This window comes from Cornus florida, unplaced genomic scaffold (genome assembly GCF_030987335.1).
Source record: "Cornus florida cultivar Cherokee Brave unplaced genomic scaffold, ASM3098733v1 CherokeeBrave_3.0.0_Hap2_Chr11, whole genome shotgun sequence".
Taxonomy (NCBI): Eukaryota; Viridiplantae; Streptophyta; class Magnoliopsida; order Cornales; family Cornaceae; genus Cornus; species Cornus florida.
In genome coordinates this window covers 29271491-29343579 of record NW_026775581.1, presented here as the reverse complement: position 1 = coordinate 29343579, position 72089 = coordinate 29271491, and the positions used below count along the sequence as shown (strand labels likewise).

Below are 72089 nucleotides of genomic sequence, written 5' to 3'. Positions count from 1 at the left end.
CTACTGCGGCTACCTATGCTGCTGCTTTCTGCTGTTGTGCCTATAGTCTCTTCATATCCCTGTTTACTCTGTTCTTACGGCATGAATTGAAAGTCTTATTCCACTAGGCCAGATCATAGGCTCTCTTCAATCGCTCTGCATCAGGCTCTGGAATCTCCTCGGGGTCAAACTGATACCCCTGGTTTAGAAGCAGCTGTGTAATCAAATGGCCAAAAGGTAAAGTCCAGGTCTCTACTCTAGTGTGATGCAAGTTCCTCCAAAACTTATGCATGAGCTCCCATATAAGTGCAGGAATAGAGATCCAATACCCCTGATCTAAACAATATAAGGCCTAAAAGATCCCCTCTCGCCTCTGAGTGCCATGGCCTGTAGGGAATGCATTGTGGTGCAGCACTGAATCAAAGAACCAGTACCGGGGATCAATCTCGACCTGGTCTGTAAAGTTGTGCCCCTCATATGCTACCTGTGGAGATAATATAACTACCATGGTCAGCTCAATGGGAAAATGTGGATGTGTAGGGTACAGAGGCTCCTGAGTATCATCAGCCAATGGAGAAATGTGAGAGCAATGACTGGCAGCAGCTATGGCCGGAAAAGAAATATCAATCTCCTGGCCGTCTATGGTAGTGTATAACAGAAATCTGTCATCCTCGTCAATTCGAAGGCACTAGTAGAACAGAGCAACCAACCGGGGGTAGACGACTATGTCTGCTAGAGTCATAATGGCATCAATGCCCCGTCTCACAAGCTCATCATAAGACCACCTGGTCTGATCCAAGATGGAGAATAGGTCTCTATCAAATCTGTACTCGGTCTCTCATGCCTTACTAGCGTTAGACTCAGCGGGGACCTCTCAGATAATAGCATACTCAGCATTCATGGCAGATGGCTCAGACTATAATGATACCAAAAATGAAGAAGATGAAGGCTCTGCAACTGGAGATGGAGGCTGTGGAACTCTGTAAACTAGTTTCCTAGCAAGAGTTTTTCTTCTACGCTGCATCTGCAAAAACACAATTATAAATCAGTGCAGGATAAGGTAAGCAACTGATAAGGAAACACAAAGCATGTCTGAATCAGATAAGAACAAAGGATAGACAGGAAAATCATGATTGTGCAAGAAATGAATAAGAAAACTTCATAATTATCATCCTATATGCCTTAGCTAAACAAAACAGATCAGATATGCAATAATGGCATAGAGGGCAGAAAAGTCACATATGGAACATTCGGAGCAAAAATATGATCAACAGGACAAGTAGAGGCTGTGATGTGCATAAATGATGTAACGTGCATTCACAAACCTAAAACTCAAGTGGATACTGCAAAGATATGACAAGTAGACCCTAGGATGACATCGTATCAATTCCTAAGCAAGAATGTCTACAAGTGCAACAATGAAGATCAAATACAATAAGCAGGATAACATAGAGCATATAGGTATAGCAACTGTCAACCTAAGACACAAGAAATAGGCATGTCATGTAATAAAGACTAAGCGAAATGCACAGTTGCAAAACACTACAATCCAAAACATGTTATGACAAGCAAGTTCAAGAATGAATCCTGGACATGGTATACAACTAGATGGCATATATCAGAATGATGCACATATAACAACAACTCCAGATAGAGAAATATCATGTACTGCAATGCAACAAAATTAACATCCTATGATCATTCATGGCTCGTAACCTCCTCTAATGCTTAAATGAAATAGAGAATGGTTAAATACTGAGAATACAAGAAGCTTGCCATCTGGAAGTCAGAATCTGGACCGAAAAGAACCTCGATCATAAAGAATAGATCACAAATGCAAAATATCAAAACAATGGCATGGAAACAGATATACATTAATATCAAGCAAGCATAGTCCTAACTTCATTCAAATTGCATTTTAAAATCTCAAGTAAGTGCAAGAATCGATACTAAGGCCAAAGAATAGATATAACATCCAAATCATGCATTGCAACTCAAAAATCCATAACACCCCCAAACTTAGTCAGAATCAAATCCAAGAAAACAGGCTCAAAAGATGCATAGAAAATCTCAAAACTGACAATGTGATACAAGTGTGCAAAATGGTGTATGTACAAGCAACAGGTTGCAATTACTCCAAAGGGCACACAATTATTCAAAAGAGATTACATTAGACAAGTTTTAAGGTCATTTAAGTAACAATGGAATTAATAGTTTGCAAGAGAAGATTAAGAATCACAATAAGGAAGGTCAAGAGACATCAAACTTGTGCCCTAGCATGGCAAGAATCAAGAATTATATCCCAAATAAGTTCAAAGGCACTTAGCATTTGCAAATGGATGCAAAAGAATCAAATGGAACAAGCTTCAACTCAAACAAGGGCATTTTGGTTAATTTTGGAATTTCTTAACACTTTTGGGGCAAAATTGGAATTTTTGAAAACTTTGGGGTCAAAACATTCTATTGCACTGTAGAAAAACTTCATGACAAGAATCATGCAATGAATGAAGAACAATAGAAGGAATCATGCAACTCAACTTCACATTTTTCAAATAAAGTTCAAAATTTCCCTTTTTAAACATGTGAAACCCAACAAGTGTAATCACAAAGCATTTTAACAATGAAAGATCATTTTACCAAAACAATGCACTCAAGCCAATCAAAACTTTTTAAAGAGGTCCATTTTAAACATTTTTATGCATTGAAAACAAGACTTATCATTTTCAATTCAAAAGCACAAAATCAAATCAAGTCATGCTTGCAATCAATTTAGGCAACTTAGAACACGCCCATGCATTTCATTTTGAAGACAAGCAAATGAGACAAGGTGGAACTATGCTCACAACAATTCAAATTTTTCAATACCATTTAGTTTTCAAAAATATATCAAGTTCAAAAAAAAAAAAAATAATTCCTTTTATTCAAAAATATTTCTTCTTTTGCAATTAAATTTCAACATCTATCTTTGAAAATTCTTTGCATCTCAAATTCCAAAAATCACACCACATGCCTTTTTGGATTTTAAAATCAAAGTTTAAAAAATTTTCGAAAATCCAGCATGGTCTCCCCTTAAAAATGGACATACCAAAATTTTTCAAACACATCAAAATACATATATATATCATTCAACAATAAAGAATCAATTTCAACAAGGGACACCGCCCACAATCAATCCACAAAACCAATAAAATTTGCCCGTTCTCCTTCTAAACTACTCAACAAACCATATTTCATTCTCCAATTTTAAGGTTTGCCCATCACCATTCAACATATATCAAAGTGTATTCCAAATCAAATGTTTCCAAATTTTTTTTTATAAACAATTCTCAACAAATTTTTATATTATTATATATATATTTTTTTTTTAAAATTAAATTTTTATTTTGTTTTCCAATTTTTATATATACAAGAATATATACAAAATGACAATTAAAATACAAAACTAAGTAAAATGGAAATGGAAATAAAAATAAAAATAAAAATAAAAATAAAAAACAAAAGCAAAATAAAATAAATAAATAAAAAAATCGGAACATACCCGACTCAAAAAAGTGAAGAGGAGAGTGAAATGAAGGGATTTGGGAGAAAATGGGGATTTTTCGAGCCTCGCCAGAGTTGGAAGAGATGACCGGAGAGTTGCTGGAAAGTTCAGAGCTCACCGAGATCGGAGATTCGAATCCTCCTTGGCCTAAATCGGCCGGAGGTGATGGAGGAGAGTTACCCAAGAAAGAATGGAGAAGATGAACCGGTTTTGGCCACTTTTGGGCTAAAACTCCCACCGGAAAAAAATGGTGGTTGGCGGTGGCTTAATGGCTTGGTTGCTTGGGGTCGGTTTCGCCGGCTTGAGAAGAGAAAGAGGGTGGGTGGTTAGGTGATGGCGATTTGAGGGAGTGAGATTGTGAGAGATTGAGAGATCAAGAGGAGGTGAAGAATCGGGGAGAGAGAGAGAGATGAGTGCCGAGAGGGAAAAGAAAGATGGAGGAAGAGAGAGAAAAAGAAAAGGAAAAGAAAAAGAAAACTAGGGGGGAGAGAGAAGAAAAAGAAAAAGAAAAATAAGTAAAATAAAAATAAAATAAATAAATAAAATTAGGGTTTGGGTGAAGTTGAACGACCAAAGGGATTTCCGGAAAATTCAAATGATGCATTTTCGATCGATCGAAGGACTTCGATCGATTGAACCCTTAACTTCGATTGATTGAAAATGGACTTTGATCGATTGAACTGAACTTCAATCGATCGGAATGGAATTTAAAAGGTCCTCAACGCAAGTGATTCGATTGATCGAAGTGGAACTTCGATCAATCGAACATGAGTTCGATCGATCGATCGAAATCTCACTTGCAGTGCTCAAAATGCATGAAATGGCCCGTAAGCCGAATTTTTCAATTCAACACATATCTAGACGACGTAGAAACATATAAAAACATAAATGAGGGAGGAATAGGGTTGTCAAACCCTACGGAATGCACTAGTCTTTAATGTCTCTAGCAAGACATTGGGCTCTTTTAGCCTGAATCAAAAATCTTGTTATGCATCCCCTCCTTGATGGGGTGAATGGCATTTTGAATCCCACCCAACAAATTGTCCCCTAAAGAACTTGTTAGATTTGATTCAAAGGAGATTGATGGTCTTTTGCCAATGCAACTCTTGGGCTTCCATGCCCTATCAACATTTGGTTGTAAAACAACATCCTTTGAAATCATTTTGGAAGGTAAACCTTTAGAAATTTCATTGCCAAGCAAAGACTCAACTTTTTCAAATTCATTTTCAAGACATCTTTCCACAACACACAATTCTTCATGCTTATCCATTGAACTCATGGTTAGATTGAATATTTTCAATTTCACATTCATATGCCCAAATGAAATTTTCATTATCCCTGTCCTACAATTTATGTTAGCATTAGCGGTTGCCAAGAAGGGACGGCCAAGGATAACGGGAATTTGGCTCTTGGGATTTGGGACTGGTTCTGTGTCAATGACAACGAAATCGACCGGGAAAAAGAATTTATTAATTTTAATCAACACATCCTCAATAATACCCCGGGGCTTTTTGATGGATCAGTCGGCTAATTACAAAACTACCGACGTTGGTTTTAAGTCTCCTAAGCCCAATTGAACATACACCGAATATGGAAGAATGTTAACACTTGCTCCTAAATCTAGAAGAGCCCGGTTAATGACATGGTCATCAATGATGCAAGAAGTAGTTAGTGAACCGGGGTCCTTAAATTTTGGAAGAGTGTTGTGTTACAAGATGGAGCTTACTTGCTTGGTCAAGACAACTCTTTTTGGAGCTTGGTTCTTGTTCTTCCTCTTTTGGGTGTAAAGATCTCTCGAGAATTTGGTATAAGCTGGAATTTGTTTAATTGCATCCAAGAATTTGGATTTATCTTCACTTGCCTAAACATTTTAATTATTTCATTGGCCTTGGTCTTTTGCTTTTTAAGAGAAATGGATCCTTTTAAGGTATCCGGAAATGGAGCCTTTGGCTCAAAATCTTTTTAGAAATCATTTTTGGAATCACTTTCAACACAAGAATTTTTCGAATCATTTTTCAAAACTTTCTCAATAAAGGGGTCATGCACATGCAATGAATGAGGAATAAAATGTGAAATGGGACGGGTATCAACATTTGGTTGCACCGATTCACTCTCTTCATTGTGAATACCAACTTGATTGTCAACAATTTTTCCACTTTTCAAGGTCGTCACCGCATTGACATGCTCAATTGTTGGACCTTCCGATAAGGAATTGGTCTCCACAACAAATTGTTGCTTTGGTGGATTTAAAGGCATTTTTCCTTTTTCCCTAGCATTCAATGTACTTATTATTTACCCAACTTGGGTTTCTAGCTTAGTAATGGATTGGGAATGAGAATGAAGTAATTGGGTATTTGCCTCCAAAGTACCCAAAACGGTCAACATTTTTTCCTTAAAAGCGGGACTCCTAGAATTTCCTTGAGAATAAGATGATTGATTAGGAAAATGAGAGTTAGAAAATTGGTTTCCATGTGATGATTGAAAAGATGATCTATAACCTTGGGAACCTTGGCTTTGCATTAGAGGCAGAACATACTTGCCTTGAAAACTACCTTGGGGAGGGCTTGAGCCTTCCCCTTGGCTTTTCCAATAGAAGTTTGGATGGTTACTCCACCCGGGATTGTAATGAGTACCATAGGGATTATTCCCTTGGTTGACAAATGTGGCATTTACTTGTTCTTGGTGTTCACTTTGCACATGTTCATGGGGACAATTGGAAGTAGAACGTAAGACACTAGAATAAGTCATGCAAACTTCATTAGAATTATGATGATGACGACTAGGGGAGGAAGACACTTAATTCACCAAATTTTGGTTGATCATAAATTGATTAAACCTTTGAGATAAAGACTTAACTTCGGCGGCTCTGTCATTGGAATTGTCAACTTAATATAAACCGACATTCTTCCTTCCACCTAGATTTCTACCATTTTTGGAAGACAAGAATCGATGCATTGAATTCTCACTCATGCTTTCATAAAGACGCCATATATCATCCTCATGCCTATCAAGATATGAACCACCCATGGAAGTATCTACCATTTTTTTAAAATTATCCAACAAACTTTCAAAAAAAAATTGCACCAATTGTCATTTAGGAATGTCGTGATGTGGACACTTCCTAAGCAAGTCATTAAGGTGCTCCCATGCGTCATGAAACAATTCCCCTCCCCTTGAGAAAATTCTCTAATTGAAGTTCTCATTACATTGGTCTTTGAAACCGGATAGTACTTTTTCAAGAACTTTTGTTGCATTTCTGCCCAAGAAGTTATCGAAAAAGGCCTAAGATTGTTGAACCAATATTTTGCCTTATCTTTAAGGGTGAAAGGAAAAAATTTTAATCTCAAAACCTCTTCCGGCATGTCCGTGTATTTCACGATGAAACACACTTCAAAAAACTCATCCAAATGCTTGTAAGGTTCTTCACTTGGAGGTCTATGATAGTTGGGAAGCATTTGAATAGTTTGCGGTTTAATTTCATAGTGATGTGCTCTAAATGGGGGCAATTGAATGCATATAGGTGCATTATATTCATTTGGCACATAATGATCACGCAAAGCAAGAGGAGAATTCACAACCGGTGGTGCAACATAAGCACCTTGATTGCCTTGAATAATAGGAGGTTATGGGGCAAAAATTGGCCGAGGCATTCCTAAGAGAACATGGCCTTGTTGTTGTGGTGGAATGAAAGGTCTTGGCATGCCTAATGGTACTTGAATGTTGTCATGATGCACATTAGGGTGGAGGATACCTTGTTGATCGATGTGACTAAGGTCCTCCACATGGTCCTCATTGATGTCTTCCATTGATGAAATGGAATGACTAGAATTACCCATTCTCTTAGAATTACAAACAATGGATTTAAGATTCAAATTAAGTGGGACAAAAGTAGGATTTAATGACCTATGACCGTGTATTGATCCCATGTTTGATCAAGAGGTTTTGCACTTTCAAAGTCAAGAGTATACCATATATTCTTAGCATTACTATTTTAGAGGGCTGCTAAGGGATATTAAAGGTTCATAAGTTACAGGGGTATTCTAGTCTTTCTATATGTGTGTAACCTTTAATTGCACTTGCTGGGAATAGGTTATTGCATCACAGGCCTTATTTTAATGAATTACATATTGATATACATGCTGCAACAAAGTTTCTGATATATCTGTTGAAGGGCATTTCTGTAATTCTGCCAATAGTCTCGAGGGTATCTTGGTCAATCCATAATGTTGAGATAATGTGAGATTTACTATAGGTAGTGCATTGTATAAAACAATTTACATTTATTAATAATTCTCAGCATTTCTCTAGTGTACAAAATGTGACAGCCAAGGGGTATTTGTGAGAGTTTGTATATCAAATATGTTGCATGAATTCTCCACTACCACGTGGCATTGAGGTCCTGCAAGAGAGAAGGTTGTACAGTGTATTCATTGGCTAATGGAGGATTGATCTTATCCTCACTAGGGTTTCATTGAGGAGTATAAAGGTGCTGTTATAGCCTTTTCAGGAGTGTGCCTCCTTTTGTGAAAAACAAGCTAAATGTAGCTGATTGATAACTGCTTAAATGTTGCACATTTCAGCACCTAAGCTAGGGTATTTCAGTCTTTGCATCTATCTTAATTTCATGTTTTAGTCCTAATTTATGTTTATGTGTATTTCAGGGTAATAAAGTTAAAATGAACTAATTTTGGTTCACTAAAGCCTTTTTGGAGTCGAGCAAAGATATTCAGAAAAGCTCAGAAAATAACAAAAAGGAGGTCGCAGCCCATTACTCGTATAGTGTGTTTATTCTTCAAAAGTGGTCAATCTCAGACCTTTGATGATGTTCCCAAAGATGAAGAAGCAAACCAATGAGCTCAGGGCCAAAATGGAGCTAAATAGGGCTTAAAGGAAATTTCCAACTCTGGGGGATCAATCCCCTAGGGTAGGAGTTCGATCCCCTAGGACTTGGCAACATTATAGGATTTTCTTATTGTTTGGGCTTATTTTGTGAACTATTGGGCTTTAATAGGGTTATTACTTAAGGCCCAGTAAACTATTAGTTGAGAGTTAGTTTTTACTTTATTTAGGAGAGAGTTTTATTAAGTTTTATTTTTCTGTACCGTGATATTACGTTCTCTCTGGGGAAAAAGGAAAAGCTAGGGTTTGAAGAACATTTTTACAGGGGCTTTGTCTACAATTGAAGGAAAAAGAAGAAGGAGCCAAAAGATGGAGATGGAGCTTGTTGACACCATGAACATCTTATCCATGAGCTAGTTCTTCACTTAGGGCTTGGATGAGCCCTAAGTTCATGTAACCCTAACCTTTGTATTTCTTTTCTTGTGGAATTATTATGTTGTAATTAAATTATATGGCCTTGTGATTTCTTTATATATACATGCTTGATTTGATAAATTAGGGTTTGTATCGATGAATTCTTCCATTGAAATCTCCAATTGATTGTATGTCTATGTATGATTAATTAGGGATTTTATTCTTCATTAAATGATTAGAACTTAATTCTTTCATTAATTCTATATGTAATTTGCATGTCTATGTGTAATTGTTTTAGGATTATATTCTACATTAAATACTTCTTGTAGTTGTGTTTAGTGATGGCCATAACATGATACTTATTTGATACAATTGTCAATTAATTTGATGGATAAAGGCTTAATCTTGATGGGTTGTTCTACAAATTAGCTTTCTTGTTATTAGTTAATTGTAGTTAAGTAGGCAATTTGTGCTTGAGTATGTTAATCCATGCTTCTAATTACAATTAGTATTATTCTCTTGATTGATGTATGCTCTTATTTGATACATTTGTGAATGTGTATGGTGGGTTATGACGTAGTCTTGAATGGGTTCTACACTTTAGTTTAATTGTCATTAAGTAAACAACTCATTCTTGATGTTGATAATCTATGCTTACAATTGTGATTTGTAATGATAATGTGGCTACATCTATAATTACACTAATGAATTCCCCATTAATTGAAAGCATGTGGTTAATTGCATGAGCTTAGTGATGAATCCTAACCCTAAGACTCTCTTCATATCTCTTTAATTCTTAGTTTAATTTAGTTTAATTTACTTGCAATATCATTTCCATTTCCATACTTTCAATTGAACTCTAGTTTAATCACTCCACCAAAATCTTTTTCTCTCACACTCTTTCTCTCTCTTTTCTCTCATTTACAATCTAATTAACTTTAAAACCAAGTTTAATCCTAACACATGTTCAATCCCTTGGGTTCGATCCCTTCTCACTTCATACTACACAGTATAAGTGTCTAGCGGTTTATAAATGTAAACTATGATGCCCGCTTGATACCATTCCCAAAACCAAAGTGTGGTGCATTATTTTGTGCATACGCTCGGGTCGCATCATAATTTTGGCGTCGTTGCCGGGGATTGACGGTTTAGTTGGAATTGAATTAGGCATTAGGGTTAATTTGATTGTTTTCTTTAAATTACTATTTTCTTGCAAATCCCTCTTGTTCAATTAGGTACTTAAAAAGAAGAGGAGCAAGCATTGGATCTTGGCACCATTGTGACGTTGTTGCTAGGGACTTTCGTGAGCTTCTTGAATTTCTTTTACTATAATTGTTCAATTCTCTACATGCTTGCGAGATAGCCCTTGTTGAGGCTATCACATTGTTTAAATTCTTATCCAAGCATAAGCCCAAAAGGAAGCTATTGCTTTCTTGATAGAAAGCATCGACCCGTGTGGAGGCAATTTAATTTTATGTATTGATATAACATGGGAGTATGGGAACATCGTATATGGAGGTGGTGAATTATTGTTGATTGTTGTTGTGGTTTGTTGTTTCTATGAGAATTCTTCCCATTCTTGATTATCCTATATTTAATGGAAAACTAATTCTAAAATCTAGGGCATATGGATAATCTAGGTGAGTATCACCCTCTTAATGGGCATCCACCTCAAGGTGTGCATCCACCCTTGAGAATTCCACATCCTAATGTGTTTCCACAACCCAATCAAATGTAACAACCTCCAATAATACCAATCCATCCTCAAGATCATGTAGTGTATCCCCTAAATCCTCAATTATCTCTTCGGGATCACCACACTCCAAATGAATATAATGCACAAACATGCATCTAGTTGCCAAACTTTCGGGCAACCCATTATGAAATCAAGCCTGCAACCATCCAAATGTGCCCCATTTTCTATGGGGTGAGCAATGAAGAACCACATAAATATTTGGATGAGTTTTTGGAAGTTTGTTCAACCGTGAAAATCACGGACCTTCCGGAAGAAGTCTTAAAAATGAAGCTTTTCCCTTTCACTTTTCGGGAAAAGGCTAAATATTGGTTCAATAACTTGAGGGCAAATTCAATCACATCTTGGGCTCAATTACAATACGAATTCCTAAAAAAATTTTACCCCCAAGTAGAACCGATGCTATGAGAACTTCTATCCGTGAATTCTCCCAAAATGAGGGAGAACCTTTACATGAAGCATGGGAGCGTTTGAACGATTTGCTACGGAAGTGTCCACATCACGACATTCCTAAGTGGTAATTAGTTCGCTGCTTCTATGAAAGCTTATCCGATACCAAAAAAGGTATGGTTGATGCTTCATGTGGAGGAGCCTATTTGGATAAAAATGAAGACGATGTGTGGCATCTTTTTGATCGCATGAGCTAAATTTCAATGCATCGTTCTTCATTGTCCCGATTTGGCCAAAATTTGAATGAAGGAGGGAAGAAAACCTCCAGTCTTTCTCAAGTGGAGAGTTCCATGGAAATTGCCGCCGAAGTCAAAAATCTTACTCAAAGGTTTGATAAATTTCTTTCGAGCCAAAACCCGGCAATTCAATCATCCAACTCTTTCCATTCTCAAAGTGTGATGTGCATGACTTGCTCTAGTTATACTCACAATACTTTCAATTGTCCTCTTGGACAAGTTTTTCCGAGTAAGTATCAAGAACAAGTCAATGCTATTTTCATTCATCCGGGAAGTAATCCAAATTCTAACTCCTACAATTCCGGATGGAGTGATCCTCACTTCTCTTGAAGAAATCAAGAAGGAGGTAATATTCCTCCTCTTCATAAAAATTCTCAAGAAAAGTATACACTGCCCCACCTCCGAAATACAAAGTCTCAAGCATACCATTCTCCATCTTATCCTCTTCCAAATGTGAATCAATTCTCCAATTCTCATTCTTCAAATTATCAATCTTTTTCTCATCCACCTCAAGAGCCTCCTAGAAATCCCACTTTTGAGGATAAGGTTTTAAAAGCTTTGGGTGATCTTCGAAAGGAAAATCAAGTGTTTCATTCGCATTCTCAATCAATTGCAAAACTTGAAGCCCAAATTGGGCAAATGGTTCAAACAATGAAAGGGAAAGGGCCTATTCAACCCAAACTTAACCAAAAGGCATACTCCATTTCCACTTTGAGAAGTGGGAGAAAATTTGATAACAAAGTTGAGAGACCTAGTGAAGTTAGTGTTCCGGTGCAACCAAGTGTTAGCTCATTTACCATTCCCAATTCCATCCCTACTTCACTAGAGGCAAGTGGTCACATTGAGGAGCCAATTCCATCATCATCATCTTCCTCCCATGTAAAGAAGCCTTATAAGCCAAAAGCTCCATTTCCTCAAGCTTTAAACTCTACTTCATTTTTTAGGCAAGAAGGAAAAATCCATGACATGATGGAAGTTTTTAAACAAATTAAAATCAACCTTCCTCTTCTTGATGCTATTCGGCAAATTCCACCATATGCTAAGTTCTTAAAGGACTTGTGTACTCAAAAGAGGAAGAACAAGGGACCAAGCCCAAAGAAAGTGCGTCTCACGGAGCAAGTAAGCTATATCATTAAGCTTAACACCCCACCTAAGTTCAAAGACCCCGGTGTGCCAATCATCTCTTGTACCATAAGGAACCATGAGGTCAAAAGGGCTCTTCTTGACTTAGGGGCTAGTGTTAATGTTATTACCTACTCCGTGTATCTTCAATTAGGTTTGGTAAACCTTAAGCCAACTTCGGTAGTTATTCAACTTGCCGATAGGTCTACAAAACAACCAAGGGGAATTGTTGAGGACATCCTCATCAAAGTTGACAAATTCTATTTCCCGGTTGATTTTGTTGTGCTTGACACTGAGCCGGTTTCCGATCCTACCACTTACATTCCAATAATCTTAGGAAGACCATTCCTTGCCACTGCTAATGTGACAATCAATTGTAGGTCCGGCATTATGGACATATCTTTTGGCAATATGATGGTTAAGCTTAATGTGTTCAACACGAGCCAACATCCTATCAATGAAGGCGAGTGTTTCATGGTGAATGTCTTGGATGAAATTGTTGAAGAAGCTATTCCTTCCATTCATTCTATTCTTTCTGAAGATCCTCTTGAGGCATGCCTCTCTCACTTCAATATGGATGCATTTGACATTGAAAGCTCCATATATGAAGTGAATTCTCTAATGGACTCCGTGGCCATCTTAGACTTCCCGCCATGGAAAAACTCAAAAGAACCTCTTCTTCCAATCACAAGTACTCTTTCTTATCAAAAAGAGGAAGAAGTTGTAAGTTCACCAATGGCCAATCCAATTTATGAGGACATTCCTTGTAATATTGAGCATGAAGTCATTGAGGCTACCTTAGTGAATGAGAAGAAAATGATCAATGTGGCAGTTGACAAAAAGGATGAAGAGATTGAGTTTCCTAATAATCCAACCGAGTCTTTGAAAGACATTACCTTGCCAAGTGCAAGGCCGATCGTGATGGACTTTATTTTCAAGACCGTTGATGAAAGGGAACAAACTGCATCTTCCATCATTTCTTTCCAAATCATTCTTTTAGGAGATGTATTCATTGTTGTGAGAGAATATCCATTTGGGAAAATAGATAAATAGATTAACGAGGATGTGTCATATCCGATTTTTGATTCTTTTGACTAGTGAGTCGCCCCAACGTCTTGCTAGAGACGTTAAATACTAGTTGTATCGATTTTTCCTTCGTTGCATGTTAATTTACATTTTATTATTATTTTATTTTATTTTTTCTTTTTCCTTTTGTACATTTATGCATTTTTAAATTTTAAAAAAAAAAAGATTAAAACAAAAAAAAAAAAATTGTAAATAGGTAGTGTAGGTTGGTGTTTGATTTTATTTCTATTTTATTATTATTATTTTTATTATTTTTATATATATTTCATGTTAGTTTTGATTTATTCAAAAACATAAAAAAAATTAAAAAAAATTAAAAATTAAAAAAAAAAAGGAAAAAAAAAAAAGTACTAGTTAATATAGGTTGATAAGTGATTTTATTTCAATTTTATTTATTATTATTTTTTATCTATTTTTCATTTTAGTGTATATATTCTTCTTTTTTAAAAAAAAAAAAAAAAAAAAAAAAAAAAAAAAAAAAAGAAGATCGATCCCCAACATGGGTGGGAGATCGATCCCATTTTCTTGGCAGAGAGCAACAAAAAAATAGGCCAAGTGAATTGATCCCCCGTCCACGTGGATCGATCCCATTTTACTTGTATTTCCCCCTTCTCATTAAACAGTGAAGGGGACATTTTTTGCCTAAAATTGTCGATCCCCCATCAAAGCAGATCGATCGCCCCTTAGCCCTTGAAACCACGAATACATTCCTCTTCTCTGTTCCTTGAAATTTCTATTCCTCCCCATAAATTTCTTCACCCAATTTTCTTCCTGGCGTTCGAGTGGAATACGAACCGAAATCTCCCGTTGTTCTCTTGTTTTCTTCAACTCGTCGCATATGTTCGCTGTTCTTCGTCGAATCTGGGTCGTTCTTCGGCGATCAAGGCTGTTTCGGCCTTTATTTTTTCGACGTTGCGATCTCGGCTAGGACGCTGTTCTTTTCTGATCGCGTCTGTTCTGTTCTTCTTTGGTCGCACCATCTGATCGCCTTTCCGGCGATCAAATTTGTTCGTATTCCGGCGTCGGATATGGGTCACGGCTGCTTCATATTCCGGCAATTTTGACTAGGCTTGTGCAGCGATTCGCGGCTGGTTCTTCTCACATCGCAACTGGATTGCGGGTCTTTCCGGCCAGAATGCGAAACGTCGTTCTCCAGCGATTTTAGCTGGATTTCGACTGGTTCTGTTTCAGATCTCGGTTGGGTGCGATTGGGGAAGTTGGGTTGCCGATTTGGTAGGTTGTAGGTCTGAAAAAAATTCCGGCGCCGTTTGTTTCGCCTTTTATTTTCCAGCGCTGGCTGGGTTCTCTGTCGCGGCAGCTCTTTCCGGCCATTCCGGCTGGGCTTAAATTCCGGCGCTATTTGAGACTCGCCCTTTATTTTTCCGGTGTTGTAACTGGCTGTTCCCTCCAGCGATTTTGGCTGGATTTTGATTTGGTTTCTTCAACGATTCTAGCGGCTTTTGACTGGGTTTTCTCCGGCGAGTATGTGGGTAAGTGCTGATTTTGTGATTTTGGCAAGTTTGTGGGTTGTTAATTGGGTTCCAGATTCCACTGTTTTAAAAGAATTTGCATTGATGTTTTAAAAAAAAAAAAAATTTGGATTAATATTAAAAAAAAAAAAAAAATTACATTGATGACTTAAAAAAAAAATAGTTGAATTGTTGTTAAAAAAAAAGTGCATAAAAATTTGAATTGATGATTTAAAAAAAAATTTGTCATTGGAGCAGGTTTATTGAATTTGGACTACTTCCCATATATTTCAATCTTTAAGAAATGACTCGTGTTTCTTCTTCCAGACGTTTCAAACCCTCTAAAGAAACTCCCAAAGCTATGTGGCGCAACACACGTCTGGATTTTGAGACTACCTTCGACATTGAAGGTACGTTTCGCCACAATGACACGACTGAATGGGCAGTGTTAGAATTTGAAATGAGGCATTTGTCCTGCCTTTTTAGACCAGTTACAGAGGTTGCCTATCCAAGTATTATGCGCCTGTTTTATCAGAATATGGAATGGTTTAGTGATGCGCCGGACATATTAGCTACAACCATTGATGGTGTCCGAATTCACTTTGGTGTCTTGGACATAGCCCAGGCATTGGGGTGTCCACATTTGTGCCCCACTGACTTGCTAGCAGAGAATGGGGAGCTACGTTTTGGCAAATTCTCGAAAAAACCTACTGTGCATTAAATTGTTAAAGATATGTGTGACGGGAAGTATGGTGACAAGAAGAAGAAGAATTGTGCCAGCAAGTCCTCACTACCTAAGGATATGTGGTTTTTCGATCAGGTTCTGAAACGGAATGTTTTTCCAATAGGTCATAAGGTACAGCGGGGATAAGAGTTCTTAATAGCGTTATATGCTACCCACACTGGAGCATGGTTTTCTGTTCCAGCTTTTGTCTTTAACCAAATGCATAAATATTGGAAGCATTTAGTGGTGAGTGGGGATCCGAATGCGAAAAAATGGAAACTTCCGTTTCCGTATCTTATTACCCAGCTCCTTGTCCTTCGGCGCTTCGTGGTTGATAATGATGAGATCTCTGAGGCTCCACGGGTGACTTTTAGGCTAGCACAGTGGAACTTAAGCCTTTCTCATATGCCTAGTGCCAAGAAGGAAGGTGATGGCATGGTAGCAGGTGCTAGAGAGGACGTGAATGCCCTGGTTGAGGACGTCGTTGGGAGGTCTGAGGAGCAGATTGCTGATGGTGCTACTTATGAGATAGCACAGGCTGTGTCACCACATGCAGAGGAGTCTGCAGGGGTGACTAGGGCAGAGTTCAATGCCATTATGGGGCAGTTGAGGACCGAGTTAGCTGAATCTCGAGAGCAGCATCGAGTCGAGCATGTTGAGCTTATACAGCAGCACACCACTACCCAGCGCATGCTACGAGATCTATATGAGATTGTTTCATCGAGTCTCCCACGCACTTCCACATTACCACCTGATGCATGATTTCTTTTGTCTATTTTATGCTGTTCAGATATTTCTATTTTAGGTGGATGGGATTTTATGTGGCTATAGCCAGATTTTTGTGATTTAGAGCTGGCTATTTTGAGAACTTGTAATTCTAGGTTTTGATGATATATTTTGGTTTAATTCATCCATATACATATATGATTGTTTTTGGCTTTGTTATTCATATTCATTTAAAAAAAAAAAAAACAAAACAAAAAAAAAACAAAACAATAATAAATAAATAAAATAAAAAAAAACATAAAAAAATAAAAATTGCAAAGTATCATTCCGTCTTGCTAAAGACGTTAAACTTAGCCCATTTTTCTTATTTTTGTTTATTTACTTTATTTTGTTGGTTGTATATACATGTTCTTTTCCTTTGTTTCTTTAAAAAAAAAAAAAAATGTGTTACCAGTATGCCCTTATGCTTGGTTATGACTATTTTTATCTTTTATCAAGGGCATTCATCTCATATTTCTTTGCCTCTTATTATATATTGTTTTGAACTGTATGCATTGCTTATTTCATATGTATTTGATGTGAGTTTGCTAGTATGGTTATACAGCTAGGTTTTTGCATCCAAGTTTGGGGGAGACATCTTTCCTACTGGATCATTGCCGGACTTCATAGTCTTTGCCATTACGGTATACTCTTTCCATCATTTTTCATTGTTCTCATTGCATATTGAGGACAATGTACAGTTTAAGTTTGGGGGTAAGGTCATCATGATTCATTCTATTTAAGTTAAGCTTTAAATGCATGATGAGATTTGAGATGTGTTTGGCAATGATTTTGAACTTTTGAAACATAGTGCCATTGGAAAGCAAGTTGTTAGAGTCTAATACTTCTTGTATGCTCTAGGATGCCATTTAGGGGAAAATTTTAATTTTTGACATCATGTTTGTTTTTGTGGTACACATCATCTTGTTGGTTGAAAATGCTTTAAAAGTTGATTCTAGAATTCTACACTTGTACTTGCGCACACTAGCATTCAATTTGTGTGGTACATGCTTAGTTGATTATTGTCTTGGTTTATCCCAATTGAGCTAGTATGCTTTGAAAGCTTTCATTCTTGATAAAATGACCTTGCAAAGAAAAGAAATAAAAGCACTCACCAAAAGTGAGGAATAAAAAATAAAAAATAAAAAATAAAAAAACTGCATTCTTTCAACATGTCAACTGATTAAAAAGGAAAACAAGGGAAGAATGTAAGATGTATGATTAGTTTGAGTTCGTAACCTAACCATTCCGAGTCATTACACCCTTAGGAGTGTCTTTACACTTAACGCCCTAAGACCATCTAGTTTGGAAGTCGTTGGCTCAACGTTTGTTACATGGGGTGATTAGAGAGCGTAAGGAACTTGGACATTGCACATGGTCATACATAAAATAAAAATAATAAATAAATGAAATCAATAAAAAAAAAGTATGTTTGATTGAATAACAAGGTTCATTCAATGTCTTGAGGATTGGTACTATATCTGTATGCTAGTTTGAGGGTAAGGCTACGCCATTACTTTGATTTGCTAGGATAGCAACACATTTTGATGCTGGTTCACTCAAAAAAAATGATAGAATTGATTCAATTTGCATGATTAATTGCTTGATGTGTGGAGGACCATTCTTGCTTACATGATGTTGAAATATTGAGAATAGCTTAGAAATGGCAGAATTTGTATACTTGAGGTAGTCTACTTTCAACACTTGTTTAATATATGTCGTTGCTTCTCAAGTAAGAAAGAGCTTTTGATGTTTGTGGGTACCATTTCTGAAAACCCTCACGAGACTTCACTCGTCCACTAGGGGTAACCTAGGGGTTTAAAAGGCTTGTTACATATGCTAAATACAACTGTGATCCCTACGAAAGTGGTGTTATCTTTATTTGTTTTATTAGTTCATAGTTCTATATATGTTTATTTCATTTTCATGCTATAGTTCATTGCTAGGGACTAGCAATATCTAAGTTTGGGGGAGTGATAACTGCTTAAATGTTGCACATTTCAGCACTTAAGCTAGGGTATTTCAGTCTTTACATCTATCTTAATTTTCATGTTTTAGTCCTAATTTATGTTTATGTATATTTCAGGGTAATAAAGTTAAAATGAGCTAATTTTGGTTCACTAAAGCCTTTTTGGAGTCAAGCAAAGATATTTAGAAAAGCTCAGAAAATGACAAAAAGGAGGTCGCAGCCCATTGCTCGTATAGTGTGTTTATTCTTCAAAAGCGGTCAATCTCAGACCTTTGATGATATTCCCAAAGATGAAGAAGCAAACCAATGAGCTCGGGGCCAAAATGGAGCTAAATAGGGCTTAAAGGAAATTTCCAACTCTGCGGGATCAATCCCCTAGGGTAGGGGATCGATCCCCCAGGACTTGGCAACATTATAGGATTTTCTTATTGTTTGGGCTTATTTTGTGAACTATTGGGCTTTAATAGGGTTATTACTTAAGGCCCAGTAAACCATTAGTTGAGAGTTAGTTTTTATTTTATTTAGGAGAGAGTTTTATTATTTTTAATTATTAAGTTTTATTTTTCTGTACAGTGATATTACGTTCTCTCTGGGGAAAAAGGAAAAGCTAGGGTTTGAAAAATATTTTTACAGAGACTTTGTCTACAATTGAAGGTAGAAGAAGAAGGAGCCAAAAGATGGAGATGGAGCTTGTTGACACCATGATCATCTTCCTCATGAGCTAGTTCTTCACTTAGGGCTTGGATGAGCCCTAAGTTCATGTAACCCTAACCTTTGTATTTCTTTTCTTGGGGAATTATTATGTTGTAATTAAATTATATGGCCTTGTGATTTCTTTATATATACATGCTTGATTTGATAAATTAGGGTTTGTATTGATGAATTCTTCCATTGAAATCTCCAATTGATTTTATGTCTATGTATGATTAATTAGGGATTTTATTCTTCATTAGATGATTAGAACTTAATTCTTTCATTAATTCTTTATGTAATTTTCATGTCTATGTGTGATTGCTTTAGGATTATATTCTACATTAAATACTTCTTGTAGTTGTGTTTAGTGATAGCCATAGCATGATACTTATTTGATACAATTGTCAATTAATTTGATGGATAAAGGCTTAATTTTGATGGGTTGTTCTACAAATTAGCTTTCTTATTATTAGTTAATTGTAGTTAAGTAGGCAATTTGTGCTTGATTATGTTAATCCACGCTTCTAATTACAATTAGTATTATTCTATTGATTGATGTGTGCTCTTATTTGATACATTTGTGAATGTGTATGGTGGGTTATGACGTAGTCTTGAATAGGTTCTACACTTTAGTTTAATTGTCATTAAGTAAACAACTCATTCTTGATGTTAATAATCTATGCTTACAATTGTGATTTGTGATGATAATGTGGCTACATCTATAATTACACTAATGAATTCCCCATTAATTAAAAGCATGTGGTTAATTGCATGAGCTTAGTGGTGAATCCTAACCCTAAGACTCTCTTCATATCTCTTTAATTCTTAGTTTAATTTAATTTAATTTACTTGCAATATCATTTCCATTTCCATGCTTTCAATTGAACTCTAGTTTAATCACTCCACCAAAATCTTTTTCTCTCACACTCTTTCTTTCTCTTTTCTCTCTTTTACAATCTAATTAACTTTAAAACCAAGTTTAATCCCAACACGTGTTCAATCCCTTGGGTTCGATCCCTTCTCACTTCATACTACATAGTATAAGTGTCTAGCGGTTTATAAATGTAAACTATGATGCCCGCTTGATACCATTTCCAAAACCAAAGTCTGGTGCATTATTTTGTGCACACGCTCGGGTCGCATCACTGATGTGTGAGGTTCTCTCAAGGGCTAAAATGAAGAAGGCATTTTAGTGAGATTAACAAATAATTTGAGCTAAAATGGAGCACTGAAATCAACCAAAAGAAGCACAAAAGTTGTGATGTACATAAAGGTTATGTAAAGGCTATTTTGCTGGTGCAAAGAGGAGTTTGAAGGAGTTCAAAATTGCTATGGTCATTTCTGGAGCTTGAACAAGCTATGAGCAACAATATATTGATGTTATACAAGTGCTAAAGGTACTTGAAACTTCATCTTGCAGCTGGTATACATTTTCATCTCTCAAACCTCAAGTTTTACTTGATTTTCTGAACAATGCTTCTGAAACCGAGCTTATCATGTTATAATCATGCAATAATCTGAATTTCTATTATCTGAGCATGATTGTATTGATGTTTAGAAGCTGGTGAAGTTGAGTCTTTACCAGAAATTTGGCTTGCTCTTATTTTGACTTACTAAACCACACAGTTTTAGGTTTTTAAGTTTTAAAAGGCCTGCTATGTGTGTTGTGATTGCAATACCTGTGTGTATTTGCTATTTTCTACATTTGAGAATATCTATACAATTAATATATACTTGAGAGAGTCAAAATCTAAAGTCTTGTAGAGGTGTAGTGCTGTTGTAGAAAACTGTTGAGTTGCTGATCTTTGAATTGTAATTTGTTATCTACTTGCTACAAACTGAGAAATGGTGGGCTGAGCAAGTGTAATATGATGAAGGAAAATTATGGGAACTATACTCAAGAAAGTCCAGCCACGAACTGACATTTTTACCCTTGAAAACTGAAAGTTACAGGTGCAGCAAATTGGACCTGCTGTAAACTTCTAAAAAGTTGTTGTTTGTTTTTCATAGCTGTGTTCTTGTGTGTATACTGTGCCCTAGCTGTAGAACAAGTGTGAAACATCATTTTCAAGCTGTGGGAGCCCTTGGTGGTTGAAGAATTGAAGCATCTTAAGGCTGTGTTTGACAAACTGAGATTTGGGGTTTTTAACCTTAATAATACTGTTGTGAGGTTAAATCATATCATACCTTGCTATGTAATTTGTTCTAAATATATAAGCAAGTGTATTTAGCCTATTGAAGAATGGGCGAGTATAGTTTGGGGTGCTCTTGAAACTTGATGAGAGCTGAAAAGTACACATTTAAACCCCTTAAGCTTGAGTATTCTAGGACCTTTATCTATCTTATTTATCCGTTTTAGTACTTATTTGTGTTTTTATCTATTTCAGGTCAATAATGTTAAAATGGGCTAAAAATGAGTTCTTAAGGCCTTTTTGGAGTCAAACTAAGTCTTAGCGATGATCCGGAGCAAAAAGAGGCTGATTTGGAGCAAAAAGAAGCTGATACTGAAAAGTTGAAAAGTTGGATGGATCGCAGAAAAAGTTGGATTGATCGAACTGGACATGTTGGCAGCAAGCTGTCACTTTTTCCGTGCGTGCCCAAAAGTTCACCTACCAAAAAGTTGCGGGATTAGATATTTTTGGGCATATATTCTAGACTTAGTGACTAAGAAAATGACCTTCTATATAAAGGGAAGCAACCCATTTGTAAAAGGGGATTTTTAGGCTTTTTATCATTTTATTTTCTACATTGTAATTTTTATTTCTCTCTCTAGAAAAGTTAGAGATTAGGGTTAGAAGAAAAGAAAGAAGTGGAGGCACATCTCAAGAACACATCTCTAAATCCACTATCTCTCCATCTCTAGAGCTTCAAAGAAGAAGAAGAAGAAGAGGAAGAAGAAGATGGAGCCATGTTTGGAGCTTGATTCCATGACTACATCCACCTCCTCCATGATTGACTAGATCTACACTTAGGGCTTGGATGAGCCCTAAGTCTTGTGTAATCTAAACCCTTGTATTTCTATTTTTGGGGATTTTTATATATATTGTTGTGATTAGTGTTCTAGCCTTGTGAATTTCATGAATCTTGGTATATTTCTATGATTTCCATGGTCTAATTCTTCCTATTAATTCTCTAGTTTATTTACATGTCTATGTGTGATTAAATTAGGAATTATGTCTCACATGATTCATATGGGTTAATTCTTCCATTGATTCTCTATTTTAATTACATGTTGTCTTATGTGTGATTATTTGGGGAATTGATCTCTACACTAGTTTTTCTATATTAATTGCATGTTTATGTGTGGTTAATTGAGAATCTAGTGATGGCTAGACATTAGTACTTAATGGAATGCTCTTGTTATGTCTCTTAATGGTTCATACTTATTCCTTGATGGATTGTACCTCTCCCTTAGTTTATTTTCATGCTAGTAGTGTAGTTGTAGTGTAGTGTTAGATGGGGGAGACAATTCATGCTTGTTCTTTGATGTTCCATGTTTTTGAATGCAAGAAGCATATGCTCTAATATTGTGGTGTAATGGAATTTTGAGCTTAATGAAGGATTAATGACTTGTTATGATATATTGTATCTTTCACATGTGTTTAGACAATATATTCCTCTCCCAATAGATATATTGTGGCCTCTCACATGATGTTTAGACAATATATGTTTAACTAAGTCATCCTTGTGAATTATTTGGACTATGAGCTTAATGAAAGGTTTAATGACTTGATTTGATATTTTGTTCTCTTCACATGCTGTCTAGACAATATATTCCTCTTCCAATAGATATATTGTACCCTTTCACATGTTGTTTAGACGTTATACACTTATTGAGTCACCTTTGCTAGTCGAACCAATTTTGTTCACAACAATGTATTCCCCATTAATGGAAAGCAAATGGTTAATTACGCAAGCTTAGTGGTGATTCCAACACCCTAAGTCCTCTCTTCTCATCTCTTAAATCCCTATCTCTACTTAGTTTTATTTTTATTGCATTTTAATTAATTCTTTTCTAGAAGCAATCAACCAACCCAACTCTCTTTTGCAATCATTTGGTACGCTAGAGTCGAAGTTGAAATTCCAACACGTATAATCCCTTGGGACGATCCCTACTCACTCTTGCTACGTTATTAGTGGTGTTGGTAGTGGTTTTTTTAAATTTAAATTTGACATAAAAGGCTTTTCTTGAACCACACATTCACTACATTTAGTTTGGCGTATTGGAACGGCCGTCGTCAAAGCTGAATTACAAAGTTACCTTTGTGAGCTTAAAAGCTAGGGTTTGTTGACACTAAGGCTGCTTGGGAGTGTTTATTGATATAACTTGCTGTCTAAATTGTTCTCTACAATCAAGCATGTTTATTTTGTTGATACAAGACTATGGGAGGCATTTACAGGGCTGAACTAGAGCTACATTGTGAAGAGACCATTCTACCCTTGAGTATAAGGTTTTAGCCTTTAGTGAAGTGACATTATTTTACCTTGCTCTAATCACTGTGAATCTTGTTGAGCAAAGTTTAATGAAGATATCAAGGCTGTGGGTAACAAGTGCAGATCAGTTCTGAAGCTACAGAGTGATGTTACTTCTTTGCCCTTAGTTTTAGGGTTTTATCTCATTGTGCACTAAATGTGATCTACCTTGCTGAGTTTATTGAGGAAGACATTTTTGTAAGTGTAAATTGGCTATACAGAGCTATGGAAGTCCATTACAGGCCATTCTTGGAGCTGCATAGCCTTTTGGGAGCTGTTATTGTTCTACCTTGCTTATCTACTTGTGTAAACCATATAAGCAAGTGTATTTGACTGATTCAAGGTTGTGGGAACCTAGTTTGATCATCAAGTGAAGCTGCACAGTGATTTGACAGATCTATCCCTCTTGTTGCAGAGAAGTGAAGTTAGGGTTTCTTACATTTGATACTTAGAGCTGAGTATTCATTCTTATCTTATGTTGCAGCTTAAGTATATTGTACCTGGTGTGTTGACACCTTTATTACATTGTTGATTAAGCTATTAAGAGCTGTAAATGTCCAAGCAAAAGGGCTGTGGACTGGGGGAGTGCCTATGTGCACATTGTTGATCTTGTGTGTGTGTAGAGGATGTGAAAGTCAGTGTCCTAGTGAATACAAGATGGTTGGAAAGTGGGGTAGCTGAGTGAGTAACTACTTGCATGCAGCAGGTGAATATAGTAAGCTAGTTTGTGTGGATTGGTTGTGAAAGATAGTATCTATTCTTGTACAAGGGTGCGTGCAGTGAGTGAGATAGTTGAGTGTGTAACAAGGTTCATACTACTAGTGGAGGTATTTATTGGCTGAGGCCAAGAACCAAGGTTTTTCCTTATTGATAAGGTTTCCTTGTATATCTTGTGTCCCTGTGATTTGACTATTTGCATTGGTTTTATCTTCTATGATATGCATGTTTATACTCAAGTGAAAAGGAGAAGAAACTACCTAGGACTAATTCAACCCCCCTTCTTGGTCCAACACCATGCATGCACAAACAAAACAAAAATAAGCAATAAGCAAGTAACAATTACTTCTCCACCATAACAAATCAACAATCAACAATCCTCCACATACAATAATCCCATACTCCCATGCTCTGAACAATATGCAGGAAAAATTAAATTGCCTCCACGCAGGTTCATGATCTATCTAAGAAAATAAAAACTTGCCTCTACGCGGGCTCAGGATTTAACTAGAGAAAGAATTTAGAAAAGCTCACAAAGGGTCCTTAAGCAACTTCAAATTGTTTTTCAAATTTTTCTTTCTTTGCCTTGCTTTGCTTTGCGATTTTTTTTTTTATTTTTGAGCTTTTTATGCTCTTGCTTAACTTTGCTTGGCATGCTTTTCCTTCTTTTGCATTTCAATTTCCCTTTTCTTCACCCTCTTGACTCAATTTACCTAGCCAATCAAGAACAAACACAATAAGTAACCAAAATAAAAAAAAATAAAATAAAAAAGATCAAAAGAGTACTAATTCCTAATTAATTCCCAAAATACGACAGTGCTGATCCCCGGCAACGGTGCCAAAACTTGGTGTTGCACTCGTCAATGCACCCAATTGCATGCAAAATAGAGAGAGACGTGTGTGTAATGTGGCCAAGTTTAAATTTATAGAATGCCACTACCACTTCCAACTAAAAATATAGTTAGAGTGAGTAGGAATCGTCCCAAGGGAAAAGAGGTGTATTTGTGCTTGGAAATTAATGTCAGATTAGTAGGTTGAATGATCAAAGATGGTTAATGATTGGTTAATTAAACTATAATGCAATAAATAAAAAACAATGCAAGTAAATAGCAATCTAGAAAGTAGGGAAAAGATATAGGAGAGAGGTCTTGGGGTTTAGAGTCACCACTAAGCTTCACTTCATCAAACACTAGCAATTGTACATTAATGGGGAAATTTAAGTTGTAACTTGTGTGTGTGACACTAATTGAAACTAAGCATTGATGGTAAATAAGTATAGATTGTCTAGCCAATTTTAATGAAAGCACAACCTATCAAATGAGACCAATATATATTCAATAAAACCATAATTAATGTACACACAAATATCTAGAGACATGCACTCTTTGTATTCGTAAGTATGGAACATCAAGAAACAAGAATGGATTGTTCACCTACCTAAGAAATTAAAGTAATTACACTACAACTAGGCTAGAAATATGAAATTAAACTAATTAAACTAGAGATGTGATACAATCCATTGAGAAACAAGTGTGAACCATCAAATAAATCACAAGAGTGTTCCATTAAGCACTATGCCTTGACCATCACTAGATTAACATCATCAACACATATAGACATGCATCAATTTCATTAAATCTGAAGATAAAAACATAAACATCAATCTAGCATACATAAACATATGACTAGAGCTAAATGATCAATTGAAAGCATTAATCCATACAAATCAAGTAGAAATCACAAGATCTATATTTATTCATGGTCAAAACATGTAATACCCCTATCATTTTTCAGGTATTGGACGATTCCAGTCTTAGAGCTTGTTCATGCTGAGCAGAGATGGTCACTCACTCCTCCGAGTACGTAGGATTCCCTTTCATGTTTTAGTTTTGGATTTCATTTCCGTACTTTATTTTCTTTTGGGATTTTATTAGGGGTCCACTAGATGGATTCCCAAGTTGTACGTTTATTGGAGGTTTTGGAAAGTTTGGATTATATTAGTTTTATAACTTTTGAGGATTTAATATTTAACATTCTTTCAGCCTTTATTATTTATTTTAAAATTCTTTTTGTAATCCTGCTTGTCTACATATTAATTGTTTGGTATCCCTCGGATCTATGCTCGGACTTGATCGTCCGTGGCTCTAGAATCGAGGGGTATTACAGTTGGTATCAGAGTACTCCAGGTTCAAGTGTCTCTAGGATTCTTTAGTATAAGACTTCCGCATAGCGTATTCTCTTGTTTAAAGTTTAAGTTTAGGATTCGTTGTATTCCTTTACGGTTCGCTTAAAAGGTACTGATGTCAATCTTATTCTGTAATTTTAGAATGTTTGGCACTAGGAAAAGGATGTGGTCTGCGATGAAAGCAAGGAAGGACCTAAGGAAGAAAAAGATTACTCCGACGATTCCCCTACGAAGGCAGATCAAGAAGGCAGCATTGGAGACCAAGGAATTATTTCCAATAGACGTTGTTTCGGAGTACAAGCCAAGGAAGATTTCTGGTGTGCGAGATTGGCCACCATACTGTGGACCCAACACAACTTCGGTGGTGCTCGAAGCTGAACCAAGTGGAAAGAATGAACCCAAAGAAGATCATGAGGGAGGAGATACCGGGCCATCCAAGCAGGAGGGTACCAAATCAGAAGGGGGATGGCTCTTTTAAGAGTAATTTTAATTACTAGTAGTAGTGGAGGTATTAGTAAAAGTGTAGTACGGATTTAATCACGTACACTAATAGTTTTAAAGAATATTTTTATGGTTATTCTTTTGGAAGTTTATGGTTTATGGAAGTTTTTAATAAAGTGAACCGGTGGTTTTGGCACCTCAATGGTGTTTCATATGGGTTTTTGAGATTTCCATAAATGGTTTGTTTGGAATGTGTATGTTGCGATGATAAAGGAATATCACAGTGGAGTGGTTTGTATTTATGAAAGCAAATAAATAAATTTTTGCTTATAACTATGCTGTGTGGGTATGAGACGATTACCAATGCGTTTATAAAAGAACTTATGTAAAGCAATACGATAAGTTTGTTATCAAAGGAAGAATTTCCAAGATTGAGCGATAACCTAAATGTGAGTAGATTTCAGAGTATTTTGTATACCTTACATGTTTTGCTCTACAGTGTATTCAGACATTTTGGTTTATAGTTTAGTTGGTGACACAAGTATACGATAAACCTAATGATATATCTACACCTTTAGGCGATACTGTCATTTTACATGAGAGTGATGGGCCTGTGACACTAGATATTGGTAGACTCAGATTTCTAGTCAATCTAGTGGTCCTGGACATGCACACTTATGATGTGATACTTGGGATGGATTGGTTATCTCACTTCCATGCCCAAGTTAATTATTATGATAGGTCTATTGTTTTCACCATACCTAGTCAAGATATGTACGTCATCGTTATGCCACGTTCTAACGAGGTCACTAGCACTTATTTGTTCCATGTAGAGGAGGAAACAGATGAGGAGATTACTGTGTCATTGGATAGCATATCAATTGTATAGGAATTTCTGGATATTTTTCAGGAGATTCCAGGTTGCCACCAAGTCGAGAGATAGACTTTGTGATTGACTTAGCTCCAGGCACTATGCCTATTGCTAGGGCATCATATAGGATGGCACCAGTGGAGATGCGAGAGCTGAGGAATCAGATTCAACAATTGCTCAGCCAGGGTTTCATTTGTAGGAGTACTTCACCCTAGGGAGCACCAGTTTTGTTTGTGAAGAAGAAGGATGGTTCGCTCCACCTGTGTATAGATTACAGGGAGTTGAACAAGGTTACTATTCGTAATAAATACCCTTTACCCAGGATTGATGATATTTTTCATCAGTTGAAGGGAGCTATATACTGCATTCTGGATATCATCAACTTCGGGTTAAGGAGCAAGATGTTCCTAGGATAGCATTTCTCACTAGATATGGTTCTTATGAGTTTCGTGTTATGTCTTTCGAATAGACTAATGCACCTGCAGTCTTCATGGATTTAATGAACAGAGTCTTCAGGACTTACTTAGATCAATTTTTCATCATCTTCATAGATGATATTTTGATTTATTCTAAGTCGGAGGACGATAATGCTAGATATCTTCGTATAGTGTTGCAGACGCTTCGTGAACACCATTTATATGCCAAGTTCGAGAAGTGTGAATTTTGGCAGTGGGAAGTGAAGTTTCTGGGGCATGTAGTGTCGGAAAGGGGAATAGTGGTAGATCTAGCCAAGGTTTCAGCAGTGGTTGAGTGGGGACAGCCTACTTCACCTATTGAGATTCGGAATTTTTTCAAATTGGTAGGATATTATCGTAGGTTCATTCAGGGGTTCTCGAAGATAGCAGGACCGCTCACTCACTTAACTAAGAAGGGTGTACGGTTTGTATGGGATAAACACTGTCAGAAAGCTTTTTAGGAGCTAAAGAGCAAGTTGACTTCTGCACCGGTTCTGTTTACTCCACAGAGCGTAATAGAATATCGAGTTTATACGGATGCTTCTTTGCAAAGTCTTGGATATGTTTTGATACAGGAGGAACGACCGATTTCATATGGATCTCGTAAGCTTAAGCCTTATGAGCTTAATTATCCAACACATTATTTGGAGTTAGCAGCTGTAGTCTTTGCCTTACGTATTTTGAGACATTATCTATTGGGAGAATCCTTCAGATTATTTAGTGATCATAAGAGTCTGCAATATTTGTTCACTCAGCAGGAACTGAATATGAGATAGCGCCGATGGTTAGAGTTTATGAAAGACTATTATTTCTCAATACAGTACCATCCAGGGAAAGCAAATGTAGTGGCAGATGCACTCAGTCGTCGACCCTATGCGAGCCTTTCTGTTTTATTCACCACTAAGTGGAATGCTTTGAAGACAGTTGATGAGTTGTCTGATGCATTTATGGCTTGCATGGTAGTTACACCTTCTATCATTCACAAGGTTTTGAAGGCACAACTCACGGATCAATAGTACATTGATAAAATTGCAGAGATAGCTTTTGGGGAGGTTCCATTTTACTATGTTGGGACTGATGAAGGGTTGAGGTACAAAGGACGTTTAGTGGTACCTTCTGCTGATGATTTGAGGAAGGATGTGATGATTGAGACTCATCATTTTGAGTTTTCTGTTCATCTAAGAGGAGACAAGATGTATCAGGATATGAAGTGGCAGGTATGAAAAAGGACATTGCTATTTTTATCTCTCAATGTAGTATTTGTCAGATGGTCAAAATTGATCATCAGAGGCAGCCAGGAGCTCTACAGCCACTATCGATACCGGAGTGAAAATGGGAGAGCATTTCCATAGATTTTGTGGAGGGATTGCCTAATTCATACAAGGATCACAATTCCATTTGGGTCATTATTGATAAGTTGACTAAATTAGCTCATTTCTTGCCTGTTTGCACTGACTTCACTTTAGAGCAGTTGGCGAGACTTTACATTACATAGATTGTAAAGCTGCATGGCATTCCATTATCTATTATATCGGACAGGGATTCGAGCATTGTGTCCGAATTTTGGAAGAGTTTTTAATAAGCTTTGGGTACAGAGTTACATCATAGTACTACTTATCATCCTCAGACTGATGGACAGACTAAGAGGATTAATCAGATTATGGAGGATATACTTCATTCTTGTGTGCTTGACTTCAAGGGCCACTGGGAGGATTATTTGCCACTTGTGGAGTTCGTGTATAATAATAGCTTCCAGAAGACTATTGGTATGGCACCGTTTGAGACATTGTACGGCCGTCCATGTCGATCTCCTGTTTGTTAGATGGAGGTTGGAGAGAGCAGATTTTTGGGTCCTGAGTTCATTAAGGATACCTCCGGAAAGATTGCTTTTATTAGAGATCGCATGCGCACTGCCCAAAGTAGGCAAAATAGTTATGCCGATCGTCGTACTCATGCATTGGAGTTTCAGGTTGAAGATTAGGTTTTACTTAAAGTGTCTCCAATGAAAGGAGTAATGCGCTTTGGGAAGAAAAGGAAGTTGTCACTGCGATTTGTCGGTCCATTCATGATTACGGATCGAGTTGGAGCTGTAGTTTATCGGTTAGCACTTCCGGATCATTTGGATCGAGTGCATAATGTGTTCCATGTTTCCATATTACAGAAATTTCTGCGAGATGAGGATCGGTATCAGCATATCGATGTTGGGGAGATTGAGTTACAGCCGGATGCAACATATTTGGAGTCACCGTGTCATATTGTCGACCATCAGGATTAGATTATTCGTAATAAGGTTATCCCTTTAGTGCGTGTTCAGTGGAGTCACCATAATAAGGCTGAGTCTACTTGGGAACGGGAGGATGTCATTCGTTCGCAGTTTCCTGAAATAATGGAAGAAGGTAAGAGCGAATTCCGAGGACGGAATTTCTTTTGTTAGGGGGAAAGAATGTAATACCCCTAATTTTAAAAAGGATAGTCTCGGTATTTTAATTAATTATTTTATTGCATTTTTATTTGATTATTTGCTTATTTGCCTGATTGTTTAATTGTTTTTATTTAATTGAATTATTTGTTTTCATTAATGATATGTTTATGTGGCTGTGTATTAATTGTGTAAGTTGTTTCTTTATTTGTTTAATTGAATATTAGGTTTATAATTGTTTTCTTTGTTTAAATTAAGTGTTGAATTAAATGTTTTTAATTTAGGGTTTTTACGGATGAAGTTGCCGACTAGTTATATTTTTTATTTTTAGTTTTCCATCTCTTTATATGATTAGTATTAGGGTACAGTTTTTGGCCTATATATATTCTTGTATAAGTCTGTCAAGGGTTTTAGAACCTTAATCACGTAATAGTAGAGGCGATGAGATACAGAGAGGTGTGTGAGAGAACAGAGAGAGGGAAACTTGGGGTTTAGCTAAGACTGAGGCTAAGCCAAGGAGAGAACGAAGGGGTGTTGCTCGTGGGTTGAACAAAGGGGCAACAGAGGAGTTAGAGCAGTGAGGGATTGCCGAAAAAGTTAGAAAGACGACGCCGAGATTTCAAAACTGAAATCAAAGGCAAGTTCTATTTCTTGCTCTCTCTCTTTGATCTGTGTTCTGTGCATGCCCAGATAGTCTCTAGGAACTTAACAGACATTAAAATTGATTATGTATGCATGTGTTGATTAATTGAAATTTAATTGTTGAACAAATTATTTCATATTCTACTTTAAATCTTGTAACGATGCATACTTTGATTTAAAAGTTTTTGGGATAGTTTTAGGACATAGATGGACTTTCGGAAACCTAAATAAGACATTACAGAGTGTTTTAGCATTGTCGGAGGCAAAGATGAAGACAGAAAGCAAGGATAGAGACGGCCCAAGGAAATGGAACCGGCTCCCTAAGATTTTTGGCTATGGCTCTCTGTAAGAGAGAGAGCCGGCTCCATGGATTGAGGGAACCGGCTCCCTAAGTCACAAAGCCTGTTCCCAAGGTAGGGGAGCCGGCTCCCAGAGTTGGCTCTCAACTTTTAAGAGCAAGCTCTCATGCTTAAAGGTGTACTGAACGTGGTTTTGGGTACCGGTTTTGATATGTCTAGAGTTCCTGGACTGTTCTGGGTTATTATTAAGGATTCTAAACCTTATTTTATGATATATTAAAACTCATATTGCATAATTAACATTTGTATGCTAGTGGATTTAACAGTATGGAAGTTTAAACAATTTTGCATGCTATTAACGAATGTAAAATATTTAATTGTCTAGCCTTCTTTTAGCAGTTTAAATGACTGGAACGTGCTTTTTAAATCTGTATTGGATGCATAATAGGGCCATATACTTATTAGATTTTATTATGCTTATCCTGGATTTTAATTAATGAACTATTAAATTATATTCTGTCAATTACATGGATGCTTATTCTGGATTTTTAATTGATGAACCATTAAATTATGTTCTGTCAATTACATGGATGTTATGGATTGTATGCACCGGTATGGGATGGTGGCATACTAGGGACGGATTAGTTTAAAATACTAAGTCCTACCTACTCTGAAATAAGGGAATGGATTATAAAATTAAATCCTACTTATATTTAAGTCAGACCAGCTGAACAAGTTGAATGACTAACTAAATTACTTGCTACTTATATTTAAGTCAGATCAGCTGAACAAGTTGAATGACTAACTAAATTACTTGATACTTATATTTAAGTCAGATCAGCTGAACAAGTTGAATGACTAACTGGATTTCTTATGGATGGATATGATAGGATTTATATATATATGATTATGGTACCACGATATGAGTTTGAGTCTCAGGATCGATGGTTAGGGAGCATATATGCATTGGGATGCGTAACTGGCTATGATGGTAGAGGTATACCCTGTTAGGTCTAGGTACTCATGCCCACCTTTGGTGCGATTTACATGTTGCCTTCTATTTAGGTTGAAACACCCTTTGTAGTCCAGTGAGAGTCCCTTAGTGTGGATATATATATGTATGGACTAGATAGATATTGTTGAGTTATCTAGGATGTATCTACGTATCGGATCTCTATTTGGATTGTAGTTAGAATAGAACTTGTTCGTGGGCCTGACCCACTATCATTTTTCAGGTATCGGACGGTTCCAGTTTTAGAGCTTGTTCGTGCTGAGCAGAGACAGTCACTCACTCCTCTGACTACGTAGGATTCCCTTTCATGTTATAGTTTTGGATTTCATTTCCGTACTTTATTTTCTTTTGGAATTTTATTAGGGTTCCACTAGATGGATTCCCGAGTTGTACGTTTATTAGAGGTTTTGGAAAGTTTGGATTATATTAGTTTTATAACTTTTGAGGATTTAATATTTAGCATTCTTTCAGCCTTTATTATTTATTTTAAAATTCTTTTTGTAATCCTGCTTATTTGCATATTAATTGTTTTGTATCACTCGAATCTGTGCTCGGACATGATCACCCGTGGCTCTAGAATCGAGGGGTATCACAAAACATCTATTACAACTAAAATTCCTAAAAATACATAAAATTTAGGTTTGAAAAGCAAGCTTAGGGGCTATCTCTAGCCCCAAGAGAATGATTTAGCCACTCATTGTAGTGGTCATGAAACCCTCAAGGGCTAGCTTGGAGGTTGGCATCATTATCTTCATCCTTGTTTTCTTCCCAAAACCCTAGTTCTAGAGAGAGGAAATATTTTTCTATAATTGGTAATATCTATCTATGATGGTATGATACAATAATGTTTAATAAATCAATTACATACTCCTTTGAGCAAGGACCAAGTCAGAATTATAGCCTATGATTGGAGGAAATTTACAGCTACACAAGTTAGGTAGAAATCGGCGCGCTCGGGAATTAGACAGCTCACTACCAGCAGGCATTTCGATCGATCGAAGATTCTCGATCGATCGGATACTTGGCTTCAATCGATCGAAGCTGACATGGCTCAAAAATATCTTCTAGGCTTTATCCAATTGGCTAAGTTGGCACCGCCTTATTTTGATCGATTGTAGACCTCTCGATCGATCGAAGGTCCCCTGGTGTATTTTTCTTGGCTTCTTTCCAACTTTGCTCCTTAACTCCAAAATTGAGCTAAATGGCTCTTGTTAGCCTGTTTAAACTTTATTAACCTGAAATAGGCAAAAACACAAATAAGTATCTAAGACATAAAAGTAAGATAGATGAATGGACTAAAATACCCTAGCTTAGGTGCTAAAATGCATCACATTTGAGCACTTATCACGCTATTTGGCACGAGCTCGGGCTTTGGAAGCAAAGCTCGAGCTTTCTTGAACATGGCTCGAGCTTCAGAGAATGGTGCTCGATTTTCACTTTTGTACTTACTCAAATTTCTTCAACTATTTTCTGAAGCGTCTTTTCCATCAACACTTAGAATATTTTTGGGTTTTCTTCCTTTTAACAGTGCTCGATTTTTTCTTCATTGTGCTCGAGCTTTAAGTGTAAAGCTCGAGCTTTTGGCTCAGGGCTCGAGCTCTGAGTGACAGTGCTCAATCCCTTAAGGTCTGGCACGAGGCCCTGGGAGCTTGGCTTTCTCTGAAATCAACTCTTCAAATTTCGACGCCTCAGGCTCGAGCTTTTAGGCAAAAGCTCGAACACCCTGAGGTAAGGCTCGAGCACCCTTATGTAAGGCTCGAGCTCTAGAGGTCAAAGCTCGAGCTTTAATGCTTGGTTGATTTTCTTATTTTCTTGCAGAGCTCGAGCCTTAGAACTGAGGCTCGAGCCTTGGCACTTAAATTCCTCCAAACTTCACCATTTTAGCTCTCGGCTTGCTTTGAATGACCAACAACGACTCTGTAAGCTTCAATATCAGACTTTTCATCATAAAGTCTCGGTTTTAACCGTTTCTTTGGAAAAGTACCTATAAACACACAATAAACATAAATCAGTCTAACAGTGGATAGAAGTATCATTTTAGGTCTTAACATACATAGAGTTAGGGGCTCGAATATGCAATATTTAGCTCTTATCACACCCCTCAAACTTACATATTGCTAGTCATTTAGCAATACAGAACTAAAAAGCTACTTTCGTGGGAATTACGGTTGCATTTAGCTTATCCAACAAGCCTTTAAACCCCTAGATTACCCCTAGTGGACGAGTTGTAGTCTCGTGAGAGTTTCCAGTGATGGCACCCACAAACTTCTCAAATACTTCCTTAATTGCACAATAAGCTTATTAAAGCCTATTTTCAAATCATAATGTCTTAGCAGTTCATCAATCAATCAAATACAGTGAGTACAACAAATTATATTGATAAAAAAAACTTTCCAACTTCCAATTTCAATTTAGCATCCATGGTCCCCACATGTCAGTTTAATCATTTATTCAATAATCTTAATCTCCAAAACCCTTTTTAGAAGTGAACTCACAATTTCAAACATGTGGCTTACTATCTATACTTGTATTCATTCCATGTTATCCCTCAATTTACAGACAAACTTTTTAAATTCCAATTCCCAAGGTATTTTTTTTCTTATTTTCTATAGATATGCATTCTTCAAAAGGGTACTGTACAATGCTCAGGTCTATTAAGCTTTCTAAATCACCCATATAACGAACTTTCGGCCAATGACTCCTAAATCAGATGGTTTTAGGGCATTAAGTGTTAAAGCACCCCTCCGGACCTAATTGCTCAAGTAATCTAGGCAACATAAACCCCTTATGTAACAAGCTTTCAGCCAATGACTCCCAAACCAAATGGATTTAGGGCATTAGGTGTCAGAACACACCTTTAAGGACTTAATTGCTCAAGCAATTTAGGTATAGACCTGAACTTGACCCTTTTCTCTTTCTTTTCTTCATCATTTTTTTTTTCTTTCCTTCTTTCTCATTTATTGCATACATACCAATGTTGTTGTTATTTTTTATTTATTTTAACCTTGGTTATCAAAATTATCAAATTCACATGCTTATCTTAGTTTAACACAAAACAAAACAAGACTTCAAATTTATACCCCACAGAATTCATGCAAGTGTGAATATGTGCAAAGTGAAGTATTTTCGAGATCAAAATCATCAAACAGTAATCATCTTGAGAAAGTGAACCACAGGCCACGAACTGATTTAAAAAATTATCAAAAATTCATTTTCAACATAACTTTGGTATACAAGCCATCTCTAACCAACATCAGATTGTATAAAGATATCATGTCAATCAACAGACTCAAAATCATGCTTTCTACATTAAAATCCACACCCTTATGTTCAAGATATTATTTACAAAAATTTGAAATATGTCCCTTACCCCCAAACTTAGTGTGCACATTGTCTTCAATGTGTGAAAACAAAGTAGCGTTAGAAAAATATTATCATCCTACACTAGACTAGCAAAGATTGAAAATTCAAAACGATATTAAAAATAATTTATTTTTAATGCCACTTAAAAGATATAGTACTAAAAATTTTCAATATTGAATTTTCAGTTTTTGTCAAACAATTTATTACCTAATGGCCTACTTGGTATAAAGACCCATATTTGAGTACCAATAAAAAAAAAAATCTATTAGAGTCGGATCGATATTCAATCTTTAATCGTCTAATTGTAAATATTTTATAGAGGGTAAAGTGCAAACCCCCCCCCCCCCCCCCCCCCCCTCAATTATGTCTAAATTTGCAAATAACCCCCATAAACTATGTTTTGTGCATAAAACTCCCTAAAGTATCACATTTAGTTGCAAAATACCTCATTGTCTTACCTTTTTTTATTAAATGACCATAATACCATTTCTTATTGAATTACACTTGATATATATATTTTGCTAAAATAAATTATGAAAAAAATTCATACTAATTTGAGGAAATATTCTCCATTAAATTTGCATAAGTTTGCCTTTAATTTTTTAATAAAAATCTTAAATAGAAAATTTTGAAACAATTTAAGTAATTTCTTTATTTTTATGAATATATTGCATTAAAAAGAAGATATTTTTTATTTACGTAATTTATTAATTTTTCATGAATATTGTTTGAAAAAGAAGAATTTTTTTTTTATACTAAATTTTTTTAAAGTGAGTATAATAAGTTAATTTTTTTAGAAAATAATAGATACATATTTATTTATTTTTTTTCATTTTTATAATCAATTGATACTAATTATAAAATTAAGGTAAATGGTATAATTAATATTTAAATGAGAGAAAATATAATAAAAAATGACAAATTTAATAACAAAGGGTATAATATTAATAGTTTTTTGTGATGAGTTTGTCCTTAATTACAACAAATTAATAATTTCAATAATTCAGGATTTCTTTCTTTTTTTGTTTTTTGTTTTGTTTTTTGCACTTTCCACTGTGTTAGGAGGTATTGCTGATGGCCCGACCCATAACTCCGACCCGTAATTCCAAATTATTGGAGAGGAGAGGAGAGGGCAGAGAAGCCAGCCAAACAACGTAAGGCAACGTTTTACGTCAAGGGGGCCGCCGTGTGCGCATCAGTGTCCCGGAAGACCTACAGCTACAAGTCCAGGTATGTATTTATGTATGTATCTGTCTGTTGCGCAATGTAATTTGCAGATCTATTGATGTGATCGTATGTATATATAATCTATATCTATCTGTGAAGGATTGATGGGGAAGGAAAACCAAGTGTCAGTTATGGAAATAGACGATAAAAAATCAAGCTCTCCTGATCAGATCAACAACCCCAAGTTTTCAATCAATGGTGATTCACTTCTACTCTCGCTCTTTTTCTCCCTGAATTACTCTCTCTCTCTTTCTTTTCTTTTTTTTTATCTGTATATGTATGCACACACACATATATATATATATATTTATGTTATAATAAACGAATCTTCTTACCTAATTAAGCTGAGTTGCTTCGGCCGTACAGTGTTGCAGCTCTTGAAATCATCTCAGATGCAGCATGGATTACGTTTTGGGGATTACACTCGCTACCGGTACAAGATTTCTTGTATTTTTAGGCATTTATATGCTTAAAAGTTCAAATTTTGGCCTCAATCTATAGAAACTTTTTCTAATGGGTGATATATAAGTAGAAACTTTTTCTAATGGGTGATATATAATTTTTTTTTTTTTTGATAAGTAATGGGTGATATATAATTGATATAGTCGGGTTGTGGAATTAATTTCATTGGTGTTACAGGAGATATTGTACTGCCCGATTGCGGAGGTTGTATAAATCATTGAAGTTTACACATGGGCGTGGTAAATACAACAAAAAAGCAATAACCCCAACTACTGTCACCGAAGTGAGGTGCGTTTTGATCGATCTCTCGGATTTGGAGTTCTGTGATATTCATATGATGTAAATGTTGGGAATAAATCTTCAAATTGAGAAAGATGTTATTGGGCATTGCTATATTTGGGGTTTTGTTTAATTGCCATTGACTCTAAAAGGATTTCTTTAAATTGTGAACTCTCACAATCATATACTTGAACGCATTGAGAATGAAATACAATACACTTAAGATCTGTTTGACTGCAACAAGGACATGGGATTAATAAATGAAAACTTTATAAACTTGTAGTGAATTGTGACTCCTCTCTTTGTACATTCCACTGTAGCAACTCTTATGTAACATTTTTTACAATGAACTTTATTGGTAAATGTCATATACGATTGAGGACACAAGCATGATTGCTATGAGTTCCTTCTATTTTCCTTAAAAAATCTACAGGGGCTCTAGGCGGCCTGAAAATGACAAAATTGAGATAGTTCATGACATTTAGTTGGCATAAAAGCAATGAGGACTTACTAAAAGTTATATTTTCCTGATAGAAATCCATAATCCCCCTTACCAAAAGAAAAGCATAGTTTCTTTGAGAAATAATAGATCATAAACCAATGAAGGAGATTACTAAAAGAATTTATTAATGGAGTCTTCACCAATCAGGTGAATATTTCACGCTTTTGTCACTTCTGAACAGTTTGATGAGAATGTGTTTGAATCATCCATGTGAATCCCCCTCCCCTCCTCTTCTCTCTCTCTCTCTCTCCCCCTCTCTCTGTGTGTGTTCGATGCAAGTTATGCAACCATATTTGTCAAACCCAATATAGTGAGTTGAACATTGTTTTGAGAAGTTGTAAATGACTCTCTTAAGTTGATTAAGTTATTTTACAACTAGCTTATTATTTTTATTTGTCATTATGGCGATAAGCATGTTTTCTATTCATTTCTTTTTTGGCCATACGAATAGCATGCTCTTTTGTAAAATATCTGTACCTTACCAATGTAAATATGTGTGCACGAGTGTTTCTGTGGTTGTCTGGCTTTGCGCATAATTCCAGTTCATGCTTAGGTATTTTGAAATAAAATATACCACCAGTATCCTGGGAAAAAATTGTATTCCCCAAGTTGTTTCCTTTATTCAGCTTAAGCTCTTTGCATCAGCTACTTTCTTATAATATAATTTTTTTCATTTGACTTTAATTAACTGTTACAAATTATTAATTTTTTGAGGATCAACTTAAATATATAAATTAATATATTTATTATTTTATTTACTTGTTTGAGGCTTTGCGTTTCAGTGTGATTAATGATATGGATAATCTGATCTAGAGATGTTAGAACTGCGATGGTTTTTCATAGTAATTATGAGTATCATAGGTTAACATGTTAAAGTTGTCACTTGTCAGTTAATGGTTTAAATTATTTGGCCCAATATAGATTTCTCCATTTGGTTCTTTATACGGCCGAAAGAGCTTGGAGTCATGCCATGGAAAAAAGGCAGCTGCCAGATGGTCCAAATGCACGCCAACGCAGCTACCTGATTGGTAGGCTGAGGAAGGCAGTAAAATGGTCTACACTTTTTGCAGAATTGTGCGCCATCAAAGGAGATACCAGAACATCTTTAGAAGCTGAGGTTTGTCTTTTTAGTTCAGTTGTTTTTTGTTGTTACTATTTGCTTTTGCACCTTCAAGTTCGTTTTAAGAATTTTCAACCTGCAACCCTTTCATGATTTAGGTATATCTAAGGTCAATTTCGTGTGCCCTAGATATGTGATTGAGGATGCGAATTTCATGCTGTGTTTTTTGCGATAATGTGTCTGCATGTCTTCAACAGATGTCCTTGAACGACTAAAGACACTTTGACACATTATAAAACTAGTTTTAAGTAAGAACATGCCCACACATGACTAATATACCTAACACATCTCCTTGTGATGATTTAAAACCTTCGATCTGATCGATAACCTTTGATTATGTCTCGCTTGATATGTTGATCTCCTCCGGCTGGGCATGGCAAGAGCCAGACATGATTTTCCTCTCGCTTATATCATTATACATTTATATATTATTTTTGTCACTGACCATTTTTCTTCAATATTATTATTATTATTATTATTATTTTTGATAAGTAAGATAAAATTAGAAGGCATTCAAAAGGGGAACACATGCCAAGAAATTACCCAAGGACCAAATTGGGTCCCTAATCTCTCAAAGTATCCAAAAATCAACTATCTCCCTCAAAGATTTACAATTTCTCCCCAGAACCCAACATAAAAGGAATGAAAAGTTCTGATTTGATTTATGCATCTTTTAGTACTGGTCTTACCTTTCAGTTAATGAAATGCAATGTCTTCCATCTGTTATTGAGCAAGGTTTGCTCACTAATTTGCAGGCCTATGCCTCTTACATGAAAGGGAATTTGTTGTTTGAACTAGATCAGAATTGGGACATTGCATTGAAGAGTTTCAAGAGTGCCAGGTACATTCTAGCCTCATAATTCAAAATTGCTTATTGTTGGCGTAATGCTAAAATTAAAATACCCGTGTGCCATGTTGATGTGTAAATCTAAAGTTCAACTAAAATCAAATAGGACTAAAATCTGTATTTGAACATAGAAAATTGGGATAAACATTTGTGAGTTCAATTTAGCTGCAACATGTATGTTTCTACATCTAGCTCCTTGAAAACCTTTTTGTTCACCTATTTTGAATTTTGCTGGTTGGGTGGCTTTTCTCTTCCTCTCCCTTTAGTAGATGGCATTTTGAATAACTTCATTTATGTAATAGGGCTGTTTATGAGGAACTCGGAAAATATGGAGACCTAGAGAATCAAGTTTTGTGCCGTGAGCGTGTTGAGGAATTGGAACCAAATATAAGGTACTGCCTACACAAAATTGGCGAGTCAAATTTACAGACTTCTGATCTTATAAACATGGGTGAAATGGAAGGGCCTGCACTAGACCTTTTTAAAGCTAAACTGGAGGTGAGTTTAATTATTTGAAAAGAGTCTGCCTCAACCACAAATGCTGTATAACTTACTGATTTTATTGCTTCAATAATTCAATTATTTGAGAGTATTGCTTCTGTCTGAGAACTTTTAAAAAGAATGTCTTTGACAGTTGATGCTTCCCATTATTGCCTATGTTTTGCATTGTCTTGATCTGCAGGCTGTTATGGCTGAGGCAAGATCTCAACAGGCTGCATCTATGACGGAATTTTTTTGGCTTGGTCATAGATTTCCAATTTCTAATGCGAAGACACGGGTTTTCATATTGAAAGGTCTGTAATAAATCTCTTCTTACAATAAAACAAATGGGCACCATAGCTTTAGAGCCAATACTTCTGTTGAGTTACTTGTCGAGTCTTTGTAAATGTTACTCTCAACTTTATTGTATCCTATGTTAAATTTCTGTTTATGACATTCTTCTTCTCATTATCTGATGGGGTGTTCATTCCCCCCCCCCCCCCCCCCCCCCCCCCCAACGAACCAAGAGGGGGTTGTAAAACATTCACGGGGTTGTTAAACCCAGTCAACTGTCCACTCTCTTTCAAGAAAGATTACAATTTGCTAACTAATCACTTATGCACTGCTCACAAACCACTCACTTTTGAAATGTTTCACTGCTACAAACCAACCCCCCTCCTGTTTATATGCGTCTCACTCTTGCCACAATTCAAATAGAGAGAAGGAAATGAAATGTTACGTACAAGATCACAATCTGATAGAATATGTAAGAATAAGAATGAGATTCTATATATCAGTGGTATTCAGAAAGAAGTCTCAGCAAATGCCTCAACTGATTTCGAATGGAGTCTTGCAATTCAGTTTTCATAGAACATTTGAGAACATTTTCAGTCTTTATAAAACTTGGCTAAATCACTGGAAGAAGGAATGGAACAGGCCAACCTCTTTCCTGTATCTTCTTGAATTTGATATGGCAATGTTCTTTTGCGAATGGTAATATTTGAAGCTTGCTTTTCAAGGGATCAGTAATGCTCTGTTTTATGAACTCTCCTCTTTTCAGTTTCTCCTGACCTTTGCTTGAAGAATCTTTAATTACAATTAGCACACACCTGGCTCTCTGATTTTTACAGATTGAAAGAGTAGATTAATTTTTGCTTTTGATTACCATCAGAGAGAGAGAGAGAGAGAGAGAGAGAGAGAGAGAGAGAGAGAGAGAGAGAATCATATATATGTATGACTGAAATGTATATGTTAGAGAAGATGACCGTTAGAAATAAAAATGACTAAACAGCCCTCAAGTAACCAATTCTCATGACCCACAATGTCATTGAGTCAAATGAATCTGAGAATAAACCAGAAAGGCCACGATTGACTTGAGAAAGAAAGAAAGTTGCAGATTTTCCCTTAGACCAACTGATGCCTTGGCCAATTGTAACTGCCATTTAAAATCTACCTTATATTACCATAATGTCCTTTTCAATCTAAACAAGGATTTTACAATTTAACCATGAGCTGCAAACTGATCCGGTTCAGAGTTCGGAGTGGGAGACATGTCAGCTTTTGGGAGGACCATTGGTGATGTAGAACAGCTCGCTCACGATTATCTGAGCATACAGGATCATTGCAAATCAGGGAGGCTGAAAAGGTAACGAGAATAGAAGGAACTAAATGAATAAGGAAAAGCCAAAAGAATCATCGCAAATTAGGGAGGCTGAAAGGGTAAGGAGAATAGAAGGAAATAAATAAATAAATAAGGAAAAGTCAAAAGGAGATTTGGTGTAGTTGCCAGCAATAGAAGATATTATTCTCAATTATCGTTTCCGCTATGTTAATTGGTGTGGGGACTTTGCTTTGGCTCGTAGGTTTCCCCACCTTCTCAGGATTTCCGTGAATAAGTATGCTGTGGTTGCTGACCATTATCAGCTCGATAATGGGAGGGTGACTTGGGATGTGCAGTTTCGTAAAGAGTTTAATGATTGGGAGCTTTTGGAGGTCACAGATTTCCTGGGATTGATCTATAGGTAGGTGGTGGAGGGCGTGGGTATGGACAAGATGGTGTGGCTGGCCACCTTGAGAGGGGTGTTTGAGTTTAGGTCGTTTTACCTAAGCCTTGTGGAATCTCCACGCCCCACCTTCCCTTGGAAAGCTATTTGGAGGACTAAAGCCCCATTGAAGGTGGCTTTCTTCACTTGGACTGTTGCCCTTGGAAGCATCCTCACTCTCGACAACCTTAGAAGTTAGAAGGAGATGTCAAATCGTGGTGAATTGGTGTTTCATGTGTAAGAAGTCGGGAGAATTTGTGAATCGTCTTTTGCTGCATTGCCCTATGGCAATGGATGTTTGGCCTATTTTCTTGTTTGTTTTTGGTATGGATTGGGTTGTTTCGGGATTCACGGTGGATATGTTAGAGGCTTGGAAAGGTTGTACAGTGGAGAGCCGAGTTAGAGATGCTTGGAGGGCCACTCCCCTTTGTTTATGGTGGGGTTTGTGGCGCGAGAGGAATATGAGATCCTTTGAGAGCGAGGAGTCCCCTATTTGGTCTCTGATGCAAATCATTAAGGGTACTTTAGTCAGGATTGAGGCAGTCAATGGTGCCTTGGAAAGTGCCTTGAAGAAAAAGTCAAGAGTCATTCTTGTTTTAGGGTAGTAACTAATTAAGCTTTGGAACTACGAAGTGTTCACTTAGGAAAGTGGTAAAATGTTATTAAAGCTGTGTGGGAATTCTAAAAGTCTTTCTAGGATATGTCAAGTGTCACTAATAGTAGTATTATAAAAGGGACAGCCCTCTTTATCAGTTGTAACCAAGTTTATCAATATATTTTGAGATTATTATCAGTTATAACAATTCTTAAGGCTTTCCCCCAGATTTCCATATAGAAATCTAGGCTCCGACAGTGATCGGAGTATCTTTGGTCTTGCTTACCGTTGTAAGAAGACTTGTGCCATTTTCTGTTTGCTTCAGTCTCTCATATTCAATATACTGTCATCTCTCTATTTTTTTTTTTTAATTTTTTTTTTTTAATTTTTTTGGTTAATGGGCGAAATTGTATATCTTTGGATATTTTTTTGGATTTTGTTTCTTTGGGAGCGCTCCCCTCTTGTGTGCCTTTAATGAAAATTTTACTTATAGAAAAAAGTGTTCAACTGGTGTTGATGCCAACTCTAGTTGAGCAATTTACAACATACTTTTCTTGATCTGTCTTCCACTAAAGGAATTAGATGTTACAAGGAAAAAACTCTTTGGGAGAACCAGGAAATGCTGGTTACCCTTGTAAAGTAACAGTGAAGAATTGGTATCAATCTCGTTGGTTATTTACTAGTGGATGCACACCTTTTAGGTTCTCTGGTTGACTTATGGTGGTAAAAACTTTTCTGGTTCTATTGCAATGTTAGTTTATTTCGCACTTTATTTTACGGGACCTTTTTCAAGTGGTTTCACTTGAAAACATCATGTAACTGTGTGAAATTGAACCTACCGATAACACAGTGCTGATGTTCCACATTGAAGTGAGTTTTTAAAAATCTGTAACTTGGATAATGCTCAATAATTGATTTTAATATTATGCTGCATGCCTACCCTTCTAGTCAACATGGCTTTTCTTTTTTTGTCACTTCTCCTCTGTTGGACATAGTGGTGGACATTGCTTGGTATGGTGGTGGAAACCTGAGCTGCCGAGCTTGAGTTCAAGTTTGAGACAGCCACTTTATGCATATAAATTCAAAGGTTCTGTACCCCGCTCACTCTCCCAATATCTTGATTAATAGGTACTTCCACTGGGTAATGGCCTTTATATTAGTAAAGGTCTCTTCTCCTTTATATTATAGAGTTTGGCCCTGATTTGACCTTCTATGTATTTGGACATGGTTAATGCTTGGATCTTGGTAATCCTAAGAAATAAGCCTATGTAAGGCTTGAATATGGTTCACTTATTAAATGCAAAATAAAATTCTCCTTGACCGTTGAAGGCCAGACTAAGTAAAATTGTTAATCCCGTCTTCTCTTGAATTCTGCTGATTCAAATTTAATCTTGGTAGCAAATTCTTAAATATGTTGTATTTTATGTTTATCATACAAGATTTGTGAAGCAAACAGAAATGAACAGAAGTAATCTTATAATAGCAAGGAAGAATAGCAATACTCCATTCACTGTTGGAGCCTGGATTCCTAAAGGGAAATTTGGGAAAAGCCTGAAGAGAAGTTTAGAATATGATAATCCGATGGCATGGTCTGATTATCCGGCATCCCATACCCCTTCCCCATCCCAACTCCACTCCTCAACACCCAACAAGATGGAGTGGAAGAAGGAGGGCTCCGAAGGTTAGAGACACAGGACATGCCTGGATCAGCGGTAGAAGAGGTGTGAGCGGTCCACTTCTGTTTATCGTTGCTAGCCCATCTGTTTCCATGACGAATCAGATGAGAGCTCCGATTTGAAAATCTAGGGCTTCTATCATTTGGCGAAACAAGGGCAGAGAGAAGAGGCGCTGAAGAAAAATCAGTACGACAGCACTTATCGTGTCGAAAGGTCTTCTCTTCAAACCGGCCGCACATGCACTGTTCTGCATCCATCTCATCTTCTCTGACAAGGACCACTGTCTGCTTGCAGAAGAGCCGTAATAAGACTATTACTGACACTTCAGTTCTCTAGACTGACGTTTAGACTACCCACAGAGCATTAATAACAGCTTCTACTATTCCCATGACATATTCAGATTTCCCATACCATAATTAAAACTTTGACTAGACCCTATTGACTGCATTAATTCTGACTGGACAGTTTTTAAGACACAACTGACTGCATCAATCCTCCCTCTTTGGAAGAAACTCGTCCTCAAGTTAAATTCTGTCCAACAATCCTGTCTTTGTTGCTGTCGTGGTACGGATACAGATCTGAAACATTGAATGTAGGATCAATACCCAAGTGTTGAGGGACTTTTTCCGGTAGTTCAATTGTTAGAGTAATAATAGGCAAATTCAGCTTGTGCAATGATGGCCTCCCATTGCTTTGGGTTCTTGCCAACCAAACACCTCAGAATATTGCCGAAACTTCTGTTGATTCCCTCAGTTTGCCCATACTTATTAAAAAAAAAAAAAAAAAAAGATTACCTCAGCTTGTCCTTCTGTTTGAGGATGGGGTGAACTACTATACTGTAGCCCAGTTCCCAATTTTTCGACGAGGCTCTCAAGAAATTTGACCAAAACTTGGAGTCTTGGTCCAATGTGATTGTTTTTGGCACTCCATGCAAGCGAACAACTTCCCGGAAGTAGTGATTTGCAATATTTAACGCATCCATAGGTTTTTGCGGCAAATAAAATGAGCCATCTTAGAAAATCTGTCGACTACCACAAAAGTAGAATCCATTCCCCTTTGAGTTCTAGGCAGCCCCAACATGAAATCCATGCGTACATCCTTCCATGGTGCTGGAGGAATAGGCAGTGGTGTGTAAAGACGGGTATTGTGGACTTCTTCTTTGGATTCGTGACATGTTTGGCATCTATCAACAAACCTGTACACATCAAACCTTATTTTGGGCCAAAAGTACTTCTACTCAGTTATGGCACGTCTTTTCTCTTCCAAAATGTCCCGCCAAAGCCTCCTCCGTGCACATTAGATGAAGTTTACTTGAATCATTTGGTAAGAACTGAAGCTTCCTTGTACATGGAGTTTGGAAAATCATGAATTCCATATTCATAATTATATGGGATGGATTCTTGCTGTGGCATATAACTAGGAGTTGTTCTGATTAAAAAATCAAGTTAATTCAGGTTTTGTTTCGTGATATATGTTCAAGCAAGCTTCGGAAACCTTCTAAATTTAAATGGATTCTATTAATGACTATGTAAAGGGGAATGGAGACAACCCTCTATATCTGCTGTAACCAAGTCTTATCAATATCTTTTTGAGTTATTTTCAGAATAAATACTTCTCTTAAGGATTTTCCTAGATTTCCCTTTACCAATCTAGGCTCCAACGGTGATTGGAGTATTTCTTAGAGGAAATCTGGGAAAAACTTGAAGAGAAGTTTAAAATCTGATAATATATCAAAATTACTTATTCAGATTTCCCATACCATAATTAAAACTTTGACTAGACCCTATTGACTGCATTCATTCTAACTAGACAGTTTTCAAGACACAACTGACTGCATCAGTTTGTTCTTTATTTTGTGCTGTTTTGGATCTCTCTCCTACTATCATATGCCAAAAGATGGATTTCTAAGTTTCTAACTGCAAACATGTAGATAAGATTAATTAATGGAATTGGATCATTGTTTTTGTCTCAAATGAGGGTCCTGTTCAACTACTTAGTAACATTATGAAGGCTAGTTTTAAGATATTCATTTCGAGGAAAGTTTCCTTTATCGGTGCATCTTCCAATGTTATGCTGAAATATGTATGAATTTGGTTGTGTGGTCATTGTATAATGGATCTTTTTGTAATCTATGTACTATGTAACAATATAAATCAATATAAACCCTCTCAAGCTCTGTTTATTACATGTTAAATCTGATCAGCTCAGGAATTGGAGAAAGATCTACACGGTCCAATGGCAGAATCTCTCCCAGCTGAGAAAAGGGTTGTCACCTTTGACAAAATTTTCGCAGCATATCATGAAGCCAGGAGCTGCATCCGTAATGATTTGGTAGAGACTGTCAATGATTTAATTCTACAATATGCTTATTTGTTGTGAAGGACTTTATGAAGTAGTTGTGCTGTTTGGTAAATTAATGACAACTTAATTTTATGGTCATCTTTCATACTGTTGATTTTGAAATTTGTCTTTGTTTAGGTTACTGCAGGTAATTCTGAAAACATGAAAGAAGATCTAAGCGGCCTTTATAAAGCTATTGATGCCGTCTTAATTCAACGAACCATTGAGCGGAACGAGTTGTTGGTGAACGTAGCAAAAAATAAACTTACTAAGTTTCGTGATGACAAAAATGAGAAAGTCACCAAGCCTGAAGAGCTTGTTCGGTTATTTGATCAGTTATTACAGGTAACACCGCATTCATTTTCTTTACATTTTTTACTATCCTATCTACATGGATACTATTTCTACGGTCATAATATGCTGTTAGAGAATTGTCATTATAGGAGTGATTAAAGCCCTTAAATCACTCCTTGACAGAACAGTTATTTTAAGGGCTTTAGTCACTCCTATAATGATATTCTCCTACATATAGCAAAACTAACCATCCAAAAATGGATACTGTTGCGGAAGAGGAGTACTTGTTCTTCTTGTTGGCATAGTACATCTGATCGAATTTATAGGATTAGTACTAATTTACTTATTCAACAAATCGATTGGTTGATACGAGTTGATTTCGGTTACGATAAATTGCCGAAACAATAGCTGGGAATTGTTTGGTCGGCTTTCTCTGAGGAAGAAGAACTCCAGATATTTGATATCTTTCTCTTTGAATAAGATCTCAATTCCAGCGACGGTTTCATTCGATATCTTCCAATGAAACTGGAGTAATTGTTCATTTGTTTTGCAGAATACGGCTGATCTTTCTGATTTAGTTCATTCTGGGAGAGATAGAACACCTGAAGAAGTTGCATTTGTTGAAGAATGTGCTCTTAGAAGTTTGGTTTTCCGAGCAGAAAGGTTTGCTTCTTATTAACTCATGGTTGTTTGCATAACAGATATTAAATGGTCAAAAATGTTACTTCACCAATATCTATATTTATGGAGTGCACCCCTTCTCTTAAAGTAGGAAAAACTATTATATTTGAAAAGTGGCTTGACCTGGATAGACAGCCTCGTTTGGTCTGCTCTCCTAATTACTGTAGCAAATTACATCACCTAGCAATTCTTAATATCCAGAAATTGTGTCAGCATTACTGTAGCAAGTTATGTCATCTAGAAATTCTTAATATCCAGTTAATGTTTGGTTGACCAATTGAATTCGCGACCTGGTGACTCGAATGGGTCATGTGTTCAGTCTAGACTCTAGAGAAGATACTAAGCAATTCAAATAAATCAAAAACATTTATTTCAACTAATCTTGAAAAGTACTTAATATTATCTGCAGTTTGATTCTCATATCCTGTTTCACATTATATTAGGCCTTTTTTTTTTGTGTTTGTTAAATCACGGGACATCTAAATAGGTCCTCTGTTGTCTAGTCCTTCTGCCTTCAATATGTATCGTATTAGTTTTTGCTGGTGCACCAATTGGTCTTTGTTGTGCATGCCTGTTCCATTTTGGTTCACATCCTCTTGTCTTTTCCCGACTTTGATGCTGCCTATTCTTTCATACTAATTGATCCATTATTTATTGTGTTTTTATCTTGCCACTTCAAGTTCAGAATCCTCATTTTGACTATGCTTATCATATCGATTCGCATCTTAACTTCCTAGCAATTTATAACCCACCCAGTGCATTTTTTGTTATAAAGTGTGCCTTTTAAACATTTGTGTTATTGTCATGAACGTGATTTACGATGTTACGATGCAATTTTGCTACATTTCTCAACTGTCTTATGTTTTTAGTATCTTTCATGATAGATTGCGTAATAATCTTCATCATTTGGTTTTATTGGATGCCCCAGTTGCTTTCTGTTGTCCGGATCTCTGTCATGGATCTTTATGCTAGTCTTGATCTTATGAACATATATCATGGAAGCAACCACATGAGAGAAATGGTGGTTTTGGACCCTTCTGTTTTTATCCCTTTCTGGAAGAATATTACGTCGCCTCGCCATGCCATCAACTATTCTTGCTTTTTTTCCTTCAACAAATTATTTGACACTAAATACATCAAAATCATGATCCATGCTCTTATATCTGCCTTCATTTTAAGCTTTGTGCCAGACATAAGGCAGATCATTCCCTTTCTTCCTACCCCAAAATATGTAGGGCAATGGAGTTGTTTGAACAAAAGCGAGACAGGCTTGGAGGGCAGTTCTTCTTTGCGAATCTCCTCTTTATGTTTGTTGGTTTATCCCCCAAGCAATCATGGTGTTTCTGCTTTGTGAATTGACAAATCTTATTCTGGTATTTCCTGTTTGTAATGATTTTAAACAAACTGCTATGGAGATGCAGTTTGTAATTGAATTTTGGAGTGTCAGCTAACTTTTCTGAGCTCTTACTAATTAAAAGACCTCCCAATTTGTTGTCAGATGCTTTTACTTGGCTAAATCCTACAGTTTGGCTGGAAAGAGGACAGAATCATATGCATTATACCGCCGTGCTTGCTCTCTTGCTGATACTGCCCTCAAACAACTTCAAAGTCCGAGTAGCGCTAATCAGGTGTGTAAAGTCATTATGTCTTTTGCTCTTGGTGACTTTCTTGCTTTAACAGACTTATAAATTGTCCCTACATATGTCATAGTATCATACAGTAAAATTAATATGCAACTGCCTCTATTGATGAAGTTTCTGACATGCTTGTCGTTGATATTGAAAATCTTTCTCAAGTTCATATCAGGGAAGACTTTCTATTGGCTCATTATCTCGCTGAAGGAAATAACTGTTTAGTTAATAAAACAACGTTGGGGATCCTTCAACTTTTGATAAATTCTTCTTGAAACATTCATCAATTCACTGATGCCCTTAGATTTTGGTTTAAAATTCACTTTCATTAGTTTTAATTCCCCCTCCCCTTTAACAGGTAATGGTCAAGGAGATGAAGACGTTATATGACGACTGTAGATCCAACAGTTGTATAGAGCATGCAACAGGAATTATGGAGGAGGAGAAGGCTCAGGAGAATCTCTCGGAAAAAGTCTCTGCTGTATCATTAACTGGATCTGATAAGAAGGTACTCTTTAGCCTTTTCATATGGTTTTCTACAGGTCGTTTCCAGAAAAGCAGATAAATACCACATAAAAGATATTTAACCAAAATAACCTACGAGACCAAAACCTTTAATCCTGATTTAGCAGCTATTACAATATAGCTTTGATGAGTAGTACTCCCCAGCATAACTTATCTCTAGAGGTTCTTTGTTCTTTCCAGCTTTATGTAGTAAGGAAAGTGTCTTCAGGAAATACAAAAAACTGGCGAGCCGCGCAAAATATGAAGCAGTTAAATTCCTTTACTTCAGTTCTGCCTCTGAATAAGACAGACAGTCTATTTAATATTGATCTCCCCCACCACATCACCCCCCCGCGGCCCCAAATGTATTATCTTAAAACTAGGTGACCAGTTTCTGAGATACATACCGCCCCCCAATTTAAAAGAAAGACTGTCATTCAATTTGCACATTATTTTTTAATTGATCTTGACCAGTTCATGAATCTTGAATTCTTTGTCGAGAACTCGTCACTCCTATAATTTATTCTGTTACCTATTTGTGTAATTTAGTCTCTGCCCAACCTGGTCCATCTAGACTTGTCAATATGGCCCTATGATTGGATGGCGAAGTCATGAAATGGCCTTTTGAATGGTCCTAGTGCCGAGGTCATTTTTGGATCATTGGCACCCATAATTGTCAGTTACTTGTTCAAAGCAAGCTATTAGGTTGAAGGTCTGAATGTCATATGAAGGATTTTTAGTTTATGGAGTCATCTAATGTTGAATGCTATTATCCTTAATTCTTGTACAAATGATTTCCACAAAAGAATAAGGATTTAGGGACTACTAAGTTCAACTCAAATCCAAATTTTTTATTTATTTATTTTGATAAGTAAAATGTATTAGAAAACGTTCAAACGAGGAACACGTCCCAAGAGTTATACAGAGGCCGAAGCCAGAGACAAGGTCCCAAAAAATCAATAAACTCATCAATGGATATACAATTTCTCCCCAAAACCCAACTAAAAAGAGAGCTGATAATATGAAACTTCAAAGCCCCTAAGAAAGATTCCTCCCCTTCAAAAGATCTTCTATTCCTTCCCTTCCATAAGCACCGCCAAACACAAAGTGGAATCACCCTCCAACTCTGACGAGCGTGGGCTCCCACACTACATCCTCGCCAAGTGTCAATCAAACCCCTCGAGGACTGAGGCATAACCCAATGGACGCCGAAGAGGCCAAAGATAAGGTTCCAACAGTCATGAGCTACAGGGTAATGCAAAAGAAGGTGATCCACAAACTCGCCACTCATCTTGCACAAACAACACCAATTAATTGTAATATGTCTTCTCTTTCTCAAATTTTCCAGGGTCAAAATCTTGCCCCATACAGCAGTTCAGACAAAGAAGGCCATTATGAGGGGAGCCTTGGAACACCATACCGTCTTCCAAGGGAAATTAGGACCATGAAAAGCAGAGAGACAACGGAATAGGGAACGAACCTCGAATCTCCCCGAAGAGGAAGGCATCCAAACCAGAGAGTCAGTGCCACTACTAGACCTGTCAATGGATTGGATTCTGATCCGAATCCGATCCGATTAGTTGGATATGGATTGAGTACAAAATCCGATAACCTGATTATGATCCGAATCCGATAATCCGATAACTTAACAAATCGGATTTGGATTAGGCCTGATCCGATCTGTTAATAACCCGGTCTGATCAAAATTATATATAATTATATATATATTTTATATATATCAGCAGATATCCACCGTCAGATTTGTTTAGATTACATATAAAGACCAATCAGAATATTATATGTACAGAAGTATAATGTTCTGACCCCCACAATAATATCTCTCATAGTATATGCGTATCACCTAAGCTTCAATTAGCCACACACTGAAACTCCAAAACCCTCCCTTTACGATAGTTTCAGGTTGGAGAAACTCAACGACCAAGAGAAAAGGTGCTCGTCGATCAGTTGGAACCCTTGTTCAGTGAGTATTTTGTCTGTATATTCTCTAATATCTCCTTTTCCTTCTCTTCTTCTCCACTACCCTAATTTTTTATGCCCAAATTTTCTCTCTTTCACAACTTGATCAGTGGGAACCCTTGTTTAGTGAGTAGTTATTTCATTTTTTTTCCTTTTTTCTCTCTGCTCATCATCTTATTCTTCTTCCCCCTCTGTCTCATTTTTTTTCCACTCTTTATTGTGATTTTATTTCTTTAACAAGTGATATTATTTCACTTGTACAAAAAATTGTAATACACTTCATTCTACCTTCAAATAATTTTTTTTTAAACATATTGTTAGTGAACTTGAGATTTTGTTTTGGTTTTTGAGTAGTTAAGAATGAGGAAGTTGTTTGCCCTAATTGATTGATTTGTGCAAAAGTGTGTAATTTAATCGGATTGGACATCCGATTAAGTGTGTAACGGATATGGATTCGTCAAATGAAGATCCATCGGATTATCGGATCAAATCGGATCGTGTGTTATGCTTATCGGATTCGAATCGGATCAACCATGATTCGGTCCATATCCGATCCGTTGACAAGTCTAGCCACTACCATCTACCTCCTGTCCGTACAATAGTTCCAACAAACCTGCAACCTCTTCCAACTCCCAATCTTGAAAGGAACGCCGAAAATGCACATCCCACGCGAGCCTACCGTTATCGAGCTGATAACAGTCGGCCACCAAAGCATGTCTATCCACGGCAATCCGGAAAAGTCTGGGAAAGGAACGAGCCAATGGGCAATCACCACACCATATATCCTCCTAAAACCAAACTATATTATTAGGATTTGGTTGCTTGAATCCTTTTTGCCATTCAACTTTACATGCTGATTTTATAATTAGAACTAAAAAAAAAAGGATAATGTACAAGGAGGAAAAATTGAGGGCATGCCCTCACATTACATCACATGGAAAAGGAAAAGGACCATTTCCAGAACAAACAAGTAACAAAGACAAAGAAAAATTGATACAACCACATAAGAATCAAGAAACAAGAAAAAGAATATGAGTCTTCAAGGTTGAGTTCTAAGCTGCTCAATCCTTCCCAAACTGCATTCATGGCTACCACAGAAAGCCTACTAGCTTTCTCTTGGAACATCCTTGAATTCTTTTCCATCCATAGGTACCAAAGAGTAGCAAAACAGAGAGACTTGTATAGAATCTGCTCTTCACAGAATTATCTCTAACTAACTGCAAAACCCAGATGATCAAATTTGAAAGAGAATGAAGCCCAGGCCAGAATTATCTCTAACCAACAGCAAAGGGACAAAACAAAAACAGATTGTCAATAACAGTACCCTTCTTCAGGTGTACAAAAGAAGGATTTAAACCTGAATTATGGAACAAGAAGAGATAGCAACTCTAGCTCTACAGCTGTTCCAACACCAATTAAACCAATTAACACCAGTCTACACTGATTCCATACTGATTTAAGATAAACAGTTCCATGATTCCATCCAACTACATTGGGTCCCTCTTTAATAGGAATGGCTTTGATACAATCAGTAATCAGCTGAGGCGAACCAGGTTGGCAAACCCATTAGCCATGCTGAATAATAAACTGCAGTATGTTGTCTTTCCTTAGGGTTGAGCTTCTCTGAAATCTTAGGTTGTCTTTCTCAATTAAGTCCTGTTCTTCACACCAGGGGTCAGCAAACAGTTTAAAACCACTACCATTTGGAACACAATTCCAACAATTCAACTTGTATAAGTTGTATCTATTTGTAAACCAAGCAACCCAAATGCAATCTTTGTGTTGAAAGACTTGGGGGGTGGTTCAGAGAATAGAAGGAAATTGCATCATATGAACTGGAACAAAGTCACTTTCCTTATCTCTGGGAAAGGAACCCTTCTTGAACTGCATCAGCATCATAATCATTTTCTTCGTCTTAATAGCCTTTGAGAACATAATCAGTCTTTTCACTACTAACTTGGAGACCAGAAACAGCCTGGAAATAACAGAAAATGTTAACCAAAGACTGAGCTGAACTAAGATGGCTTGAACAATGATAAACAAGTCATCTGATATATATATACATATATATATATATATACATATATAAATATGACAAAACTTCATCCCAGCCTTCACTACAGATTTGCATAGATGGATTGAGCCATTTCGGACTACATTTTCCATTAAAAGGGAGAAATGTTTTAGTGACCAAGTGAACAAGAGAGGGGACAAGGGACACCTCATGCTCGTGCTTTTTAGTAGGCTTTAGGCTCAAAAAAGGAATGCCTTTTATTTTTTAATCATTTGTTCATCTCATTTTCTTTTTTATTTAATGACTACTAAATTAAAATGATATATATCATAGCTTGATTCTGAATATATATGATAATATATGCTTAAAATTTGCACGATTATTGTTTTTTATTCTGTCAGATTTTGTAATCACGTCTAATTTTGTTAATGCATATGCATATGAAAGGATTTTTGAGCAAATATCAAAAATACAATTTTTAGAGAATTAACACGCATATCTTGAATTGTTGCAATTGGACATTTATTGAATTCATATGCAAATAGAAAAGATATATACGTTGATTTAGCTAATCCATTGAATTGATGTGCTGATTTTTTTTCTTATTTTTATAATTGACAAGTTTGTGTTGCATACTTATAATTAATACGCATTATTATTACATAAGCGCCTTACTTCAATAAGGCTCACGCCTTATATTGCGCCTTGCGCTTAGGCTTCAGAAGACCTTTGGTGCCTTAGTGCGCGTTGGGCCTTTAACAACTATGGGGAGGAGTAAGAATTCATCACCTTTGGGAAACTCGTAGTATTGCCAACTTTTGGTGCTAGTTTTTTTTTTTTTTTTGATAAATAAGAATGTATTAGAAAGCAATGAAAAGGGGATCGCATCCGATCTGTAACGAAGAAGTTATGACCGTTTTACTGACTGCTGTGCTGAGAACTTGAAACCTGTGTTTCCAATCTTTGTGACTCCACTGAAAACGTGTAGAAGAGATATTTGAGGTTGTAGAACACCTCTAAATTTTCACTTCTATGACCTTGAAGGAATCAACAAGTTTTGGAAGAGTAGACTTGAAAGAATGGCTAAAAGATTTAGAGGGAGAGTATAAACTTGTGTATATATAAACCAGTGTGTTCTTATGCATGACATAACACACACGTATATAAGAGGGGAGAGGGTTTGCCACCCCTAGGTTTGGCCGCCCCACAATCTCTCTTGCTCTCTCCTAAACTTATCCAACCACTTACTTGCAATATAAGTTAGGCTAGAAGTGGGATCTAGATGGAGCCAATGTAGGCCTAGGGGGCAGGTGTCCCCCCTGGCCCGGCCCAGCCCGCCAACTATAATATATAAGACTTTTATTTTTATTTTTTATTTTAACATATATATGAAAAATTTATATTACTCCCCCCCTCCCAAAAAAAAAAAAATAATAATAATAATAATAATAATAATTTCTTGAAATATCTCAACTTTTTCTTTCTTCTCTCTTTTATTCTTTAAATTTCTTTTTAAAAAGTTGAATTTCCCTTCAATCAAACTCTAATATTTTCCTTGCAAAGTTCTCTTATTTTTTTTATTTTTTATTTTATTTTTCCCTCCTACCTAAAATTCTTCTTTTTGCACTTGTAGTATGGAACTTTTCTTCTTTTTTTATTCTTTTTATTTTTCCTTTTTCATATTTAAATTTATTACTGTAATTTTATAAAGTCAATGGGTGTAATTTCATGCATCGCTTTCAAAATACAAAGTCCTAATGAAAACATTACTAACAATATTTAATTCTTATATTGGTCAACTATTCATCTTTCTTATACCACTCATTGATTAGCATATTATTTTGCAATGATTTTTTTTTTTTTCTTCTTTGCCCCTTGATTTGAACAATTTATATTTGTCATGTTTTTTTATTATTTTTTTTATTTGTTTGTTTTGTTTTTTTTTTAATTTTATTTTAATATACACCGAATTGAAATCCTTGCTCCGGCCTGGGAGCTCCAATGGGCTTCTTAAAGGACTAGTCAAATCATTACCCAATTAATTAGCCTAACTATTTTTAATTCCATTGTAAAAAATAGTTGCACTCCAAGTAATGGATAAATAAAAATCCTCAAGTGTTAAATTACAAGTTTACCTTGCTATGCTAAATTAGGATATTGGACAAGTAAAGCCATCAGTCCAGTTACTTTTTTATTTTTTTATTTTATAACTAACGATCAGTCCAGTTATTGATTTATCCTTTTTTAATGTTTACTTGATTAATTCTATTTGATTACGTAAAACTTCATTTGAGAAAATAATATATTTATAATAAATAAATATATGTAAAACATTCATCAAAAATTACCCGTGCCGGATTTCATGATCAAACTTAATCAAGTCAATAATAAATATCCTCACATAGATGTCATCTAGAGAATCAATGTTTTTTTTTTTTATAAGTAAGATTTCATAAAAGGCGCTCAAGAGGGGAGCGCTTCCGAAGAATACATAAAATGCCAAAGGCGACAACTAAAGTTTTAAGTTATCCACAAAATCCAAAAGATCCCCCAAAGATTTACAATTACACCCGTTAACCCCAAAAAATAAAATCTGCAGTATACTATACTTGAGAGACCAAATAGGAGCCTCCTCGCCCTTAAAGGATCTCCTATTTCTCTCACGCCACAAACCCCACCATAAACAAAGGGGAGTGGCCTCCAAACATCCCTGGCTCAGTGCTCCACAAGACACCTTTTCCAAGCCTCAATCATATCCAAAGTGGTTCTTGGGAACACCCAAGACATGCCAAAAGCGACCAAAAGCATACACCAAACATCCCTCGCCACCGGGCAATGGAGAAGGCGGCGATTCACTGTTTCCTCCGTTTTCTTGCACATACAACACCAGTTAACTACAATTTGACGTCTCTTTCTAAGATTGTCGAGGGTTAGGATGCTATCGAGAACAACACACCAAGCAAAGAAAGCCACCTTTAATGGAGCTTTCGACCTCCAAATCGCCTTCTAAGGGAAAGGACCTGATTCACCACCAAACAATGGTAGAATGCCTGAACCTAAAACACCTCTCTCGACGTACCCACCCACACCATCTCATCCATCCCCACACCCTCCACCATCTGACTGTAGAGCGAGGCCAAGAACTCAGAACCTCCGCAAGCTCCCAATCATGAAACCCTCTACGAAATTGAACATCCTAAGTCAATCTCCCATTATCAAGATGATAACAGTCGGCAACCAGGGCATGTTGAGTCGAAGAAATCCTGAAAAGCTGAGGGAACCTACGAGCCATAGCATAATCCCCACACCATTGGTCCTCCGAAAACCTGATGCAGCTCTCACTTCGAACCCTGATTCGGATATGTCTAGAAAATTCATCCCACTTCTTCCGGATAAGCTTCCAAACGCCCATGCCCGCTGGATATCTTACTTCCCTAGATAACTACCATCTATCTCCCTCTCCACACCGGCGTACAATAACCCTCCTCCAAAGACGGGACCTCTCCCTCCCAAATCTCCAAAGCCATTTGCCCAAGAGTGCCTTGTTGAACAAATCCAGTCTCCGAATGTCCAAGCGCCCTTTTGGATAGGGGAACACACCTTCTCCCAGTTCACTAAGTGGTATTTGAACTCAACCCCAATGCCACCCCATAAAAAATTCCTCTAAATCTCTTCCAACCTTCGAATAACAGACTTCGGAATAGGGAAAAGGGACATGAAGTGGGTTGGAAGGTTTGGAAGAGTACTTTTCATCAGAGTAATCTTCCCCATTTTTGAGAGATGCTGCTTATTCCACCCTGTGAGTCGCCTCTCAAACCGCTCATTCACTGAATCACACACTAAAGTCCTCCTCAACACGGTTCCCAAAGGGAGCTCCAAATAAGCAATTGGGAGGGCGCCTATACCACACCCAAGGATATTAGCAAGAACCTGAATACACTTAACTGCCCCAACTGGAACCAGCTCACTTTTACCAATGTTGTTCTTCAGCCCTGAAACCGCTTGGGAGCAAGCCTACACCCATCTCAAGAACCTCAACTAATCTGCCCTAGCATCACAAAAAACAGTCGTGTCATCCACAAAGAGCAAGTGGGAAACAACCAACTAATTGGGATTGTTTCCCACCGAGAAGCCTCCAATAAAACCCAAATCCTCTGCCCTCCTCATCAATCTACTAAAACCTTCCACGATGATGATAAACAAAAATGGAGAAAGAGGGTCGCCCTGGCGCAGACCTTGAGAGCTCGCGAAGAAACCAGCTGGGAGCCATTCACCAAGACTAAAAAACGCAGAGTCAAGATGCAATGGTATATCCACATCCTCCATCTAGGACCAAAACCCATTCTCTCCAGCATATCCGCTTGGGAGCAAGCCTACACCCATCTCAAGAACCTCAACTAATCTGCCCTAGCATCACAAAAAACAGTCGTGTCATCCACAAAGAGCAAGTGGGAAACAACCAACTAATTGGGACTGTTTCCCACCGAGAAGCCTCCAATAAAACCCAAATCCTCTGCCCTCCTCATCAATCTACTAAAACCTTCCACGATGATGATAAACAAAAATGGAGAAAGAGGGTCGCCCTGGCGCAGACCTTGAGAGCTCGCGAAGAAACCAGCTGGGAGCCATTCACCAAGACTAAAAAACGCAGAGTCAAGATGCAATGGTATATCCACATCCTCCATCTAGGACCAAAACCCATTCTCTCCAGCATATGCATCAAGAAGTTCCAACTAACATGATCATTTGCCTTCTCTTTTTTTTCCTGAATGGGATAATTTATTAAAAAGAAAAATGAACGTTACTAAGGTCTTAAGGAGGCATTCCCCTTTTACAACACAGGACTAGAATAAGCCCATTTCCAATAGATGCTAAACAAAATTAAATAAGAAAATCTCATCATCAAATACTAAAAATGATTAACAAATCCTCAAGCCTAATGTTGAGATATGCAAGCACATCCCAAACTATAACTCTGGCAGCATAGACAGAATCATCATGTGTTCCATTGTGGAGAACTGAGTTCCTACTGGACCACATCTTCTAAATGGTGACAGCAAACAAAGCACACAAAACCTTAGACGTTGTAGATTTTATAGCTGAATATTGAAGAAGCCACTCTGTCATCTGCGTAATAGAAGAAAAAATGGGCAGATCCAATTGAATTATTCTAGCTAATTCTTGCCAAATTTCAACAGTATAGTTACACTCACAGAAGAGATGATCATTAGTATATGTATTTGCCAAACAATTATGACAGATAGGAGTAATAACCAAACCACGTTTCTGCAGATTCACATAACTGAGATTCTTATTATGCAGAATAATTGTGACACCCATAGAAAGTCTAGGTCTGCAGTAGCCCCAGCATAATGTACTCCATTGTATTGTCTGTTTTTTAAACCTAAATGAACTCCAAGCTGCTTTCAAAGAAAAACTACCATGCTTTCATGTAAATGTATCAGCCCCAGCCTGCAAATTCAGTCTTTGAATGGCAGTACATGCAACCTCTGGGAAATCAACTGGAAACAGCCAGTCACCATTATGAATAATAGAGGACACCATAGTATTTGTCAATATGTCTGAATCTAGTAGCCCCAAATTGCTGAACCAGTGATTGATTGTTACACCATGGATCAGTTAACAATTTAAACCTCAAACCATCACCAATCTTAAACTCAGAATTCTCCATTATTAGCTGTCTAACCCCCACTATTTGTTTCCAAATAGGAGAATCAACCAACTTTGGAATCACGGTCCAAAAACAACTTTTCTTGAGGTACACAGCCTGCAGCCATTGAATCTTTTTTTTCCCGAATGGGGTATTTTAAAAAAAATTTCAAAAATGTTACAATTACAAGAGGAGATAATCTCCATTACATGTCACAAACTGGACTTAATCCTTCCAGCCACCAAACCTATGCTCAAAATAAAACAATAATAACCCAAGCCAATCAAACAAAACTAAAATGCTAAGCTTCAGACATGTAAACCAATTAAGCCTGCTCAACAACTGAAACTCTGATGTAGTATATTCCAGCCACATCATGAGAACTGATCCCTGAAACCTGTACCTACTCCCTTTCATTGAAGCAATACTAGCCCTAGCAAAACCAATGTATTGAAATTACTATCCTCAGCCCAGTAGCAATCAACAGACTATGCAGCATAAAATAAAACAGTCATCTCAGCAGTTCCAACTGAGAAGAAGTTCATGACTTCCCAAACAACAACATTTGCAGCAACTGAAGCCTGCTCCTTGGTACCTCCATGCAATGAAACATTCCTCTCCATCCAAATCTTCCAAATGAAGACACAAAAAATCCCTGTTATAATTTTAGATCTGAGACAATCAGCCTGAGCCTGCAATAACACCCACTCCACGAACTGATTTAAACCTTGAAATCTCACAACTGAAGTGTGCAATCTATTTAACACTTGCTGCCAAACCTTCAAAGCATAAGAACACTTGCAAAACAGATGATGAGTCTTCCTCCTTGAAACAATTGTGACAGATTGCCGGACCTGAGAATCCTCTTTTCTGTAAATTAAAACAAGATAAATTTTTATTATGTAATATAATAACCACCAAGACAGCAACTCTAGGTCTGCAAAATTTCCAACAAAGGTTCTTCCAAGCAAGTGTCTGCCCTCTAGCTCTACAAACTTTCCATACATTCTTCAAGCTAAACCTTCCATGAGACCATTCAATAACATCTTGTCCAGGCTTCACCACAATATTAGCCATGAAATCAACAGCAGAAACTGGAAAGAATGGAGGGAATGACCAAATTCCATCGACAATTAAAGTGTTTAACATAGCCATCTTATCATAATTTCTAAAAATAGCAGCCCCAAATCTCTGAACTTAGGACAACCCTGCACACCAAGGATCAAATAGCATGTTAAATGATGTCCCATTTCCAACCCTGAATTCTGCATTTTCTTGTATAAACACTCTAGTGTCCAAAATTTGTTTCCAAATAGAGGAATCCTGCACCTTAGGCTGTACAGTCCAGAAATTTCCCTGCTGTAAATACCTGGCATGCATCCACTTAACCCACAAGGCTTCCTTATTCTTCACAAAGTCCCAGCAGATAACAGCTTTAGCTGCATAATCAACATCAATAATCCTACGAAGTTTGAACCCTCCTCCTGCATATGGTAATGTGACTTGGCTCCATTTTAGTTGTGCCATCTTGTTAGCATCCAACTTTCCACTCCACAAAAACTTTTTGAACTTCCTTTCAAGAGCAACAATACATCCCCATGGAATTTTAAAACCAAATATCCAATGATACAGGAATGAATATAGAACAAACCTAAGAAGTTATATTCTACCTGCAAGAGAAAGGTTAATTGTATTCCAATGCTCCAGTCTAGCAGTAGCTTTATCAAAAATCCCCTTGCAATCAACACTCCTTAAGCCTCTGTTAACTAATGGAATCCCTAAATATTTAATAGGAAAGGACTCCACTTTCACCTGCAAAACCTGAAGTAATCTCCTTTTGCTATTCACATCATTTGAAAAAATAACAGCACTCTTCTACTTATTCACAGCCAAACCTGATTCCTCATGAAACTTCTGAAACACCCCATCAAGAGCTTTAGCAGTAGAAATATCAGCCTTAACAACAATGAACAAATCATCTGCATAAAAAGCATGTGAGACCAAAAAACCAGTCTTCTGTACCATATTACAGACCTTCAAATGACCATCAACAATTTTGTCATGCATCAGAGTAGAGAAATAGTCTGTAATGAGAGTGAAAAGTAAAGGGGATAAAGGACAGCCTTGTCTCAATCCCCTCCCAGATGAAAAGAAACCAGCTGGGACCCCATTGCACAGAACTGAGAATCTTGCTGTAGACACACATTTCATAATCCAATTACACCATCTCTCACTAAAACCATACAACTTCATACTCTGGTGCAAAAAATTCCAACTAACTGAATCGTAAGCCCTTTTAAGGTCCACCTTAATGGCCATAGCAGGGCCACTGTTTTTTAATCCAAAGTTTTTTATCAAATCAGTCACTAGCAGTATGTCATCATGTATTCTTCTACCTTTAATAAAAACTGATTGTTCCAAACCAACCAAGTTAGGCAAAATTGTACTCAATCTATTTGCCAGAATTTTAGAAATGCTTTTGTAACATAAATTACATAGAGCAATAGGTCTATAGTTTTCCATCTTGTCCCCATGATTAGTCTTTGGAATAAGGGTTAAAAAAGTGGAATTGATCCCCAAAGGCAAATCAGCCCCATTGAAGAAATACACAATTGCAGCAAAATGAGGTCATTACCTACAATATACCAGTATTTTTGAAAAAATCTGGCAGGAAAACCATCCGGGCCTGGTGCTTAATCTGGACTAAACCCCATGACCACATTTTTAATCTCCTCTGCAGTAACCTCATTATCCAATCCCTGCTTATCAGCATCTGAAAGGACTCTTCTAGGAGGAGATAACTCTGTCTCAACACCAGGAACAGCTGCATACAGATTTTCATAAAATTGAACTAACCAGTCTTTTATAATTGTAGGATCTGAAGAGGTCTCAACCTCAGCATTTTGTAAACAATTGATAGCGTTGTAGCATCTTCTCTGCTTAACCATGTTATGAAAAAAGGAAGTGCACTTGTCACCTTCTTTAAGCCATTTCAATCTTGACTTTTGGCTCCACATGATCTCTTCCAAATCCAGGGTAGATTGTAATTGTAAACTTGTTTTTTTCTGTACAAAATCCCAGCACAATGTCATCTTTGCAGCACAATCAATATCTTGTATTCTTCTAATGTTGAATCCCCCCTCAGCCACAGGAAGAGTCACTTGACTCCACTTCACTTGGGACATCTTCTTCAAATCTTGCTTTCCACTCCATAAAAACCACTTGAACCTCTTCTCCAACTGATACTTAACCACCCAAGGAATTTTAAAACCAAACACCCAATGATAAAGATAGGAATACAGAACTGATTTAATTAGTTCTATCCTCCCTGCAAGAGACAAATTTATATAATTCCAATGTGCCAATCTTGAATTCATTTTATACAACAGCAATCTAAAATCACGTGTCCTCAACCTATTATTAGACAGAGGCAAACCAAGATATTTAAAAGGACAAGATTCAGTTTGAAATTGGAGAATTCTTGACAATCTTCTTCTGCCTCTAACTGTTTTGGAATAAATAATGGAGCTCTTCTCCTGACTAACTTGAAGCCCAGAAACATCCTTGAATTTTTTGAATATAGCATCCACATTCTTTGCAGTTGAAACATCAGCCTTAACCACAATGAGAAGATCATCTGCATAAAAAGCATGAGAAATATTCATCCCAGTTTTAGCCACAGTCTTGCATAACTGAACTCTACCTGTCTGAATTGCATTTGTCATTAAAGTACTAAAATACTCAGTGACGAAAGAAAACAGAAGAGGTGATAAAGGGGACAGCTTTGCCTAATCCCTCTAGAAGCAGCAAAATAACCAGCAGGAACCCCATTACACAAAACAGAGAACTTAGGAGTAGTGATGCACTGACTTATCCCACCAATCCATCTGTCACTGAATCCATGAGCCTTTAGTCTTCTCTGAATAAACTCCCAATCCACTGAATCATATGCTTTTTTCAGATCAACCTTCAGTGCCATAGAAGGGCCCCTTGCTTCTTACCAAAGTCCTTAACCAGATCAGAAACCAGCAAGATATTGTCATGCAATCTTCTGTTCTTAATAAATGCAGACTGTTCAGGTCCAACTAAAGAAGGAAGCACAATACTTCACCTATTTGCAAGGATCTTAGAGATAATTTTATACACGGTATTGCAGAGAGCTATAGGCCTATAATTAGTAATCTTATCTCCATGGTTAGCTTTGGGGATGAGGGTGAGGAAGGTAGAATTAATTCCTTGAGGAAACTTACAAGATTCAAAATAATCAGCATAGCTTTAGAGACATCTTGGCCTACAACTCCCCAATATTTCTGAAAAAATCTTGCTAGGAATCCATCTGGTCCAGGAGCTCTATCTGGATGAAACTGCATAACCACATCTTTAATTTCTTCAACAGTAATAGGACAGTCAGGTGAAACACACTCTGCTGGAGTCAAAACCTTCCTAGGAGTACAAACATCTTCCGTCTCTCCTTGCTGAGTATACAAATCAGAATAAAACTGAATCAACCACTCTTTGATAACCTTGGAATCTGCAGTCTGCTCTCCAGTAGTATTTTGTAAATGAGTAATAGCATTAAACTCTCTCCTTTGCTTGACCATATTATGAAAAAATGCAGTACATTTACCCCCCTCTTGCAACCATTTGCTCCTGGATTTTTGAGCCCAAAGAATTTCTTCAATGGCCAAGACATGCTGTAAATTACCACTAGCTTCTCTCTCTCTAACAATACACTCGAGTCACTGGACCTTGCAACATTTCCAGTTGGAGTTTCTGCAAATCTTCCCTAGTTGCTTGTATTTGCTCTGAGGCTGTACCTCTAATCTTATTCCACTCTTTGACAGCAGTTTTCACAGCCCTTAACTTCTGTTGCAGCACATGAAAAGGATTTCCAAATCCTATAGCCTCCCAAGCTTTAGCCACTATCTTATCAACTTCCTCTTGAACACACCAAATCTTAAGGAATTTAAATGGTTTGGGACCTTCAGAGCAATCAAAATGCCATTGGGTAGCTAATCCATAGTGATCAGATAAGGAAGCTGCAGTGAGATAAACCTTAACATCATTGAATTGATGAAGCCACATATCATTTATTAAAACTCTATCCAACTTGGCATTTATCCTATTTTGAATATTCTGCTTATTACACCAGGACCACTCACCATTATTGATAGGAAGATCATCCATCTTGATATCATTAATAACACTGTTAAATTCATCAAGTCTACTTTGGGGAACTCTCAATCCCCCTTTCTTCTCATGCTTGTATCTAATCATGTTCCAATCCCCCAAATCAATCCAAGGCCCATTGATTTTAGTAGCTTGAACCTTAAGGGATTTCCATAGTTCCCTCCTCTCACTGGCTCTATTTGCAGCATACAAAGCAGTGACATAAATACAGATTCCAGACCCTATATGAGTTACCTGTAACAACATAGATTGGGCATCTTCTTGAAGCAACACTACTCTGAACATGAACCTTTTCCACCCAAACCATATTTTTCCCAAGTAGTTGGACTTGTAGTTAGCCAGCCAAGACCAATGAGAACCAAACTTCTTCTGTATTATAATAGATCTCCCCTCCTTAAATCTGGTTTCCACAAGGACAGTTAAAGCAAATTGATTTTCACTAAGGCATTGCTTTACTTCCTTTTTGCATGGGAGGTCTGTTGAGACCTCTCACATTCCAAGCCCCTAACATTGATGAGGATTAGGCAGTGAACCACTACCTGCAAGTTTACCTCTAGTCACTCTATCCGAGGGTGGAATAAATGGCTTCTTACGCTGCCTTGATTGCTTTCCTCCACCTGGATCCTCTTTTGAATCAGTGCTACTAGACAACATACCATCCTCAGACCCCTGCTGTCCCTCATCAATACTATCAGCAACAACTTCCATCCTGTAAGACATTGGAAACATTGGTACTTGGAATTGAAATATCAGTATTAACTTGATGTCCATCAGTTTGTTCAACAATGAGTCCTTCCTCAATAACCTTTTGACCCTCTTCAGTAACCTCATCATACACTACATTGTCTGGTTTATCAATTTGAATCACACATCTAGCTCCAATAACTGGACTAGAACCATCACCATCAATCATAACATTATCCTCCATAACACAAGTAGATTTATGTCCATCCAAACCTTCCTTTTCAATTTCAACATCTACAATGCTGCACACAGCAGGAGTATCTTCACCCAATGCTATAATCTCATCCTCCTCATCATCATCATTACCCCCTTCTGTAGAAGCCAGTAAAGCAAATCCATTTGATGTAACAACAACATTCTCTATTGGTAAATCGCTCTTCGGCATATTATCAATCACCTTCACAGCATCCTCACAATCAACCATCTTCCCATTCTGTTTAACCACCCATCTGTCAACTGTTTTCTTGGGTTTACTTTGAACTATTTTCTGTGGACAATTGTCTTCAAGATGATCCACTCTCTTACACATCTTACATATTGTAGGTTTCCATTCATAGTCCAACGAAATATCAGTCACAACCATGAATATCAATTGTCATGAAGTCTGGCAATGTTTCCTTAACCTCTACTTCAACCATAACTCTTACATATTGACCTTTGTCACGTCGACTCTCTGGATCATCCATATATATTGGCTTTGCAAATGAAGAACACACCTTAGATACAGAAATCTCATTTCGACAATGGACCGGCAAATCATATAATGAAGCCACACAGGAACAGTCTCAAGAATCTCCTTCTGCAAGTTTACATTTTTGCTCCACTTCTTCAAGATTATTGGTCGCCCCTCATAGGTGTGAATCCTTGATAGGACTTTCTGAACATCACAACCATTCTTGAATCTAACTGTGAAGAACCCATCTTTTAAATATACCAGTGTAAAATCTTTCGACCAGCATTTATCCGCAAACGTTTTGAAGTAGGGATAATAAGGCTTCTTCCCCATTACATAACCTAGAACAGACGTCTGCCAGAACGCGACTTCCTCAACAACATCATCCTCAGTAATAGAAACTTTCGCACCCCTACATTCTTGATGGTAATGCAGGTTTTTGAACGTAGACTGAAATTCATCAAAAAAAAACTGTTATACAGCGGTTTGGGGGATGTGATCAAGCTCTGAGACCTTGCCGGCGGTGAAGGGGCCTTCCTCCATGCTAAACCTTCCCCCTGCGTATTACAAACCCTAGTTTTCTGTTTGTCGCCCTAGCAGCGAGAGAAGAAAGGAAAAAAATTCAGGTAGATATGATCATATGCCTTCTCGATATCCAGCTTGCACACAATTCCCAGAACACCACTTCTGGCCCTCACCTCAATACACTCACTAGCAACCAAAACCGAGTCCAGGATCTGATGACCACCACAAACGCATTATGCAATTCAGAAATCACCTCATCCAAAACTCTCCTCAGACGGATAGCTAAGACATTAGTGATAATCTTGTAAATGGCACCAACCAAACTAATCGGTCTAAAGTCCTTAGCCTCAACAGCCTCACCCTTCTTGGGAATCAGGTTAATAAAGGAAGTATTTAGGCTCTTCTCAAAATGACCATCTGAATGAAAAGAACCCAAAGTACCCATCACCTCTGGCTTCCCACCTCCCAATTCTGCTGGAAGAAACGAAAGAAATTCCGTCAGGGCCTGGAGCTTTATCACCATCACAACACTTCGAAGCCTCAAACACCTCCTCCTCGCCAAAGACCTCTCAAAACAGTCCCTGTCATTAATAGAAATCCCCGAAAACTCCAGCCCATCAAGAGGCAGGCAGCCTTCCAATAAAGTTCCCTCTTCTATGCGCATTTGCCTGTCGATGAAAGAATTTCGTGTTCCGATCACCTTCTTTCAACCAAAGCGCTCTAGACTTCTGTCTCCACGAAATCTCCTCCATAACCACAATCTCTTCAGACTTGGCCTTGCAATCCTCCCTCCGGTTGGACTCCAACTCACTAAGGCCTCCCTCTCCCTCCTCCCAATAAATGTTTCAATGCCTATAATTAATGATTACCCAAAATACCTAGATTTTAGACCCTAGGCCGATTGATATAAATCAAAGTAAACAGCAATTAAGGCACAAGTCGACTACTCACTCTCGGAGACTTAAAAGTAACTTCTTGTAACACCAATAAAGAGAAATTACAATGACGACAATCGTAATTTGTACAACTTATTCTCTATCCTGTTTAATGAGTCGTAGATATCAACATGTAGAGTCATTCTAATATTGACCGAGAAACTTAAATGCTATATTCTCAAAGATAGAGTTTCCATTTCTATCACGAATGTGAACATATATTTATGAAGATGTAATATATTTATATCTCCTGTGCATATCCCCTATCGTGGCATGCACATAAATCATATTACAATATCTATGGAACGTTGACTCTACTCTAGAGTCAACCAATACAAATTATCAGCATTCTGTATGTAAAGCATGTAAATTGAACATGTCAGATTCAATAAATTATAAATGTCAAATACATAGCCAAATTGGCTTGAAGTGCATACTCAATCCCAACACCAAATCCATCAGAAAAACTGCAAAATCTTGAGCAAAAATTCCCAAGAAATGGCACTATAGGCTTTCTTGAGAACTACTTTAAGAGCGGTGCTTGAATTCCGATGCTTTCTATTGAAACCACTAGGCAAATCATGACTCAGTAAATTGTTGCTTCTTAATTGGGCACTTATTACTATTTTCTTCTTTGTTTCTATAATTTTGTTTAATAGGGAAGTCTTAAGTAAGGAACTGAAATTTCAAAATTGTAAGATTCATTATTTATTATTTATTATTATTATTTTTTTAATTTACTAGTTGAAAGCATTTTAACTTTTCAATTAGGGGTGAATGTGTTCTTAATAGGTATTGAATAATATCCTTGTATTCTAACTAAAAGGTTGCTTTATTCTAAGTATTATAAAATTGTTTTTTATATGCTGATTTGAAAAATTTTCAGGTGGAGAAATTCCTTCTCGAGAGATTGGATACTTACGAATCCACAGTTGGCGATTCCAACACGAAAGGAGTTCCCCATATCGAAGCCTTCCCACCAGCCTTCCGAGCAATTCCCCGCAATCCAATTGTTCTGGATCTTGCCTATAATTCAATTGAGTTCCCATCACTGGAAAGCAGAATGAAGAAAGACAAAAAGAGTTTCATAAGTAGGCTTTGGGGATGAGAAGCTACATAGGTTGTCTGGGATTATCTTATCAGTTTTCACTTCCATACTGATTTGAGCAAATTTTGTAAGTTCTAATTTATTGATAGCCATTTGATGATGAATTCAGAATCCTGCTATCAACTTTTGGGATGCTTAATAGGACAAATTCAGGGACGCAGTTTGAATGACCATTTTTATGAACCAAGTTTTATAATTCTTTAACCTCTAGTCTTCGCAAGTCACACAATCCTTCTCAATGTTATTCTTAGCCTGCTTTCAAGAAAGGGTTACAAATTATTGTACAGAAAAAAACTTGTGCTTGGAAGCTGTTCTGAATGCCAAACTTGGTTGTGGTATTTAATAAGAAACATTGGGTAATCGTAGTTATGCCAGAAAGACAACTATGACAGATCCAGAGATTGCATCCAATAGATATCAATTAAGGCCATTAAATATGTAGCTTTCTAATCTTGGGGCTATAATATAAGAAAAAATGTGCTCCTTGTGATGGAACTTTGGGAAAAATAAAATTTGTGTTGCAATTTGCAATCGCCGTTCAAAAACTAAAAGTGCCTTAATTCTTGGTTTGAGAAGCAACTAATTCCAAATTGTCCTGCAGGTAAAGGAAAAATAAATAAAAGTTTGTCTTCATTTGGTTGAGAATGCGCGTCACAACTATTCTACAACGGAATAGGAGTTGAAAGTTGGGAAATACCCATCTTAAGATAAATTGCAACGAAACACTCGGATAAACAGGATTTCAATACTTCATTGATAAATACGTATGAGAGTTCAGAGTAGAGAGAATAGAAGATATTATAGTAAAAAAAGGTAAAAGTGTAACAGATCTCATTGAACTATTGCACTTTTACAAATAACTCTACTGAATTATTAATTTGTTACAATTAAGGACAAACTAATTGCAATAGTATTTTACCATTTTTCATTAAATTTGTCATTTCTTATTAAATTATTTTTATTAGTCACTTATCTAAATATTAATTATACTATTTACCTTAAATTTATTATTAGTATCAAATTATCATAAAAATGAAAAAAAAAAAAAAAAGGATTTGTAACTACCATTTTTTAAAAATGACTTATTATCAAAACTTTATTATTTATAATCAAATTTGTTATACTTGGTTAAATTTTTTTTACCGTAAAAATGTACCCTTTTTTTTTTTTTTCATACAATATATTGATGAAAAATTAATAAATTACTTAAATAAAAATAACTTTTCTTTTTTTCATGTAGCATATTCATGAAAAATTAAGAAATTAATTAAATTGTTTTTGTTTTCCCCATTAAGTTAAGGCATTTGGTATAATTGCACGAGTTTAGTGGTGTAATCCATGCCCTAAGACTCTCTCTCTCATTTTAATACCTTAATCCAGGTTTACCTTAGTTCAATTAATTTGCATGTTTTCACATTGAGTTAATCATTAGTTTAATCAAAACAAACACTATCTTTTCAATCTCATGCTCATTGATGTTGAATTAAATTCCAAGCTAATAATCCCAGTGGACAGTCCCTACTTACTGTATTAACGTATAGTTGTTCAGTGGTTTTACAAATTTTAGAGTTGATGTCCCATTTGTCACCTATGAACACCCATTTTGATTAACACACTTGGGTCTGCATCACATTCCATCTCGTTATCTTACAGATGAAGTGGCATTCTTGAATTTGTTTGCGATGGCGAATCTTTGCTATTTTGGGAAAAAGGATGAAATTACGTTAGAGCGAGCTTAAGTTCTATATTTTCTTGCAAAAGGGGCACAGATTCATATTGTATCATCTATTGTGCAATTAATAATAGCTCATTACAAGAAAATTTCTTGAAGAAATACTTCTCCTTTTCCAATGGTGATTATGAGATTCTATAAGAAGAATAGAATTTTGATTCCACCCAGAGCTTATCGTAAGAACATCATGACTGAGTTGAATCTCCGTGCTCTTAACCAGTCTAAGACTGCTATGGAGAGTTCAAGAAAGGCACAGAGAGGCTCAGATGAAACATCATCTCAAATTTCAGATTCCAACAAGCTATTTTCTTCGAAAGGAAATTTCTTGAGGGATGATGCTAACTTGATGTACTCTTCACTTATTCAGCATCAGAATGCTTTGTTTGTAAGGGTCATGGATGAGATACAAGATCTCAGGGTAGAGGTGAAGATGCTTCAAACTCAGCAGTCAGGTGGTTCTACAGAAGATGTTTACATACCTGCACCTCCAGCGACATCCATGAGAGATGAGGAGGATGGAAGTAATGATGATGATGGTGCTGATGATGTGATGACCACTAATGTTTCGTTTGATGGGGATGATCTTGATGATTGATTGTCTGTGTTGATTATTAGTTATCTTTTGGATTTTATTTTTGCTAATGATGTGTGCTTACATGTTCATATAGTCATATGCATCATGTTTTTGTCCTTAGGGTGGCATTGCTACTATTCTGGAATATCTTTTTGATCTCAATGACTTGATTCATCTTAATGCACTCTTATCTTTGTCAATTTGTTCCAAAAAGGGGGTGATAAAAGTTGTTAGAGATTCAGGGGGAGTTTTCAAGTTTTCACATATATATATTTTCTATATTAAACTTTCACCGGTAATTTTGCTTGATCATTGTGCAAATAATCAGGTGAACATTCAATCAAGTAAT

At 36.8% G+C, this 72089-nt stretch overlaps 2 protein-coding genes and 1 non-coding gene across 3 annotated transcripts; 2 read left to right on the top strand and 1 right to left on the bottom strand.

Annotated features, from left to right (window-relative positions):
- Positions 1–10925: 10925 nt before the first annotated feature.
- On the bottom strand, positions 10926–11034 carry LOC132287458 (small nucleolar RNA R71). Its single transcript, XR_009473030.1, has one exon. It is a non-coding gene; the product is annotated as a small nucleolar RNA R71 (small nucleolar RNA).
- A 2823-nt stretch (positions 11035–13857) lies between these two features.
- LOC132285960 (uncharacterized) lies at positions 13858–18358 on the top strand. The gene is made up of 2 exons (XM_059788202.1): positions 13858–14910; positions 15217–18358. The coding sequence occupies exon 2, from the start codon at positions 15833–15835 to the stop codon at positions 16373–16375; it is 543 nt and encodes a 180-aa protein (XP_059644185.1). The 5' UTR covers positions 13858–14910; positions 15217–15832; the 3' UTR covers positions 16376–18358.
- Positions 18359–37014: 18656 nt separating this feature from the next.
- On the top strand, positions 37015–69638 carry LOC132282561 (uncharacterized). Its single transcript, XM_059784286.1, has 14 exons — positions 37015–37147; positions 37244–37342; positions 37511–37577; positions 37784–37894; positions 39309–39504; positions 40263–40348; positions 40657–40852; positions 41037–41148; positions 47351–47478; positions 47626–47832; positions 48335–48444; positions 49961–50090; positions 50452–50601; positions 69213–69638. Exons 2-14 carry the CDS (start codon positions 37249–37251, stop codon positions 69432–69434), a joined length of 1809 nt encoding a protein of 602 aa, XP_059640269.1. The 5' UTR covers positions 37015–37147; positions 37244–37248; the 3' UTR covers positions 69435–69638.
- Positions 69639–72089: the final 2451 nt, after the last annotated feature.

Coding starts and splice junctions, on each gene's coding strand:
- LOC132282561 (XM_059784286.1), top strand. CDS start 37,249: ATGGGGAAGGAAAACCAAGTGTCAGTTATGGAAATAGACGATAAAAAA. Junction 40,349..40,656: donor AAGAGTTTCAAGAGTGCCAG/GTACATTCTAGC, acceptor TTTATGTAATAG/GGCTGTTTATGAGGAACTCG. Junction 41,149..47,350: donor ACGGGTTTTCATATTGAAAG/GTCTGTAATAAA, acceptor AAATCTGATCAG/CTCAGGAATTGGAGAAAGAT.
- LOC132285960 (XM_059788202.1), top strand. CDS start 15,833: ATGCATAAATATTGGAAGCATTTAGTGGTGAGTGGGGATCCGAATGCG.